General features: G+C 34.1%; 2 protein-coding genes and 2 pseudogenes across 2 annotated transcripts; 2 read left to right on the plus strand and 2 right to left on the minus strand.

The window, feature by feature from the left end:
* Positions 1 to 4,752: 4,752 nt before the first annotated feature.
* LOC120155925 lies at positions 4,753 to 10,353 on the minus strand (annotated as a pseudogene).
* Positions 10,354 to 30,292: 19,939 nt separating this feature from the next.
* On the plus strand, positions 30,293 to 31,522 carry LOC120155895. Its single transcript, XM_039167359.1, has 3 exons — positions 30,293 to 30,503; positions 30,752 to 31,029; positions 31,160 to 31,522. Exons 1-3 carry the CDS (start codon positions 30,293 to 30,295, stop codon positions 31,520 to 31,522), a joined length of 852 nt encoding a protein of 283 aa, XP_039023290.1.
* Positions 31,523 to 31,616: 94 nt separating this feature from the next.
* On the plus strand, positions 31,617 to 37,247 carry LOC120155897 (annotated as a pseudogene).
* A 242-nt stretch (positions 37,248 to 37,489) lies between these two features.
* LOC120155804 (ras-related protein Rab7-like) lies at positions 37,490 to 39,772 on the minus strand. Its single transcript, XM_039167267.1, has 7 exons — positions 39,642 to 39,772; positions 39,486 to 39,512; positions 39,260 to 39,359; positions 39,014 to 39,160; positions 38,226 to 38,306; positions 37,988 to 38,133; positions 37,490 to 37,840 (listed from the first exon to the last, which is right to left on the minus strand). The coding sequence occupies exons 1-7, from the start codon at positions 39,692 to 39,694 to the stop codon at positions 37,777 to 37,779; spliced, it is 618 nt and encodes a 205-aa protein (XP_039023198.1). The 5' UTR covers positions 39,695 to 39,772; the 3' UTR covers positions 37,490 to 37,776.
* Between the last annotated feature and the right edge of the window lie 24,219 nt (positions 39,773 to 63,991).

The raw sequence follows: 63,991 nt of genomic DNA on the forward strand, positions 1-63,991 counted from the left end.
GTTAGGGGGACCTATTTTCGCTTGAGTTGCAATTTTATGGCCTTATATGCTTATGATGATGATTTTGGCCTTAAATGTGCAATACTTGATTTTTGTGGTGAAATCATGTTCTATATGCTTTGTATTGATCATATATGTTGATTTTGAGAATATGATGTTTAAATGTAGTAAAAATTGAAAATATGCATGTTTAGGATCTTTTGAGCCATTGTATGTTTGAGTGACTTGACTTGGACTTTATTTGTGCAAAAATTGAACTAAATTGATCAATAATAAAAATTTGTATAAATTGATGTTTTAAGTTGACATTCATGCACATTTAGCATTTCCTAAGTCACTAATATTAATGTCCTATCAATAATATGACTTAGGTTGCATCCATTTAGTGTCTCATGTCATCATTTTTTTTGCCCTTGGAATAAAAAAAAGGATCGATCCTTTTTTTCGAAAGATCGATCCCTTGCATATTCCAGAAAAAGTAAAAGGATCGATCCTTTTTTTTAAGATCGATCCCTTCAGGCCAAATTCGCGAAGAAAAGCTTTTTTAAACTTGTTTTAGGCGCATATCACCCCATTCGACCTTATTTCGAAGAAAAATACTCAAAACTCTCCAAAATCCATTTTTCACTCAAAATTCTTCAATTCGAATTGTATCCAAAGGGGTTTTGTGAGAAAATCTTTGTTCAAACTTCCTTTCAACGAATCATATCATCTATTTGAAGGATGAGTAAGAATTTTTCAAAACTCTAACTTTTTAATTTTTCAAATTCAGATTAATTGGGTTGAATTCGGTGGTTAGAGAACTTTTATTTATTATCAAAATTATTGTTTTATTGCAAGGAGCATTATCCATTGATTAACATTTTAAAAATCCCAAATTTTTATCTAACACCTACAAGGTATTCGATAAATTTCCTCAACCAAAACCACCCTCCCAATACCATTCGACCATACCTCATTTTTATGCTCAAAATTGGTTTTCAATTCCTTCTAAATTACTTTTGAGCATCCTTTAAACATTCTTTTTGGATCAAAATCATTTTTTTGTCAAATGTTTTTTTTTAAAATGCCAAAAAGAAAGTCAATGGCTTCAAAGGGGGCATCTTCAAGCAATCAAACGGTATACTTGTGGATTGACCGATGTTGTCGAAATACGAAAGCTCGTGAGCGTTTTGATTCATTTTTCGCATCTTGACATATCAAGGAAACCTGAAAAATAGATTTTGAATTTTTAGACAATTTAGGTTTTCCTTATGAGCACAATTTGAAAGACATGAAACTTTTTAAGTTTCTTACCTTCCTTGGCCCTACTTATCCTACAATGGTTCGAGACTTTTACTCGAATGCTCGTGTTTCATTCATCTGTCGTGATGGCACCATCTATCAGGTAATTGTTTCGTATCTTGTGGGTCAGCCTGTTACCATTACCGTTGATTTTATCACCCAAACTTTTGACTTCTCTCTTACCAGTGATGATAATGAAAAAGGCCCTTTTCCTTTCGACATGCGCTTTAGAAACAATAGAGCCACCCTTTTCTCTCTAAATGATCGATTGCTTCATCTCATTGTATCTCATTGAATCTGTGCTCGCGGCACTAAGTTCTCCACCGTTCGTGAGAGTGACTATTGGTGGATGTTCTGCATCCAACATAGTCACAAGCTCCACCTTGCGAGTATGATCTTCAATGACATCGTGAGCGTCATAAAATCAAAGGCTCGACCAAACCTTGTCTACGAGATGTACCTTAGCTACTTGTTCGAGCTTCTTGACATCGACACCTCTCACAAGCCCGGCACATACCCTTCTGATGAGAGGACCATTGGTCGAGGAACCATGGCAAAGATCGGCTACTTGAAGGAGCCAAAGGGATCCATGCATTGGGTATGTAGTCGCCTTTGAGAGCACATAGAAGATGAGCATATGGATGATGCACATCATGACGTTGGTGAAGAGCCCAAGGGAGCGACTCATGTTGACCCGACACCTCATGTGGATTTATTTGGAGGCTTTGAGGAAAGGATATTTCAGTCTCTCGATTCTCTCCAAGCTCATGTCGACTCTCACTTTGACGCTATAGAGCGTCGTCAGGATGTTATGACCGAGGAGATTCGAGCGATTCAACACCAGCTTGACAGATTTTCCTTCCCTCCATCATCTTCTTAGGTCATGCATATCATATCATTATTATCTCATCTTTAGACTTTGTTACATTTTTTATGTTTGACTTTGGATGTTTGGTATTATGAACCTATGTTGATTTGACATTTGGTTGATTTTATGGATATTTGAACTTATATGGATTTGATATTTTGGGATATTCATGCTTTTAGTACCTTAATATTCTTATTGTTAATTCTAGCTTATTTTCATTACTTTATCTCCATTGTCATATGATACTAACATTGTTGAATTATTTTTTATATAACAAAAAGGGGGAGAAGTAAGTATAAAATGAAAAATGATTTTTCAAAATTAAAATGGGAGCTTAAATTTTTTCATAAATTCTCAAAGTGTTTTATTATTTTTTTTCAAAGGGGAGCATTTTTCAAAAATAATTTTTCAAATGTTTTGTTATATCAAAAATGGGAGATTGTTGAATTAAGATTTTGATATAACAATAAATTGAAAATTTGATTTTGGACTTAATCGAATTTATCAAAAAATTATCAAAAATAATTCAAAGCCAAATTAGCTTGAAAAATATCTTTTAAATGTTTTCGACTTAGTCGAACCTTTTGAAAACCATACTCGATCATTTTCGCGCTTTAAAGTTAAGTTTCCAAGTATTTTTTGCTCAAATGATCGATCCCCTAGCAAAATGATCGATCCCTTAGATTACAGTGAGTTTGAGATCGATCCCTTTACAAAATGGATTGATCCCTTCACAAAAAGGATCGATCCCTCGATGAAAAAGACCGATCTCTTTCCTTAAAGGATCGATCCCTTTCTTGCAATCGTCTAATTATTTGGAAAATGATCGATCACTTGTGCATTAAATGATGTTTTTTGTTGTAGGTAACGACTAGAATTAATGGATAAGGTATAAATTAATGGTCAAAGTAAAAAAGAATCATATTGAACCGACCTACCAACATCAAAGTTTTATTTTGTGGTTTTTTTTTGCAAAATTTTTGTTGTAAACACACTTGTGATTCATTGTTTATTTTGCTCAAGTGTGATTGGGTGCTGCTAAAATTGTGCAAACACATTTGTCTTTGTGAAGTTTTCTTTTGTTTGCTAAATTTGTAATTTTTCTTTGGAAAAGAGTGTAAGCAAGATTTTGGGGTATAAACTTTATGTGTCATTGTAAGGTTACACATTGTCCTTAAAAGTTTGCAAATCTAGTGGATTTGAGAAATCCTTAGTGTGGATAGCTAAGGTAGTGGATGTAGATTTGGTTTAGAAGTTGAATCACTCTAAATTGTTGTGCAAAGTTTTTATTTTTCGATTGCTTCCACCAAAATTTTTAAAATGTCAATTCACCCCTCTTGACATATTATGATTATTCGTTGGAGCTAACAAAATATATTTTTAAATTAAGATAAGCATAAAATTTATATTTAAAATTAAAATAAGAATAGTATATATATTTAAATTAACATATGAACAAAATATATTTAATAAGTTGAAATAAAATAAAATATATTTTTAAAGTTAAGAAATATAAAATGTTATGGATTTAAGTTAAGTTTTAAACATTAATATACAAGTTATATATAATATGTTAATTATGAATAATGCAGTGTGGTTGAATCAGTGATTTGGCGTTGTTAGGGGAATCAATCAACCCGTGTTCGAATCATCCTGGCTTGCTTGAAGAATCTAATTTTATTAATAAATAAAAAAATATAAAACGAACAATAACAAAGGGTTTAAATCACTAAAAGACCACCAATAAAAAAATACAAATTAAGCCAAACATCATGAGATAATTATCTACGATCGCATATTACTTATCCAAATTCAATTCGATGGTAAAAAACAAAGAAAATTAACGGGATAACAAATGAGCACCATCTTGATTTATAGTCGAGGCAAAGAAAAACATGCTATGAAAGCAGAGAAATTTATACTATAAAGACAGAGTTATTAAAAACAAAGAAAAATACAAAGGTACAAGATGAAAAGAAAATATTGAAGTCGGCAACCAACACTAAGAATGGTGTCGTCGCTTGCTAATGAAAGAAAGCAAAGCGCTAGGGTTTTTTCTCCTCTTGTTTAGTTTATTTTTCTTCAATCATTTGGTGACACAATTTGCGGATTTAGAAATTTGAGAATAGAATTTAAAATTTTAATTTTTTTCTTAAAAAAAAGAGTATGAAAAAATATTTTTTTTCCTTTAACACATTAAGTTAAATTTAATCATTTTTTCAAAATAATGAGGATGCACTTGGCCTCTATCGGGCTTAGTGCATCCGCCCCTGGGTGACATGTGTATAATAAGTATATAAGTGTTATAATAAATAAAATAAAATAAATATAACTCATAATTACAAGCTGATATGTGTCATAATCTGACTGGAAGATTAAATTTAATTAAATTAAAATTAAGATCAAATCGATAAACATATAAGTATTGAGTACTAGATGTATAATTATACCAATTTTATTGACCGTAGCTAAATTACTTCATCATCTCTTTTTGATTCTCTTGAAGAACTAACTCAAAATCATGTCGTAAGATACACGGATCGATTTTCAAGTTCGAGTTTATTTATGGCATCAAAGAATTGTTCATCAACAGGGAGCTGATACCAAAAAGAGCAGGGATTTATGATTATTATGAAATGGTAAAATATTCTGTACATATAGAACTAAAGAGAGAACTATTGGCTTGAAAACAGTTCTAAATTCTTCCTTAAACAAATATATTCATCAGCCCCTAACACTTTTCACTTGTAAGAAAAAGAACAGCTTGTATTACTCGGCATCTGCTTCGTAAACTTGCCAAAAATATCGCCAACTGCAACTCGATTTCGCACCTGAACCGTAAAAATGCAGCAGATGGACTCCTACACAGGCAAAAAGTAAAGGCCTCTTTGCCTATGAATCACAAATTCAACATATAGTTACAGACTTCGAAGTGTGTCCACTCGATCGATGACGTCCAATGCCTTGATTCGATTGATATCAAAGTCGATGAAAGGAACCGATGAGAGTCTCCGAATAGGGAAAGAGTCTTTCTTTGCCTCACTTGTCGGAAAGTGGCTACTGCTTTTACTCAACCTATGGTGCTTGATTAACCTAGTGTTTGCAGTGTCAAATTCCTGGCTCTTACTTATTCCGGGTGTTTTTTCCTCTTGCTCACGTCTTGAAGCATCTCTTGATCTTCGACTGTCAGCATAGATGACGGGGACTGCTTTTGAGTCGATAGTTGAATCGTCTTCTGGTTCGGAGACCTAATTGGAGACTTTACAGGGGATCTGATTCCACCATTGCTAGCCCTTACTTGGGTAACAAGATGTGGAGCCACACTACCAGATCAAGGATATAAGCTTCGGTTTTGTCCTTGTCCGCGTGATGTAGCGTCTCGATTCTCAGCAAGTCAGTCTGGCCAGCTGGTTTACGGTTCATCTCAGACCTGAAAATTTTAAAACAAAAACTGCGTAACAAAAACCAATAACATCACGGAAACAAAAAGCATCTAAATTCGAAGTTACCCGGTGTTCGCCCATTCTCCGACCCAGCCAAACCCATGATGCGCTCTAGTTAGAACAATTTACGACAACAGAAACAAGGATGAGTAGATGGAAATAAACTTGAAAGAACAGCAGCGGCAATGACAAAATAAGCATTGTGAGAGATAGCTATTTACTGGTTGTATTTGTGGCAATCGGAACAAGCCACTGCAATGTTTTCTCCATTTCGGCTTTGATCTGTGGGACAGTTAACTGCAAGGAAATTTCGAAAAATGTATCAGTCAGCACATACTACAAGTAATCATTTTCAACAGGCTTGAGGCTAGCAGCATCTTCAAAATCCGAAAAAAAGTATAATAGTTAAGGAAATAGCAACTAATATTCCAAGTATCGAGATTAAAAGGACATCACACCTCTTCCTTTAACTGAAAGGACTGCAGTCTGAACCGTAGAGCGGACTTTACAGTAGGTGGCAGCCCTTGGTATAATGAATCCCTTGTGTTAGGGGGCACAGAATTCGATCGAGACACCTGAGGAATACATTGGAGTTAAAAACTCAACAAAATCCACATGTTCAACGTGGTGTATAAATGAGATAGTAATACAAAATAGCCACCATCCTTATACTCGCTAAATTGTCAAGGAAGCGATTCCGTCATCCTTTCTAAGCGTTCCAAAAGTATATCATGACAAATTAAAGGAGATAAAGCAAAGACATAAATATAAATATAGTTCAGCAGAACATGATTAACTTACAAGAGTATCGATTTGGGTGATGATATTAGCATAATGCAACGCAAGACCGGCCGTCCCCAACCTTTTATGACTGTTAACCGAACCTTTAACCGATTTATCACTATCTACAACGTCGTGGGCAAAAACCAACGCCACTTGATAAATATGACAGATTTAAGCAAGCGCACAAGTCATAAAGTTAAATACTTCACAAATTCCTTGATAAAAGAATTCCGTTTCCAAATGTTCCGGGTTCGATTATTTTAAATTCTTACCAGCAGTACCAAATGCCTCGTGAATCTCCAAGTGCAAGAAATGAACAATATCTACAAGCTTCTCCATGACCTGTGAATACAATGTATAAAACTTCCACTAATATACATTAACCTCAAAATAAAGCAGCAAATGACACTGGTAAATCGGGTGCAAAAGCTCCCATAAGTTTAGACTCCATGAAACGACAAAAAAGGACGAAGAACAATGCAATTTACGATTTATATCATAAATATATGAAAAACAATAAAACTAAGAAAGAATATGCATAGAGCTTTGTTAGTACCTCTTCCAAAATCTTAGACCAAAGGGATTTTTTCTTCAAATTTTTCACATGCTTCTTTTGACTCTTTAACTCTGCTCTCAATATTGCAAGGCTGTCTCCTACATGCCAAAACCAAAATAATCTCAATACGGAACGGAAGGGCTTAGATGACATTAACTACATTATGTAAAATTACCATCGAATGGAGGAAAACTTAATGTACAACACCTTCGTCTTTACAAGAAACAAGACAGTAAAAGTTACAGCTGAGCAATGTTTTAGGCCTAGAATATTGATTTTGACTCAACCTAGGCCTCTTAAAGCAAATGCAAAAATGCATTGCTGAGTTCAACAACAAAATGAAAACCGTCCGATAAAAATATGAAAGGTGGAATAAATGCAAAGGAAACAACATAGCTGAGCACGTAGTACTTGACAGCGTATTTGCAAACAAAATGTCAATAGAACGATCAAACAATTACTTTTTCTGTATATCTATTCCAAATCCTATGTGCAGTTTAGTCTAGAAACACAATATTAACGCCTTGTTATTCCAGAAGTATATGTCACAAGAAACTAAAAATCATAATAGAGAGAGAAAGAACAGTTTACCCCTTTGAGCAGCATTTGAATTATCCTCTTCCTGAAGCTTACGTCGGTAATCTTGTTCAAATCTGTCCAAGGCATGCAACTCATGATATAATTCCTGCAAAGAAAACGAAATTGCAACAACACATCTTTAACAAATTCAAAATAGATAATTTCAGAAAAGGAATTCTGAACTGTACTGTGTTAATCGTAACGAACCTTACAATTATGACATCTACCCACCAGCTCATATTCAGACGAAAGAATAGTAAAAAAAACACCAACAAAAGCCAATCTATTTGCCATGTGGTACATATATCATTCAATGTCTCAAAACAGAAGGGTGGGGGGGCAAAGAAATAATTTCACAACTTCGAACGGAAGATATACAAATCATCTTGGTTTGAACAATATAATCTTAGACAGCAGCTTTCTTGTTATAGCAGTATGACCTAGAACTTACAGCTGTGTAATGAACAAAATTCATCAACTGTTGCATTATCGGCTCTGCTTCTTCCTTCAATTGCTTTTCAAGTGTAAGTTCCGAACCCAACCTAAAAGTATGAAAGATAGAGCAGGCATGAATATTTTTATCTTATTCTAATTCATAGATAACACTTAAAGAGCGTAAGCAGTTACATTACTTTTCAAAATAACGATCCAAATTGTGCCATTGAGGGTCTTTACAACGGTTCCCAAAACGTACCACCTCTCCAGAAAAAACTTTTAACTCATCCCTGTTGAAGTTGGGGAAAAAAAGAGCCTCTTATATTCTTCGAGAACATAAACACCATTTTAGAATATTAACAAATTATATAACAACATAATCGTTTTCAAAGCAATGCATTCTCTGCATTATCTACCTCTTATCAGCGGCTGCAATTCTCAGGAGTTCATCCATATCTCTTGATATTAAATTTTGTACTCCTGACCGAAGGACCACCTCTTTTAAATGTCTAATATTCTCCTTAGAAAGTGACTGCATCAGATTGGCACCTTTCACGATAGTATTTGCAACTTCAAAAGATAGAATTGATATTTTATTCCCTTTTGTCGTTACCCCCGAGGTAAATCCGCTGCCAAGATTCAAATTCGTCATGCTACTACCAAGGGTGTCCAGAACATCCACCGCCTTTCCAAACCCGACAGTACCAGCTCTACCTAAAAGAGAGCTAACCTCGGAAACCTGCAAAAATAGGCACCATTGATCTTCCGAAAAATCGTGAAGCGTGTTTGGTAGATTATACTCATCAAAGAAAGTTTGTAATTCATAACAGTAGAGAAGCATTCCTCTTTGCTCTAACCTCAGCTGCGAGCTAACAACCAGCACTTATATAATGCTAGAATCTAATGCATTAAAATATTAGAACAATCAACAACCTGACTTGTTCTATACATATTTACAGGAGAAATAATGGATGTTATCATGAGTATGACCAAGCTCAGACCGAGCACTCAATGGCATGGGAAAAGATTGCCGGGAACAAATTAGAATCATTTTAGTGAATAGTTCAGAACTATAATTCCATTTCAATTCGTTCTCCAAATACATTAACAACAATCATAGTGAAAATGATTGGAAAAATGCTCATTCTAATTATGGTGAGTTGCTTTTTAAAGAAGAATATACGGTAAGAGGCATATATACAAGAAAGATATCTCAATAGCCCCATAAGGCATTTGTTATAAAGCTTCCTTCTATCATGAAACACAATTTTTCATGGAGTTACACCATATGAACCATCGGCATCAATGATTTAAGGTTAGATATAATTCAAGATAAAAGTCTACTCCAACGCTACATAATTCAAGAATTTGAACTTACCTTTGCAACAGCAGCCTGCTTAGACTTGGTTGATCTAGATTTATTAGATGGCACCCTCGACAAACGAGGAATCCCATCATTGATAATATCATCCAGGTTCATATCGTATGGAACTGTACTGATCTCCGGAAATGAAAAGGGCTCTCTTAACTCCATCCCTGCATTATCAACACTGTCCTCAGCAGGAGGAGCCGGACTGGTGTTTATCTTCGCGGGCAGTTCCCGGGTCTGAATAACCCCTCCAGACCCTTGACCAAAATGGCCATTCACATGGGGAAAGCCTCCACTGGGAGCATTATCTACAGTGGATCTCCTCGAGCAAAGCCCACCCATTTGCCCAATCACCGCGAATTTTACACTTCAGCGTTGATCGAAATTTTCCATAAAACAAAACCAACAAACTCCCAAATATGTAGACGAACAAAGACTGTTTCGTTTTACTATCAAAACATTCTAATAAAAAGCTCCTAACTTCAAACAAAACCGAATCAATTCAACAGATAGAACCCTTTAGCTACTTATCGAATTCAAAGCAGTCTAAACCTAGAGATATAACAAGCCAAGTCCCAGCAAAGCATTCAAGGTACCAATTATTATTCATGCTAAAGCTCCAGTCCATTAACACCAAGTCTCACCAAACTGCAAAAACAGGAACAAGAAAAGCAAGCAAGCAAGCAAACCCATCAATACAAATTTCAAACAAAGCAGCAAAGAATAAGCTAAACCCAGCTCACAGCATCTCTAGAAATATGCAAAAGCACAAATCAGAAACAAAAACAAAGGTTTTACTGTGCTTGACTACAACCCAGAAAACAGGAAAATAGCCAATTAACAAAACAGAAGAAAAATCAAAACTTGGAGATCAAAATACTAAAAAATGGTAATCAAAGCTTACCGGGTGGGGAGACAGAAAAAGGATTGGATCTGAGAAGAGGGAAGATTATAAGAGATGCTGGGTTCTGTCGTTTACTAACACAAAGAACCGAATTTTACATAGAATATAAATAAATATATATATATATATATATATATATATATATATATATATATAATTTAATGATGGTGAAGTAAAGTAGAAGAGATCAGTAACCACAGCAAAAACAAGATGAAATGATATAATAATTTTGAGAAAATTACAGTGAGAAAGAGAAGAGTAACAAATACTTAAATGAAAAATAAATACTTTATGATAAAGGCAGATCACATTCTCCACTACTTGGTGAGTTAATAATTTCAAAAAATTTCATTTAAATTGTTAAAACTTGTTTTTATTTAAATTTTGCAGGCATTTAATTTGGATTTTACAAATTTAAACATAATATTTATTTTTTAAATATTTCAAATAAAATTAATAGTATCAAACATTTTTAAATCAGAATTTTAATTTCAACCGGTCAACACATTTTAAAACATTCTAATTAAATCTTCAAAGTATATAATGTTTAAAATTTGATTTTTATATTTTATATATGTTCTACATTGGACCCAAGACAATAATTATTGTTCAAACTGACTTTTAGACTGATAGAAAGAATTTAATTGATATGATATTGATATTTTGAGGGTCTTTGTTAGAATATTTTAAAATTAAAAAATGCATTTAAAATGAAAAACAGAATTTATAAACCATATAATTAATATTACCTACAATTCGTTGGTCTAGTGAGATGATGCACTAGATCTTTTAATCAAGGTTAAGGGTTTGAATTCTGGCCATTGCGAATGGAGTAAATTGGGTTGGGAGGATCGTCCTTTCTTCTACAGTACTCGATCCGAATTAGTTGATTAATAGATCTGGTACCGGTGATTATACCCAAAAAAATATATAATTAATGTTTAAAATTTTCCTTTTAATGATAATTCAACGCTAAAAACAAATTAAAATGAATTCCAAGGTGTGAAATGCGGAATTCACATGGCAAAAACATCAAGTCATACTCAATTATAGCCAAAGTTGGTAGTGTTTGACACAAACGGTCGAGTTCATGGTGATCCAAGTAAAATAAATACTTGCAAATTCTTATGAATAATTTTGCTTTGCCTTGGAGTGTTGGGTTTTCCAATTCATAAAGTAAGAAAGAATATATATAAAAAGACAAAAGAGAATATTAGGGGAAAGGAACCCTAAGTATGAATGTTTTTTTATTGAGATGATTCTTTCATTTTTGTATTCAACAAGACCAAGTCAATGGTAAGCATTGGAGATCAAATCAAAGACTTTTTTCGTCTCCACACCAAAAAATTGAGTCATATGAACAAATCTTAATATTTAATAATTGTTTTAAATTTTAGGACAAATTACACGTTTGGTACATGAACTATCAGTTCTGATCCGTTTTATTACCTAAACTTTCAATTTTTCAAAAACATACCTAAAGTTTAGTTTTTGTATCATTTTAGTATCCCACCATTAAAAACTTTAGTTTTTGTTTCATTTTAGTACCCTATTCAAAATTAAACGTTAAGTTTTTAAAAAAAATGAAAGTTTAGGTACTAAAACAGATAAAAATGATAGTTTAGATACTAAACGTGTTAAATTTTTAACGATGGGGTTTAAAATGAAAAGAAAACTAAATATTATGTATGATTTTGAAAAATTTAAATTTTAGGTGTTAAAACAAACTAAAATTGATAGTTTAGGTATTAAATGCCCTTTTATTTAATTTCATTATTTTTTTGGTAAGTTGCACTACTAAGTCATTGATTTTTTCGGATAATCATACTTTGATCAATGAAATTGATTTTTTATTGGATATACTATCGTTAAGGAATATTTCATATCAGTCATTGCATCGGTAAAAGTCGAGTTAATAGCCCAATTTATAGGCTGAATTTTTCTTAAATTTATTCCGGGGATTAAATTGAAGTTTTAGTTAAATTCATGGACCAAAGTGAATTTTTAACCAAATTCGAAATAAATTTGTAGAGAAGCAAAAGCTCAGTGACCTAAGGCATAATTTTGTCATTTCTTAAGTAGAGTAAGTTTAAAAGCTTTCCAAACCTGAAAATTTCCATTTCGTGAAAGTGTAAATTCCTCTCTCATATTTCCTTTTCTATAAACTTTTACTCAAGAAACTTTAAACTCTGTTTCAACGTCGATCGTAGTTCCGTTCACGACATCTCTTGTACCGTTGGAATCCTTGCGTTATCCCCAGTTCAGCGGTGTTCATTTTGACACTGTTGCCATCGGTGTGTGAAAGGGTGAGAAAGAACAAATTTCTGACGTTTCGAAATCAAGCTCTCCGTCGTTCACCGACATGAAGCGAGCTTGGTAAGTGTCACAAAACCCCTTAAAACCATTTTAGAATTTTTTTCATAAATTTTTCGACCACAAAAGTCATTGTACGTGCCCCTACGCGTCGTCGTTACGTATGGGGCTTGTCCACCTCTAGTGGATCTTCAAAAAGCATGTTAACCCGCTTGTTGACCTGACGCAAACCCATCCAGCCCAAATCCTTTTGGGCCAATCTGGCCCAACTAGACCTGCTCAACTGAGTCGTGCTAAGCCGTTGACCGCCGCCGTTGATTATTGATCTGCATTAACTTTAATCGTTGATCGGTGTTGACTTTTATCGAAAATCTCCCCTTGATGTTTTTCGATGTCTTGAGTTAGATTTTGCAGTCAATTTCGTCAAATTCTGACCCAAAAGCCTATAAATAAGCTCGTTAACCTGAAAATAATTAATATTTTTTAGCATTTTTACATGTTTATTTGAGTACTGAATATAGTATTGATTTGTGAATATATTTTTATGAAGGTATTCTTGTTTCCTCCGATCGAGGGTCGACTAGCTCCAGTTTTTCCCATCTAGTAGATCTGTACGGTCTATATTCTTCTAGAACTAATCGTAGGTTTTTGTAAATTGTTTAAGTAAAGTTTATTATTTATTATATTATGATTGTTGATATAATTCTTTCGATTAGTATGATCTAGCACTGTCGTTGATCGTTATAGGCATGCTCAACAGTAGACTACCTTACCAGACTTCTCAGACTGATATATGTGTGTTTCTTATGGTGTTACATTACTATTTTGAAGTACATATCTGAACTACTTTGGAATTTTGATGGTATTAAATATTTTGATTTCATGATATATGATTTATCGTATGTATTGTGTTGATATATGATTTACCATATACTTCTAACATGATCTCTAGTTACCGTATTTATATATCTGATTTTGGAATATGAAATGTTTCTATGCTTTAATGAATAAAATTGTTTTTAACTCAAATACATGCATATTTACTATCATTGGGGGTATTAATGAAGGAAATATCTCATGCTTAGTCTATGACTTGTAAAACCTTATCGTAATCGGCTCTGTTTTGTGTATGTGGTAAGCCCTTATCGTAGGTCCTTATCAGGTGTACAAGTGGGTGTATGGTTCAAGAAAACCTACACATTCTGGTGTTCGGATGGATGTAGTGTTCATTGTAACTTTCGAAACCTGTGTCAATAGTTTAGGTCAACCCGAGATTCGTTTTGGAGCACAATGGATTTATTAAAATAGCTTGAACTAAGTTTATTTGAAAATAGGCTGAGTTGGGTCCAAAAGATTTATGAACGTTGATGGTATTTTTATGAGCTTGAACAAACCCCCATAATATCTCACCAATTTTATTTTGAAAATGTGAAAACCCCTTATTTTATAGCATGTTACGTGAACAAACCCCCATAATATCTCACCAATTCTTCTTTTTCTTATCATCCTTTTCCCTTCCAATTCAAGAAGTTCAAGCACTCTAATTTTAGTTTGGTTAAACCAAAGTAAGATTTTGAAACATCATCCTTCTAGTTTTATTTCAAGCTCCATTTTGTAATATTTTCACCAAGGTTTCGAAAATGGGTTTTTGGGAGGTTTATTAGAAACCAAGGGTTCTATGTAGATTCTAGTCATGAGAAGTATTTTAATCCTTATTTTCATTTCATAGTGGATTTAGAAACTCCTTTTTCTTATCCTTTACTAGTGAAAGAAGTGGGTGAAAGCTCAAAGGCTAAAAGGAAAGAAAAACTCCTATTGAGTGAGTTAGGCTTTTCATTTAGCCAACAATACAAGGTAACCACATTTAGAATTTGGCATACTCTTTCGTGGGTCATATGTAGTCCTTGGTAGCATAAAGATTTAGATTAAAGCTTGGTGAGGATATCAATGGTAGATTATATGTTTTAAAGTTACAAGCATGTTTAAATCCCTATTTATGATCCTACTTGAACACATAAGACACTAAAACATTAGAACCTAGGTATCAATGTGAGTGAATTTAAGTTGCTCAAATAAGGTATTTTTAGAGAGGGTATCGGTACTAGAAGGATCAATACCGATATTTTTCTTGTTCAGGTTTAAAATTACGAATGTTGTGAGTACAATATCGAGACCCCTTTTTGGACCGAACCCATAATGCTTGGTATCGAGATCCATATTCTAAAATGTCATTTTAGTGTCGGTACTCAAGGGAGTATCGATACCTAGGGTCTAAGTATCAATACTCCTCAGATGAATGGTGATACTTCCTCTTTAAAACAAGAGGTTTTTTCTCCGAGGTATTGATACCTTGAGTAGGGCATCGATACCCGATAGGCAGTATCAATAATGTATGGCCAGTATCGATACCAAGTTATTGTTTTGGGCTATAAATTAAGAGGTTTTGTAGAGGCTAATGAGGCTTCCCAAAAAGCTCTAATTACTTTCAAATAAGACTACAAGTGAGAACAATAATAAAGCATAATTAAACGTAGAAATAAAAGTAATTAGGGCGACATGAGAATAGTTGACTTGATTCTCAAGAAATATTTCGGACACTCGAGTTCCTTTAGATAATCTAGCTATTTTGAAATTATAGAATCAGTTGGGATATACTTAGGGAGTGAGCAAGGCACTTTAAATTGACTAGTTAGGGCACAAGGTCCAACACTCGCAAGGGGTGGGCTAGTCAAGGGTATGGAGTCTGATACAGAGATTCTGGGGGCCATATCCTCTCTAGACTAGAGGGGTGTATGAGCTTCAAGATGTAGAGATCCCTAAGTCGCACCATGATGTTTACCATAGCGTAGAGAGTGGGTATCACAAGGATACTCATTAATGATACATATTAAATAGACTCATTATACTTTTTTATCAATTATTTGAGTATGTTATAATTAAACCTCTGTTAATATTTTAGTTGTTAGTGTGGCAATGGGCTAGTTAGGTTGGCGTTTGGAATTTGTTTCGTTAAGAAAGATTCTTAGGTAGAGCACTTGACGAACTTTTGTGTTGAGTAGATGCAGACTTATATTTTTTGAGCAGAGTACATCTTGGTTTCTTCTTAGAAGACATGTATATTTGTAACCCTTATTTTGTATATAGAGTTGTAACTTATTTTAAAATTAAGGCATGTACATTTTGAACTGTATTTTTGGAAGCTCATGACTGTAAATCGTTTTATATGAATGTATTTTCTATTCTAACACAAATAGTTATTAATGAATGTTTTTCCTTTTAGTATGATAAAAAATTTGGGCAACCACTTTGGTTGTTTTATCTAGCGCTTTTATCGGTTGATTGTGTGTCATATTGGTGTAGGGTGTTATATTTAGTGGTATCGGAGCATCAGGTTTAGACATTCCTAGGACCCTCAGGTCAGAGTCAGTAAAAGTTTATGAATATACATACCTCTAGGGATGTTAAGAGTATTTATTCTTTTAAAAATGTTTGTAGTAATCTCCATTATTGTTTAAATTTCAGAGATTAGAAATGAACGATAGCCTATGCCACAGTCTAGATGGTAGGCGTGATAGTGGGATGTCCCTAGCGGACGATTTAGTTGATGAGTTTGTCCCTGATACAGACGTTGAGGAGCTTATCGATGCGGGGGTTGAAGAAGAGATATTCTTTAGAGATTTGACAAAGACCCTGAGGTGTATAGTCAGGGCATTACGTTAGACACCCTCTACCTTACCTACCTAGTCATCCAGTCGATCTCACTTGCAATAGCATCTCAAGAGACCCCAGTTGAGAGAGGCTTCAGATATACTGGACCTCAGATTATTCGACACAGAGATGATGATCTTGTAGCGGCCAATTAGTGGCTTAGAGAGGCCCTGATGACTCTTCTCCAGCTACACCTCACCCCTGAGAATATGCTAGAATGTGTTATCTCCTTGTTAGAAAGTAACACTATATATTGGTTGGAGACGATCGAGATGTCCTTGCAGTCGGAATAACCTACCTGAGATCACCTCTTAGAAGAATTCTGTAATAAGTATATTGGAGAAGTCCATATGGATACCCTAAGAGATTATTTTATCCAGTTGACTCAAGGGGATCATACAGTCTTTGAGTATAAGGTAGAGTTCATTCGTCTGAGTTGGTATGCACCACAGTTGGTGTCAACAGAGTATCACCGCTGTCAAAAGTTTAGAAAGGGCCTCCGTTTGGACATTCTGACCCACTTAGCTATCGATCCAATGAGAGTATTTGATGAGTTAGTTCAATAGACAAAAGTTGTTGATAGGGTTTTGGAGAGGAAAACAACATAGGCAAAGGTTGCCTCGGTCATAACAAATGAGTGACAGAGCCATCAGGACCTTCCCAGTAGTCGAAGAAGGCGAGTAATTATCAGGGGTCTTAGAGAGCCCCAACAAGCCAGCCTAATATGTTTGTTCAGAGTACGAGCAAAGGTAGAGGTCGATCTAGTCATCGTAGGAGACGGTTGGCTACTATATTAGTTGCGAGATTTGGAGTTTTTTCTAGGTCATAGTCTTATCCCAATTGTCCTACTTGTGGCAAGAGACATCTAGGGGTTTTTCGTTAGAGGTCTAGGGGTTGTTACCATTGTGGATCCCTGGACCATTTCATTAGAGATTTCCCGAAGGTACAGGATATGACCACTACTCATAGATAAACATCATTGGTTCAGAAGGGTAGAGGATCATATAGAGGTGCGGGTTTAGCCATCGGTCAGACTAGTAGGGGTGTAACCCGATCTAGGTCTAGTGTCGAGACTAGAGTTGTTGTTCACCGGTATACAGTTCGAGCTCAAGAAGATTACAATACCGTATACATGATTTTAGATACCTTTACTGTATTTTCCCTTCAGTTTACTGCTTTAATTGACCCCGAATCAACCCACTCCTATATTTTCTATGACTTAGTCTAAGAAAGAAATAACTCAGTTGTGAACCTTAAGATAGGATTTCGAGTATCCAGCCCTCTAGGATTATATGTCCTAGTAGATAAAGTCCATCGTAGATACCAGTTGAAATTCAAGATGAAACTTTTCCTACTGATCATTTTGAGCTACCTTTTAGAGAGTTCGACTTGATTTTGGGCATGGATTAATTATCGAAGCATAAAACGAGTTTGAGGTACAAACTTCGATGGCTTAAACTCCGGAAGGAGTATGGGACTAAGATCATTATATTTGGCGAAAAGAATAAATGTGCAAAGGTTGTGTCAGTCTTTAAGGCATAACGAATGTTAGATCAAGGTTGTGAAGCCTTCTTGGCTCACATAGTCGATACCATAGCATCATTTCCTAGGATTGAGGATATTCGAGTTGTCAGAGACTTTCCAGACGTATTTCTAAAGGAGTTACCGAGTATACCGCCAGATCGAGAGATAGATTTCAACATATAAGTAATGTATGGGTCCGCTCCAGTGTCCATTGCTCCTTGCCACATAACACCGAAAAAGTTAAAGGGGTTAAAGTTATAATTTCAAGAGTTACTTAAGAAAGGGTTTATCCAGACAAGTATTTCTCCTTGGGGAGCACCGGTTCTTTTCGTTAAAAAGAAGGACGAGTCGATGAGGTTGTCCATCGACTACTATCAGTTGAATAAGTTAACAATCAAGAACCTTTATCTTCTTCCCATAATTGACGACCTCTTCGATCAGCTTAAAAGAGCCTGCATTTTCTCCAAGATAGACACAGTCACTATGAGTTTAGAACAAATACTATTTGGACTCACCAACGGCCCAATGACATTCATGGATCTCATGAACTGAGTTTTCCACCCTTACTCAGACCATTTCATGGTAGTCTTCATAGAAGATATTTTGGTATACTCATGATCAGAGGACGAGCATGACCAGCACCTTCCTTCGTATAGTTCTTCAAACTCTTCGAGATCGTCAGCTTTTTGCTAAGTTTGGGAAGTACGAGTTTTAGTTGTCTAAAGTTTCATTTTTGGGGTATGTTGTAGTTGCAGATGGTATTAGAATCAGTCCTCAAAAGATTCATGCAATACTTGAGTGAGATCAACCTAAGAGCATAATAGAGGTACATAGTTTTTTAGGTCTTGCGGGCTATTATCATTGATTTGTTAAAGGGTTTTCGATGATAGCAGCCCTATTGACCAAGTTACTTCAGAAGGGAGTACCTTTTGTATGGGGTAAAAAACTGCAGAGTAGTTTTGAGCAGTTGAAAACCCTTTTAACTCAAGCCCCAGTTTTAACCCATTCTGAATCAGGAAAAGAGTTCACTGTGTTTAGCGATGAGTCGATAAATGAATTTGGTTGGTTGTTGATATAAGAGGGAAAGGTGGTCCCCTATGATTCTCGTGAGCTTAAGGCTCACGAGCAAATTATCCTACCCATGATCTAGAGCTTGTTGCAGTAGTCTTCATGCTCAAGATTTGGAGACATTATTTATATAGAAAGAAATGCCATACTTTTACCGACCATAAGAGTTTAAAGTATTTGCTTACTCAGAAAGAGTTAAACTTGAGGCAACGTAGATGGGTTGAGTTGTTAAAGGATTAAGACTGCATTATCAATTACCACCCATGAAAAGAGAACGTTGTAACAGATGCGCTGAGTCGAGAGTCGAAAGTCGATGTCAGAGTTGAGATTGTTGTTGGAAGAGCTTCGAGTAGAACCCAAAATAGTAGGCAAAATCAAGAGATTGTAAAGTTCAAATAGTCATATAAGAGCTTGTGTGGAGCAAGTTAATCGAGGAAAAGAACCAGGGTTCGAGTTGTGAGAATGTGATGTGTTGTATTTCAGAAGACATTTATGTGTGCCTGAGGATGAGCAGCTGCGCAACCAGATTCTTCATGAAACTCATTGCATTCCATTTTCGGTTCACCCAATAAGCAATAAGATTTATCAAGAGCTTCAACCGTTGTATTATTGGCCTAGAATTAAGAGAGATGTTTTCAAGTTTGTAGCGAAGTTTCTGGTATGTCAACAAGTTAAGGTGGAACTTCAGGTTCTTTCGGGGTTACTTCAACCGATCCAGATACCGTAGTGTAAGTGGGACAGAGTGACTATCGATTTCGTGACCACATTACCGATGACGAGACGTAAGCATGACGCGATATAGGTGATTATGGATCAGTTGACCAAGTCCGCTCACTTCTTTCCGGTTAGGATGGATTGTACCTTGAAAAGATTAGCGCAACTCTACATCCATGAGATAGTAAGATTACAAGGAGTTCCGACCTCAATCATTTTGGACAGAGACCTTAGATTCACTTATTATTTTAGGAAGTTCCTCATAATTCTCTAGGCACCAAACTCCACTTCATTACCGCATTTCACCCTCGTTTCACTCTCAGACAGTCGATCAATCAAAGCGAATTATTCAAGTTCTTGAGGACATGCTTAGATAAATGGTTATCATTTTTTAAGGTAGTTGGGAATACCATTTATCTTTGGTGGAGTTCTCTTATAATAATAGCTATCAGTCAAGCATCCAAATGGCCCTGAATGAAGCTTTGTATGGAGACAAGTGTAGGATTCCTATTTGTTAGATCGATCTTAGTGATAGGAAATAGTAGGCCCAAATTTGATCCGAGAAACGAAAAAAGGTTCAAGTAATTCATAGTAGGTTAAAAGAGGCATCGGATCGGCAAAAGTTCTATGTGAATTTGAAACGAAAGAAAATCAAGTTTGTTGTAGGCGACAAAGTATTTCTTAAAGTGTCTTCGTGGAATAAAGTACTTCAGTTTGGACGAAAAAGAAAGTTGGCCCCACGTTTTATTGGTCCTTATGAAGTGTTTCAAAGAGTTAGACTAGTAGCCTACCATTTAGCTTTACCCCCAGAGCTGGAGCACATTCATAATGTATTCCATGTATCCATGCTTTGAAGGTATTGTTAAGACCCATCGCATATCCCACCCTTAGAGCAAGTTGGGTTGAGCCCCTACATGACCTATGAAGAGGAGCTGATTAGAATCTTGGCTAGCAAAGTGAAATAATTAAGGAATAAGAAGATTCATTTAGTAAAAGTGCTTTGGAGAAATCATGGACTCGAGGAAGCCGCTTGGGAAACAGAAGAAGACATGCAACTCCAGTATCTGCATCTTTTCTACCCACGTAAAATTTCAAAGATGAAATTTCTTATTAGCAGGGGAGATTTGTAACGCCTAAAAAATCATGTTAGTAGTTTGGGTCAACTCGAGATTCATTTTGGAGCCCAAAAGATTTATTAAAATAACTTGAATTAAGTTTATTTGGAATTGGGTTGAGTTGGGCCCAAAAGATTTATAAAAGGTAATGATATTTATATAAGCTTGAAAGTATAGGGACCTAAAGTATAGTTTACCTAATTTTATTTTTTTGAAAGCTGAAAACACACTTATTTTATAGTATGTTACATGAACAAACCCACTCTTCTTATTCTTCCTTCCATTTTCTTCTCTTCCTCTTCCCTTCCAAATGAAGAAGTTCAAGCACTCCAATTTTAGTTTGGTTAAACCAAGGTAAGATTTTTAAACCTCATCCTTCTAGTTTCAATTCAAGCTCCATTTTGGAAAATTTTCACCATGGTTTCAAAAAATGGGTTTTTAGGAGGTTTATTAGAAACCAAATATTCTAGGTTGTTTTTGTTAGATTTCGGTCATGAGAAGTGTTCTAATCCTTATTTTCATTTCATAATTAATTTAGAAACTCTTTTTTCTTATCTTGGTTGGTGAAAGAAGTGGGTGAACGCTCAAAAGCTAAGGGGAAAGAGAAAGCTCCTATTGAGTAAGTTGGGCTTTGCATTTAGCCAAGAATACAAGGTAACCACACTTACAACTTTGTCATACTCTTTAGTGGGTCATATGTAGTCCTTGGTAGAATAAAGATTTAGATTAAAGCTTGGTGAGCATATCAATGGTAGATTCTATATTTTGAAGTTACAAGCATGTTTAAAGCCCTATTTATATCCTACTTGAACACATAAAACTAAGAACATTGGGGAACCTTTAGGTATCGATGTGAGTGAGTTTAAGTGCCTAAATAAGGCATTTTTAGGAGAAGGTATCAGTACTGGAAGGATTAGTATTGATATTGTTCTTATACAGGTTTAAAATTATGAATGTTGTGAGTACAATATTGATACCCCTTTTTGAAGTACCGATATTGAGGGTTCGATATCGAGACCAGAATGCTTGGTATCTAGACCCATATTCCAGAATGTCATTTTCGTATTGGTACTCAAGGGAGTATCGATACCTAGGGTCCAAGTATCGATACTTCCTCTTTAAAATAAGAGGGTTTTCTTATGAGGTATTGATACCCTGAATAGGGTATCAATACCCGATAGGTAGTATCGATACTATATGGCCAATATCGATACCAAGTTGTTGTTTTGGGCCATAAATTAAGAGGTTTTTAGAGGCTAATGAGGTTTCCCAAAAAGCTTTAATTACTTTCAAATAAGACTACAAGTGGGAACAATAATAAAGCATAATTAAACGTATAAACGAAAGTAATTGGGGCTACATAAGACTAGCCTGACTTGATTCTCAGGAAACATTTCGGACACCTGAGTTACTTAAGAAAAGCTAGCAGTGTCGAAAGTATAGAATCAGTCTGGATATCCTTAAGGAGTGCGTAAGTCACTTTAAACTGACTAGCTAGGGCACAAAGTCCAGCACTCGCAAGGGGTGGGTTATTCAAGGGTGTGGTATGATGCAAAGATTCGAGGTCCACATCCTCGGTAGACTAGAGGGTTGTGTGAGCTCTGAGATGCAGAGATCCCTCAGCCGTACCATGATGTCTATCATAGAGTAGAGAATGAGTATCATAAGGATACTCACTAATGATACAAATTAAATAGATTCATTATACCCTTTTTATCAGTTATTTGAGCATGTTATAATTGAACCCATGTTAGTATGTTTTAGTTGTTAGTGCATTGGGCTAGTTCGCTCAGCGTTTGAAATTTGTTTCCTTACGAAGATTCTTAGGTAGAGCACTTGAAGAACTTTTGTGCTGAGTAGATCTAGACTCAAATTTTTGGAACATAGTACTTCTCGGTTTCTTCTTAGAGGGCATGTATATTTCTAACCCTTATTTTGTATGTTGAGTCGTAACTTATTTTAAAATTAAGATCTGTACATTTTGAACTGTATTTTTGGGAGCTCCCGACTGTAAACTATTTTTTATGAATGTATTGTTTATTTTATCACAAAAAGTTATTAATGAATGTTTTTCCTTCAAGTATGATAAAAAAATGGTCAGCCTTTGGTGGTTCTGTGTAGTGCTCTTATCAGTTGATTGTGTGTCGTACTGGTAGATGTTACATTCATATTTTAAAAGCATGTTTTATAAATGAACTTTAACTGAAGTATTTATCTTAATGTTTTTATACACTGCAAGGAGCATATTGGGCTTTTTAGCTCACTCTTTAATTTTTAACTTTTCAGATATTACCCGACAGTAGACTAGCAAACTTAGTATCAGGAGGATCAACCGTTCTTATTTTTGCACCCACTGTATATTTATATTGTCTTTATATATCTATTAACGGTATTTTGTTCTAAACATGTTTTGTACGAATTTTTGATGTTGGATATTTATGTATTTTTATTGTTATATGTATTTTATTATTGAAATGGATTTCAACTATATTTTGAATATAGAAAGGATTTTTGAATATGACATGTGACCGCCTGGATTCGGTCGTAACGTCTAGACCGGATCTAGAAACAATGTCCACATGTTATTTTATCTAATAAATTAATATTCTCAACTAATATGATAATATATGTCATCATTTTATTAGTAAGAAAATATGAGATACAATGGATCAAATTAAAACTTAGAAAAAGTTTAACGCTTAATCACTACACCAAATTAGTAAGTTGTTAATTTTGATAAAAATAATATCTAAGTTAAATTATAATTAAAATTGATGTTATAAAAATATATTAATCATGGCATATATTATAAGATGTACTTAAGAACAAATTTCTAACATCATTTATAATTTAGGAAAAAAATAAAAACCAAAAAAGATATATGTCTTGTTTTAATGTTTTTGGACTCTATAAATTTTTAAAAAAATCAACACAATATTTCAATAAAAATTTTTTATTAATTCAACCTATTCCCATTTATTTTATTGTTTTTGAAGAAACTAATATATATAGCACATCAATCATAATTATTGTCATAAATGTGAATGCTGAGTGTGTATATATGACTTTTGCATTACTTAATTTACTTTAAGTTCTGTTATTTAAACTACGCGCTTTGAATTGGTAAAAAATGTTCATTTGGTCCTTGAAATGATAAAGTTTTCAATTAATTAAAAGACAAATTTTCTCTTTTGTCCCTTAGTTTGATAAAAAAAAATACTCCATTTTTAATCTTTACAATTATAAAATTTTCAATTAATAAAATGATAAAATTGATCTTTAACTCTAAAAAATTTATAGGCATGGTGGAGCCTTTATGCTATATTTGCTAATAATATGGGACATAAGTTAAAATGAGTTCTTCTACCTTTTTCTCATGTAATATTTTTTTTTACTTAATATAATAAATTAGAGTTTTTTATTTGTACTGTTAACATATAAATTAAATTTTATATTAATTAAAGTTAAATATTTTTATATGTTAAAATATTTAAATATTTGTTTATTTTTTATAATCGATTGATGTAAACATCAACATCTCTAAATTATATTAGTTTCTTCCCAATAAGATGTAGACCACTCGGCCAAACCATAAGCAAATGGAAGAGTTATTTAAAGAATAATTCGTATTTTGTATTTGAACTTTTAATAAAGGCAAAGCCGAGACTAATGGACATGCTAGACAACAACAACATGTCATTCTGGTATAGTTATTCATTTGTATGTTTATCCATGTGTGTTTTCATTTGTATGTCAATGTCATTCGGACCCCATTCTTTATTTTTATTCTCGTTATTCCTTAACTACAAAAAACAATAGAAATTTGCCAAAATAAAAAATATGGTATTGAATTTTATATTTTTACATGTTCGTATTAAAGAACAGATAAATGTTTATTTATAGTATTTACTAAAACTCCATGAACCAAACTATTTAAGTAATTAGGGAATTGATGTTATCTTTTAAGCTTACGAGTTTGATATGTAAGTTAACCTATGTATTTTAGATTTTTTATGTATTTAGAATTCAGTTTGTTGGGGATAAATTATAATTCAGAGTTGTGATGTTTACATCATCGATTATAGAAGAAAAATAAATATAAATATATAAATATTTTACATATAAAATATTTAATTTTAGTTAATATAAACTCTAATTTATATTTAGTAGTAAAAATAAAAACTCTAACTTAATGTATTAAGTAAAAATAAAAAAAAATAAAGATTACATGAGAAAATGGAAGAAGAACTCATTTTAACTTTTATCCGATTAGTAAATATAGCATAAAGACTCCACCATGCCTATATAAATTAATCCCTAGGCTCTTTATTTCATGAAACTAATATGAATTAAATTATATTGTTAGTACTTATAGTTTTTTAAAAAAATTTAAAGTATATTTTATTAAATATGTTTTATGAAAATTTGGAGAAAAGCTTGTCCTTTGGGACGTGCTTCCTAGCTATCTTGCCACGTCAAGTAAGGCGTTTCTCTAGGACGCTCCTTTTGTCATGTGTGCAAGGCTTGTTTCCCCAAATGTTCTTTTTTACCTTGATTTCATAAAGGGTGCTAGTTTGATACATAATAAAGAAGGGGTGTTAAAATGGTGTCTTTTATTTTTTGGGGTGATATTTGGATAAATTTGTCATTTTATTATTATTGTTGTTATTATTATTATTAGGCTCAATACCAAAATAAGTGTCCAAACTATATTTAAATTCTCGAATAGGTGCCTAAACCATTTTTTGACCCATCCAGGTGTCTAACGTTACAAACGTTACACATTTAGGTGCTCGGACCGTCAATGACGTTAATTTCCCCCATTAAGTGACACGTGTCAGAATATGATGATTTTGATTTTTTTAAAATTATTATTATATTTATAAAAAAACCTAATTTCTCTTAAATTATAAAAAACCCAAAATAGGTAAAATCCCCAAATCATATCCTTAACTCCTTGTCGTCGCCCTTTCCAGCCACGACCACTGTCGCGGTGTAATCCATGTCATCCCCTAGTCATACGTCGTCGTAGTTGTCTTCGATTGGATGTCGAGATCGCGTGAGATCTCGATTTACATCATAGGGTGGTTCGTGGAGTATAAAACGTCGATTCGCCGTCGGTCGATCATGATTTCATGGGGGTTTTGGTCGTCAGGGGGAGATGAGGTCGGGTAGAGCTTCGTTGATGGCCTAGGGCGACGACTGATGTGGGTTTAGGGGTTGAAATGAAAGTTTTCAAAGTTTTTGGGTTATTTCAAAATGTTTATTTTTCTTTAAAAATATATAATTTTTTTTTTTAATTTTAAATAAATTTTTTAAAATACCAAATTGTAACACGTATCACTTAACATAGAAATTAACATCGCACATAAATGGGTAACATTTATAACGTTAGGCACTAGGATAGGTCAAAAAATAATTTAGGCACCTATTCGAGAATTTAAATATAATTTAGACACTTATTTTTTAAATCTTATTATTATTATTAAGCACATGGTCTTTTTAATATATGGATAAAGTAACTTCTTACCTTTAAATTTGACAAGTTTTAAAATTTAACCCCTAATTTTGTGAAGTTGATATTTTGGCTCATTATTATCCATTTTGATGATGTGGCAATATGATAGTGTTCTATGTGTTATTATTTCTTGCTCGTACTGTGTAATTTGTGTTTGTGGTCACCACTGAAATGACAACGATGAGTCCACCGCTCACGGCAATTCCGGTCATCGGAACACTGTACCATCAAGCTCAATGACTAACGCAGAATCTACTGGCTATCGATTCATTCGCCGGTTTCATCGATTTTTTTTAGTTCTCGCAGAAGCTCTGCTATTGTTAGTCTATAATCTTCAACTTTGGTAGTAGATATAGGAATGATAATGGATCGGGTTAGATTTTAAGTTGACCTAATTTTGATTCGAGAGAGAGTATTATAATAATTATTCTTATAAGTAACAATATACTCCTCATTTCAGTCTTAAGTTGACCTAATTCAGATTTAGGGAAGTTTTATCCGACTCGAAATCTAAGGTAAAAATTTAAATTCGACCAAACTCAAATAAAATATTCTCATTTTTATTTAAAATAAATACCTAATTGAAAAAACATGGAGAAAGTATTGAAACAATTATCTTGATATATAAAGAGAAAAATTATATTATTATCTTGAGTCAGGTTAGGTCGGATATTTTTCACCCATGAACTCAGACCTAATCCCACTCAACCTCATATTTCATGAAACTGCATCTGATCTAATACTTCATGAAACTTGATTTAGTCGAATTAGAAAAATGACCTTATAAGATCTGGTCGAAATAAAATCCATCAGATTCGAATCAAATTAGCATCCTATTGCACTTCTGACCAGCATTGCATTCAAGTGGTGTTATGATAACGTTTAAGACGCCATGGATGATGTGAAAGAAGACTGAGGGAGCAACAAAAGACAAGAACAGTATAACAGTATATTGGAAAGCATGGTCTTCCTCACATGTTGAAGCCATTAACGAACAACAAACTCGGATCGGAGGAGAAGACAAGGGTTTCGAGTAAGGTATTCAAACGGTTAATTCGGTTAACTGGCCGAACCGAATTATTCAAATTTCATTAACCGAATTTTTTTTCCAACCGTTAACTGAAACAATTTTTTTTAAATATTTAACCAAACCGAACTAAGTTAGATTAATTGATCGGTTAACCGAATTAACTGAAATTTATAAATAATATTATTATATATTAAATATTAAATATTTTTTATTTAATCGGTTAAAACCATAGTTTAAACACACTTAAAGTTAAATAATATATATAATATATTAAATATTTAATAATTTTGATTAATTCAGTAAATTCTGTTAATTAATTGAAATCGAAGTTTAAAAAATCATTAATTTTTAACCGATCTAACAAAAAATTAACCGACTAATTACTACCAAAATTCCCCCGTTTGGTTGACAAGGAATGTCATTCCCGATAATCTTACATTATCAATAGTAGATTTTTTGGGGTATATTATCGGGAATGTCATTACCTCATTTTCCTTAGGTATTGTTGGATTACCGGTGTTTTTGACTAAAATGCCCTTAAAAACAAATTTCTTTCAAAAATATCATTATTCTGTCATTGAATAATAAAAATTCTACGAAGGTTAAATTATAAATTTATCCTTAAACTATTTTAGATTTACAAAAAAAATATATAATTAAAATTTTTTATATGAAGTTAAGGGGTTAAAATAAAATTTTGCCCTTTCATTAAATCTTTTTATATTTTTAATTTTGTAAAAAAATATATAAATTTTATGAATTTAAATTTTTTAAAGAAAATATATAAATATTTTCTAACTTGTTAAAAAATAAATATATAATAAGGATAATTTGGTTAAATATACATTCCAATAATCTTTTATTCATTTAACCAAACACGATAATCTTATATTCCTGCTAAACCAACCAAACGCAAAATACAACATTCTCAGTAATCCTATTCCCTGGTAATCTTTTATTCCCAATGGTAATCTTACATTCCGTGAACCAAACGCATCCTAGATCAGATTCAGGTTTAAATATTGTTTACTTGCTGGCGGCGGCGTATTTGTAAGGCTGTGAATGGCGGTGTTAGATGGCGAATTTAATGTACGTTAGCATTTAATGTTCTTTTCATTTAGAGATAATTGACCAGGGTGTCCCTAAAGTATTTTTTATTTTAGAGTTAACTACACTTTTAGTGTCTCAACTATCAATTTGTTCCGTTTTGGTCACCTAACTATTTTTTATTTCAAAATCATACCAAACATTATGTTCCGGTCAGGGTATCAAATAGCGTTCCGAAAACGCTATAGCGGCCGCGATATTACGGTCGCGCCACCGTCCGAAACCGCTATTTGTGGTTTTTACGGTGGGTCACGGATTCACATCGATTGCGATGGATTGCGTCCGAAATTTAACGGGAAACGGACGATTGCGTCGATAACGGAACGCAATCACCGTTATTCACCGTGATTCCAAGACAAATACAAAAAATCAAAATTCACTACAATCATCGTATAGAAAACAAAAAAAGAAAATGAAGGGAATATATTCCCTGCAACTTGTGAGCCCACAAGTACACTGAAAAGTGAACTTAAAACTGAAAAGAAAGAAAAATTACTTACAAGTTACAACCAGGGTAGGAAGTGGGACAAAACAAAATACGCTATTTAATCAACCGTGAACTCAAATACCCACACCACACAATACACATCTTACCAAAAACCAATCGAGAAGGAGAAGAGCCGGAAAAACAAAGCCTCGTCGAGCTTCGTCGCCGGTGAAGGAGTAGATCAAGTCATCAGCCATCAAGCTTCCCGCTTCCATTTAAGAAGGTAATTTTTTTTGCTGCTTAGCTTAGGAAGATTGAATATGAAATATTCATTAGGGATTTGAGGTTTTGATTTCGAACATGCAAGAGTGAAATAGGTGGGGTGAAAACTGAAAAAATTTTATCTGGGGAATGAGAATGGAAAGAAACGAAGAAGATGGCTTTGAGAGAAGTGGGAGCTGGGAGTGGGAATAGCTGAGAAACTTCTCGGGACCTCTCTTGTAAGTTGAGATATTTTATTTGTTTTTCTTGATAATAACGATATGTAATTTTTTTACACATTAATATCTAATAAAAATGGTTCGTGGACCCTTACAAAATTTTACACAGAGCCAACCAGCCCGTCCCCAACCTAAAAATTAAAATACCCAACGCCCCAATCACTCTAGCCAGTCAGCTTGTACATTGAAATTGTCAATGCCTAACCACTACCCAACTCTTGCAGATTGAATAATTGATTGAATAATTGATTGAATCCAGTGAGTTCTTTTTCTTCCTTTTTAACTTTTTAAATTATTTATTTTTTTAAGCTTTGAAATGACATATTAAGATTTTTTTATTTTGTTCAAGCATATTTTGATAAATATATATAATATAGATATATAATAAATTTTATAAAATCACAAAATATTAAATTTAAAATTATTTTTTGTTAAATTAAAGTTTATATTTAGATTTAGATATCTGATCCGAAAATTTGAATATTCAGTTTTTTTAGATTGAATACGAAGCACGGTTTTAATAATCCAAATTTGAGAACTATATTATAAAAATCTACATATATTAAAAAAATCATCATAATTTTTACATGTTCACTTGATCATGCTTTCACTCTACCACCGTGTTACTACTGCCTGTAAACCGGAGTCACAGTAAATAATTTATTATTTTTCTCTTTCTCATTGATTATCTGACAAATTGGATGCCACAATAATTACTACTTTACTTTTGTAAGCAAAAATTCTCTGCCTCACTTTAAATAATATATTTCTATTTTTATTATATAGTTTTGAAATTAAATGAAACAACTAACTACATTCAATGAGTGTGAGTTATATTAAAAAAAAGGAAAATAGGTAAAATTATTTTATGCACCACTGATGAAAAATTATTTTACAAGCTAGGTTCTAAACCTTCTAAATCTCTAATATTGTCTTATATTTTATTTAATTTCAGTTTAACTTATATTTTTGTTTACAAGCTAGGAAAATTATATTTTTGTTTAACTTTACATATATATTAATTTCAGTTTTTATTGAAATTAAAGCATGCCATCACGTGTTGAAAAGTTCCCGACTGAAGGATTAGAAGGTGCACCGAGTAGAGATATAGGTTGGCACTTTGGAGATCCAGTTCCAAATACGAAAGGAAATGTTGTATGTAAACTTTGTGGCAAGGTTGTGAAAGGAGGAATAACACGGTTTAAAGAGCACATTGCTCATAAAACCGGTGAAGTCGCACCATGTCCTAATGTCACTGGTATGTGAATATGTGATAGTGATACTTTATAATTTCTTTAGAAAAAAGATACTTTATAATTATTTTTAAATATTAATAATAAATATTATACATTATTAATAGTGTGAATTATATTTATTTTGATTACATGTATCATTAGAGAAAACATGATGAAATTACTTAAAGAAGCCAAGGAAAAGAAAATGGACAAAAAAAGGAGAACAGATGAATTCTATCACAATTAAGGGAAGAAGAGGATGAATTCGTAGATGATGTTTCTGCTATGAGACAAGCTACTCAAGAAAGTATCCGATCACAACACGAATGGCATAGAAGAGAAGAATTCAGACGAAGTACGGGTGGTTGGGATAACATTTATGAAGAAGGGCGATCTTCTTCTCTTGGATCACGCGGAAGATATCCTGAAGAAAGATCTGAATTTAGTTTAAGGGGAACTATACCTGAATTGGTTAAGAGCAAAAGCTCAAGACAACCAAAGGTTAGCGAGTCTATTTTAAAGACATTGCGTAAAACGATGGGTGAAGCGGTATCAAAATTTCTAATATACGATCGCCTTCCTTTTCGATTAGCAAGCTCGCCTTGGTTGTATAACTTAATTCAAGTATCAATGGAAGTAGGAAAAGGTGTAAAGCTCCCAACACCTTATGAGATTTCAGATGTGTATTTTTTCATCGGAGTATGAACAAGTTCGTGAATGGGTAAATGAACTGAAGACACATTGGAAACAATTGGGTGCAACTCTGATGTGTGATGGTTGGACCAATAGTTTAAATCAAATGCACATCATCAACTTCCTTGTTTATTGTAGTAAAGGAACTGTATTTTGGAAATCTGTGGATGTCTCGAGCGTTCGTAGTAGATTAGACAAAGTTATTGAAGAAATTGGGGAAGAATACATTATCCAAATAGTGACCGACAATGAGGCAGCAATGAAAGCCACTGGAAAAAAGATTAATGTTGAAAAGAAACCATCTTTATTGGACCTCATGTGCAGCTCACTGCTTAGATTTATGTCTTGAGGATATTGGAAAAAAGTCCAGTGTAGCAAAAGTGTTAGAGGAAGCGAAGAAAGTGACATGCTTCATATATAATCATATTTGGACCATTGATTTGATGAAGAAGTATACTCACGGTAAGCAAATTCTTCGTCCAGCTCTTACTCGATTTGCTACTCATTTCATACAGCTTGAGGAGATAACAAGGCAAAAACAAGGTTTGAGAGAGATGTTTAAGTCAAAGGTCAGTATTTTATAATTAGTTAATACAGTTACTGATTACTCAAATATAACAATAGTTAATGATTTTATTAGTTCCAATTTTTAAATAAGTTAAATTATGTTATTGATTTTTTTCTTATTAAAATATAGGAATTCAGAGAATCAAAATGGGGACAACAGAAATCAGGGCCTGCTTATGAAGCCAAGAAAATTGTTTTGGGAAAATATTTTTGGAAAAAAGCCGTTGATATCATAAAAGTTTACGAACCCCTAGTCAAAGTGCTAAGGCTTGTTGACGGTGATGAAAAACCAACAATTGGTTTTATTTATGAGGCCATTGATAGAGCTAAACGAGCAATTAAGGAAAATTGTCGATATTCCATCGAGTATGAAAGAATTATTGACAATAGATGGAATTTTATGCATTCCGACTTGCATTCAACTGGTTAACAAAAGAATCTATGTTTCTATGACATTTAATTAGTTAGCATTTTTTTGGATTTTAATTTACATTGTTTGATTGGTTATAGATTAAAAGAGAGACATCCATAATGAAGATTGTTGAACATCTTGATATAGTTAGGTTGCTTGCACGAGGTATGTGTTGTTTTAAGTATTGTACATCTTAACATAGTTATATTACATGAGGTATATGTTGTTTTAATTATTGTACATCGCACTTTTATGCTCTTGCTTTAATGAAGATTTTTTTCTTACTTTAATTATCGCATGAGATATGTTGTTCTTTTTGCTTGCATTTGATATATATATATATATATATATATATATATATATATATATATATATATTTTTTGAGTTTTTCAGTAAAGGATAACTCTTTGATAAAATGATAAATAATTTCTTATCTCATAGTTATAGAAAAACTTATTTTTATTCATTTTAATATATTAGATTTTTCCTATGTTGATAGTATTATTTCTTTTAAATAATAATGTATTCACAATGTCATCGTTAATTAATTATCTTATCCTATCATCGGATTTTTAAAGTCTTCTATTTGGTTAAACTATATTATATATATATATATATATGTTAATTTCGCTTAGAAAACATTTTAAAAATCTTTAAAAATGATTCTTTATAATTATAATTATTTTTATTATGTTTTAAGATAAGTTGTGCAAAATTTAAAAAAATTCACGACCGCGACACCCGCAGTGAACGCGATGGCATCCGTTATTTCCGCAACCGCAATAAACGCGACGCGACCGAAAACGTGACCGCGAACGTTATTTAAAACCCTGGTTCCGGTTTTAGTTTGGTCACGTACCGTTAAAAAAATAACGGTCTAACACTCGATGATGACGATGGACGAAGTCGACTGGCGGTGACGATGGTGAGTGGTGGCAGCGACGAGAGACTTTGGTCAAATTCAAGAGTCAGATTGATATTTTATCTGAAGTTTAAGGGTTAAATGATACTTCATCTAAAGTTCAAGGTCTAACTGATGTTTTATCTAAAGTTCAGCGGTAAAATTAAAAATTAACCTCTTTGACTAACATGTCTTCTATCAAATTAACTTCAACTTCAGCTACCCAAGGGGAAATCCTAAGTACGACCACGACCACGACCACGAGACGAGACGGCGGCGGCGGCGGCGCGCGAGAGTCCCCCTTGTTCTCTATCACTCAATAAGGAAGTAGGAAAGCCAAGCCTTAAATATCATTCCCAATAGTGTTTCCAATACTATGTGGGATTGAAAATTCACTAGCAATTTAAATTATGAAGAAACGGAAGAAATTTTTTGTTTACATTTACAATAAGCCTCTCGTAATCCAAGAACATGCTTTACCAACTTAACAAAACAATTCATCACGATATTGTCTACTCTGCTCGGTATTTCGAGCAAGTAGTAAATGTTGATTATAATTGAACTTAAAGTGTATCCGGAAACACTATTGGGAACAAGTGTTGGTAATGCTCAATCCCACATAGTATTGAAAACACTATTGGGAATGGTATTTAAGGCTTGGCTTTTCACTTCCTTGTTGAGTGATAGAGAACAAGGGGAACTCTCGCGCGCCGCCGCCGCCGTTCGTCTCGTGGTCGCCGTCGCCGTCGCCGTGGTCGTACTTAGGATTTCCCCTTGGGTAGCTGAAGCTGAAGTTCACTATAATGACTTTGTTGTAAGTACTTTTAAACCAAATTATATAATATATATGAATGTATATGTATGTATATCATACAGTGATGATGATCATCTTGTATGCAGGTGGCAGAGAAGAACTTTACGAGGCTGTGCAAGACCAGGAGCATGCTGGTTGTCCATGGCCAATTCCCAGGACCCACCATCTATGTTCATAAAGGTAATACGGCGTTTGTCAATGTTCATAATCATGGTGATTATGGTCTCACCCTTCAGTGGTAACCTAATTTTCTCCCTTTCTTCTGATCTCTTCATTTCACACCTGTTATAAAGCTAAAGATTTCCCCCATTTTCCAGCCATGGGGTGAAGCAACCCAGAAACCCATGGTCAGATGGCTCTGCATACATCACACATAGGGATGGCAAACGGGCAGGGAGGGTGCAGATACCCTTTTCCCCATCCCCGTACCCACCTAATATTTTTGAATCTATCACCTACCCACTATTCACGATGAGTAAAATTTTTAAATTCACATCCGTCCACGCGAGTACATTCTCAAATCCACTCCTATATCTACTATCTAACTAGATACCCACCACCCATCCCGTACCCACCTAGCAGCAACCTCACATATTATATAAGTAATAAAATATAAAACAAACACGTCCATTAAAAAACCTAATAAAATAAAAGCTTATATCATAAATAAATAGCTAAAGTAAACTATATTTTTTATTTAAGTACCTAAAGTATTTTTTTGTCAAAAAAAATATATATAAAGTTATCTTTTTAGTCAAAATAGATACCTAAAGTATTTTATGTCAAAATAGGTACCTAAACTATTTAAGCTTTTTCATCTAAGTTCTAAAATAGTTAATATGTGACATTAATTAAAGAATACTTTAGGTACTTGGATGAAAAAAAATTTAATGCTTTAGGTACCTATTTTGACCAAAAAGATAATTTTAAGTACTTATTTTGACCAAACAATACTTTAGGTACTTAAATGAAAAAGATGGTATACTTTATATATTTATTTGTTATATAAGCCTAAATAAACCAATGATTAATTGAGTTTATACCCTAATATTTGGTTAAATTTTAAGTCATGTCCTATAAAATCTTAAGATTTTTAGAATAATCTCTAAAAGTATACTTAAATTCAAAATGTTTCAAAATTTATATAGTGGGTAATTAGTAGGCAGACGGATGCGGGGCGGGCGGATAAGGTTTTAAACCCATCAACTATCTACCATCTACGGCGGTATGACTTTTTACATCCACAACCTTCTATTACTAACTAAACTTATATACATTCCGGCCCCAACTAGAGAGAGTACGATGCGAAATCCACATAACTGCATTTGTCTGCCATCCCTAATCACACAGTGCCCTATTGAACCAGGCAACAATTTCACTTAACAAGTTGTGTTTTCCGAGGAGGAAGGGACTCTCTGGTGGCATGCTAGTAGTAACACCGATTGGACTCGAAACACCGTCCACGGTGCCATTGTCGTTTACCCTCCTCGTCGATCTTCCTACCCTTTTCCCACTCCTCAAGGGGAACAGATTCTCATATTTGGTACTAACCCTTTATTTCTTTGCTATGTATGTATCTGTGTCATGTACTAATAGAATACTATATTATATATTTTGATTCATGTATCTGACCTGGGTTTTGGCCATTGTATGTATGCATACATGCAGGAACTTGGTTTACCTATGATGTAAACAAGGTAATCATAGAGATCCTAAGAACTGGGAAAGATGTACCTATATCTGATGCTTATATCATTAATGGCCAACCAGGAGATTTCTGTGCTTGCTCTAAAGGTACCCTAATCTGTCATATATCTAGCTAACTAAATGTCGGACCATTTCCGATCGGCTAAAGAATTTTCATCCGATTTGGCTCGATTTAAAGCTTTCAAGCTCGAATCCGAACAACCCTTTTCTCCTTTAGTACTTCTCATTTCACCTGGGGAGTGTCCTTATCCTTCTCTAGCTAGTATCTTTATTCCACACTTAGATTCACATGCAAGGCTAATATTGTAGTTGAACACTTTTGAGATGATTGATCACCCCACCTAAGCAGATTAAGTTCACTAACAGACATAATCTTCATGATTATATGTGTTGATCTTGTGTTGCAGAGAAGACATACCGATGGCAAGTCGATTACGGGAAGACGTACTTGATTCGACTAGTCAATGCATTGATGGATGAAGAGTTCTTCGCAATAGCAGGGCATAATCTCTCAGTTGTTGGAATCGATCGAAGCTACCTGAAACCTTTTACTACTAGTTATGTCATGTTAGCAACTGGGCAGACAATAGATGTTCTAATCGAAGCAAATCAATCTCCCAGTCGTTATTACATGGCCAGTTGACAATATTACACCGACAATACGGTTTTTACCGGATATGATAAAACGAATACTACTGCAATTCTCGAGTATAGAGGGAGATACAACAAACAGTCACCGCCTTTCTTTCCCGAAACTCTGCCTTCTTATACCAACTATGATTCTGCAACAGGATTCAGGAAGCGTTTGAAAAGCCTCGCGAGCAAAGAACATCCTATAGATGTTCCGAGAAACGTAACTGCTCGAATGCACATAACAGCTTCCTTGGATTGAATTGATCTTGCAGATATGAACTATACTCTCCTTTCAAGCTTAAACAATATAAGCTCAACAGATGCACTTGAAGCTTATTACAGGTAAAAACTCCTTTAAAACTTTTGATGTACAACAACTGGAAGTAATTACCATATTAAAGACTTTCGTTGTAGGAATTTGAGTGGATCCTATACCTCGGATTTTCCGGATGAGCCGCCGTATTACTTTGACTTTGTAGGTGATTTGAGAGATACCAGTACGCATCCGTTGAAGGGGGCGAAGGTGAAGATTTTGGAATACGGTGAAGAAGTTGAGATCGTGTTTCAGTCGACGAATCTTTTGAATGCATCGGACGAGCATTCTATGTATATACACCAGCATAAGTTCTACGTACTGGGAGAGGGTTATGGGAATTTCAACAGTACAACAGATCCGGAAACATATAATCTAGTTGATCCACCTTACCTCAGTACTGCTTCACTCCCTGTAAAAGGATGGCTGACTATCAGATTTAAAGCTAACCATCCTGGTATCTTACTATAATTTTTGTGATTATGAACATGCTATTATCGACATGCCGGTTCTATAAAACCCGAATTTTGTTCGAATGTTGTGAGCAGGAGTATGGGCAATGCACTGCCAGGAAGGCAGACATATGATCTGGAGAATGAACACTGTCCTGATAGTGAAGAATGGCAGCAACCCTGATACAAGCATTCGTAGTCCCCCTCCGAACATGCCTTCTTGTCGAAGTTCTCCGTCCGTTCTCTGAGATTTGGAAGTTTCGGCTAAACAAATATATCAAGTTACTCACTTTATATCGTTGATTTCTCGATCAGTGTTTATTTGTTGGGGAGAAACCATATCTGCAGATGTAGCATTGGTTCTGAATATGTACGGGTCATTTGCCGATTCCGAGATTCGAACTTTAAACCTATATCTCATAATTTGGTTATATGAACTGAATTTGCAGTTGTAAAGTTGTGAAAAATGTTTCTGATGTACTGACAAAAGAAATCAGCTACATAAATTAAGTCCATTGAAAACATGAACAATCATCATCACTTGAATGAAAGCTCATCCAAATATTACATTTTGAACATATAGCCCTAGTTTTAACTAACAGCAAAATCACCTGGGATTCTACAAAATTTTACTTCTTTTACTTCATCTCTACCAAAAGCAAAATTAATGTCCAATAATGCTTCAATCAATAGATTTTAGAATACAAATGTATATATAAAATTTTAAAAAATGGATAAGAATCAGAGGAACCGGAAAATATGGCGGCATCGAACAACCGATAATAAAACGAGCTTGGCTTGTAATCAGCATGCACAACCACCTTTTTGCTCAGTCTGAGTGACAACATCTGGGATGCCCTGGAAATATCTGCTAAATCATACACAAATAGGACATTAGCTATATAATGTCCCAAAAGCATATTGTAAGAAACACAGCTATGCAGTAAACAAAATGCATGACAAGATAATGATCATATCTGAATTTGCGGTGCTTGATGGAAAGAGATAAACTAACATGTCCTGCTCTCGCTCATTCGCGAGGGCAGTTTTGGCAATGCAATGAAATGCTTCACCGACGTTGATATCTTCTTTTGCTGATGTTTCGAAGTAAGGTATGTTTTCTTTCAAAGCACACCAGTCTTTTGCTTTCGTCTCGGAGACCTACATATGGCTCAAGACACCACCAATGAAACTCTGGGGTACTGTCAAGACAAGAAAATTAAAAAGTTTATATAGAAACTATACATCCTTACCACTCGACTATTGCCACCGTCTAAATCTATCTTGTTTCCAAGCAATATAAACGGAAACGTCTTGGGGTCGGTAGGATTTGCCTGGCACGAAAAGAGAATCAAAACCGTATCAGCATAACCACATCAAATAACGATTTAGAGTGTGCTCATGTAACCAGTTGGCGAGGTCAATCAACAAAAAAGACACCATCTTGCAAGAAAGTTTTGCTCATGCAAGGTGTGTGGTTCAAATAAGTAATCAATATGCATTTTTCTCAGAAAGAATTTATCAAAATTTGTTCCTACAACTGTCATTGGGAAAGTTGTCTAGGATTCTGCATTTTTTCCTCTGGAAAATATATAATGCATTGCAAGCCAAAAAAACTGATGCACAGCACATTGTTCTTGCTATTCTTTATAACCATGTCAATGGATGTTATAGAGGCATAATAGAACATAAAGTGACGTGCAATTTGATGAAGAACTAAAACCAGCAAGGAAAGACCAACAAGTGTTGGGTGCAGTCAAGGAAAGAGTCCATGTTTGAATTTTGGAAGTGACCATGTTGGAGGCAGGGATGGACCGATTGGGGGGGGGGGGCGTCGCCCTTTTGAATATTTCAAATTTTTATATAATTTAGGTATTTTCTACCGACAACTATTTTTATCCTTAAAATTTTATAAATTCGTCCCCTAACATGAAATCATACGTCTATCCCCAGTTGGAAGGGATAATTCGAGCCCCGAACACGAACAATAAATCAGACCTCGAAATGAAATGAAAGAACATAGAAAAGGGAAACGAGAAACCTGTTTAAGAAACTCCTCATGCCAATTATCAAGGTTATCAAATGATTTCATCACATTAACATCATAGACTAGCACACAACAATCTGCACCCCTATAGAAGGCAACTCCAAGGCTCTGAAACCTTTCCTGCCCTGCAGTATCCCATATCTATCCAATCAAAAAAAAAAAAACCTTCAAATTTAAGCTATAAAGAACATGGAAACAATCAAAATGAATTATAATAATATTAAAAGGAAAAGGAACAACTTGAAGAGTGACATTGCGTTCGTCAATCTGGAGTTCTTTAGTGACAAAATCAGCACCAATGGTTGCTTTATATTGCTGACTAAACTTCATATGAACATATCTGAATTCAACCGGTTAATTCCCGAAACAATGTACCTTATATTGAAAAAAAATCAAGATCTAAAAATTTAACCCAAAAATAAGAACAAATTTAAAATCCAATGCCGGATGAAACTTGAAAGGATACTGATTCATCAACGACGTCTTGCCCACCCTGACGACGACATTGACGTGAAAACAATTAAACATATAATCATCTTTACGAAATTGAAAAACCAAACCCATAAATCTTATTTCGAAAGAAGCCATGGGAACTGAAAATTAAGATCGGAAATGATCGTACCCGCTATCGCCGAGAACAATAACCTTGAGCAAGGTTCGCTTTTGCAATGACATGGCGGCAAAATTTTTGCTTGGATTTATTAGATTTGGTTTACGTTTTCAAAAGAAATGAACAACAAACATCTTAATCATTACCCCCAGGAATACATTTCGGGTTCTTTTATATTACTGCAGATTTGAATTTACTAAATATATCTGAGCAATTCTTCATGGAAGGATATCATGTATTGTTTTACTGTAGAAATGGATTTACTAAAATTATATTATTTTTATTTATCAACCGGCACAAACATTTATATACACAAATAATGATTAAACTATATTATAATAAGTTTTGGGTAAAGTACGCATTTAGTATGTAGACGATCAGTTTTTGTTCGTTTTAGTACCTAAACTTTTATTTTTATTCAAAATCATACCTAATGTTTATTTTTCATTTCATTTTAATACACCGCCATTAAAAACTTAACGTGTTTAGTACTTAAAATATCAGTTTTGATATGTTTTAGTATCTAAACTTTCATTTTTTTTTCAAGACTTAACTTTAAATTTTGAACAAAGATACTAAAATGAAACAAAAAAACTAAAGTTTTTAATGGCATGATATTAAAATGAAACAAAAGCTAAACTTTAGGTATAATTTTTTTAAAAAAATAAAAATTTAGGTATTAAAACGACCATAATTGATAGTTTAGTACCTAAACGCATAATTTACCCTTTTTTAACGTTTAAATATTATAAATTAATCATACATTTTTATGAAATTATTAAAAATAGTCATTATATTTATCAAAATATTAAAAAAATCCTTAAACATATCAAATTTTATCACTATTTATAACGTGCTATGACCATTTAATAATAGTTTGATAACTTTCATGATCATTTTATTATTTTTAAAATTGTAGTAACAAAAAATATTTTAACATTGTTTAAGGACCAATTTGATGCACCAAAGTTTGAATTTTACATAATTAGCTACGTATTGATACTTAAACTTCTCGTAATACCCCAAAATTTCAGCAAGTGGCCAAAAAGTAAATTTTGAAAGATTAGTAGCCAAAATATAAACTTGAAAAGTTTAGGGAACTAAAGTGTAATTTTTAAAAGTTATATATTTTGTAACCGTAAATGAATATTTCTCCTCAAAAATGGAATTTTTGTGTGTTTCAGGTTTTTGATCTGGGATTTGTAGAAAAAGTTATTAATCAATAAAGTTTGATAAAATATTCGGATAACTGGATCGAATCGAAAGTTTAAAAAAATTGAAGGATGGTTGTATGGGGTTAAAAATATTATTCTGATATTTTTAATTAAAATAATTTGATAGGGATCAGTCAAGTTAAGTAGATTTTCCATGTTAAAGTGTAATAGTTGAATTTAAGTGACTAAATCGATTTTTTTGAAAAAATGAAAGGGAAAAGATGAAAATTAGTAAATAATATTTTTATATTTATTTAATTTTATTAAAATTGAGATAAAAGGATGGCATGGGGGTAATTATCAAGATCCATTAAAGGTAGAAAAGTCTTTTGGGACCAAAAATGAATTTTGAATTCATTTTTATTAGAATTTAAAAAAGTGTCCAAGGATATCTTCATAGAAAAGTCATGAATTTGTGTTCTTCCTCCTCCTCCTAGCTGTGATTTTCCATAGCCAAAGTAAGTAATTTTTTTTTACATTTTTAAAGCCATTTTATTTAGAATTTGGACTAAAGTGTGAAATAGAAAAATTACCTACACTAAATTCTCTACAAGTTGGTATAATTATTTCATGTTTTCATGATTGAATTGTGAAATTGGTAATTATGGTGGATGAATGAGAGATGAGAATTTAATGAAACAAGGTTGAATTAAGATGCATGGTGTGTTGTGGAGTTGTAATCAAGCATGAAAGTTGAATAAAAAATAACAGAAGGACTTGTTTAGTGATTTATCCATAAAAGAATTCATGAAGGAAATGTTAAGTTCGATTGGTTTTGATATGGAAATGAGTTTGATTGAAAGGAAATAAATTGTAGGTGATGAATTGAACTTGAAACAAATTTAGGGACAATTATGCAAGACTTTAAAGTATTCGGCCTTAAGGGAAAATTGGAGAAATTTTTTTTAAAAAAATCCTAAGGGCTTAGATTGATTGTAAAAGTGAACTTGCGTGCTTGGAATTTCGTTTTGGACAAAACTGAAGCTTTGTTAAAGTTAGTGGACCATTTCGTAAATTTGAAATTTTAAGGGATCCATGCACAAATGATAGAAAGTTATGGTCCTATGATGAAATTTATTATTGTATGATGAAATGTTGAAATGGGATTGATTTGGAAAGTTATAAAAGGTTGAGGATCAATTTGTAAGCATTGGGAAAGTTTGTGACTAAATGTGAAATATAGAAAAGCTCAGAGAATTGTTGCAGTGAGTGATTAATTGGAGTACTTGAAAGGATAATTAAATTAAATTAAGGTCGATTTTGGTTTAATGAAGGAAATTAGTATTGAACATGCATTGATCTTATTTTTTTAGAATTTTGATTTGAATTCGAGTTTGTTATATTTGTTCAAGTACCGAGTTATGTTTGAAATTGTTTATATGTCGGTAATTGACAATTGTAAAGTTCGTAATCGTAATCGAGATCTAAATAAACCAGATACGTAGGATACAGTTCAAAAGTGAAAGTGTTCGTAGTAGTAAGCGTAGTGAGGCAACAGGTGAGTGCAACTTATTTATTTAATATATTTACACTCGAATATTTTATATTAATTTATTAAATAGTTTTTAAATGATTTTTGTGTATGAATTTATTCAATATATTTTATATAAATTTTATTACGTTATATTTGAATGTTTTAGGTATGAATTGTCCAATACCGATTTTACTTATGAAATTTTGATATTTTCTATGTTAATGATTTTATACGAGCAAATGATTTATTTTATTACATGGTTTTGAATAAGTGTGAAACCATATATGATTTGAAATAAAGCCCAATGTATGTGTGTTAAGAATTTTTTTATACAAATGGCATATCATGTGCGAGAGTGACTATATGATACATGTTTATACGGAACCTGTAATAACCCGAATATTTACAAAATAATATTTAATTGAAATTGGAGGTTAATTGTGAAAATTGGTAAATTGTTGGTGACTAAATCAAAATTTATGAGAGTTTATAGGCCATTTTAGAAGTAAAGGAAATCCAGGGACCAAGCCTTGAATTTACCCTAAAACTGTCGACAGCTTTGGGTGATTATAAGCGTGTATTTGGTTCTGATTTTCAGAACCAAAATGCTCCCAATTTTCCTTTCCCATACGTCGTTTCCAACTCCGATTCCGACGCCGTCCAAATTCCGATCGTCATTTTAAAACCACCGTTGTGTTCATCATCGAGCGTGGAACAAATCCTTCAATTTAATTGAAGCGAAACACTGCCAAACGTCGGGAATTTACAGTCAAAGTCTCGACGTTTTTGTTAGCTCTATCGCTGGGAAAATCTTAAATTCACCGCCGATCGTTGCTCCGTTTACGACACCTCCTGCACCATCGTGTTCCTTGTGTCGTTTCGAGTCCGCCGGTGTCAACCTTGTTTGCCGTCGACGGCAGCGCGTGAGGAGGTGGAGCAGTCAAAGATTCGGCCGAGTTAAAATCGAGCTCTCCGCCGTTCAAAAATTTGAACCGATCTTTGTAAGTATCTCGAAATCGCTTAAAATAATTTTTAGAAATTTTTCCGGGATTTTTAGACCCCTGGAAGAGGCCTCACGCGCCGCCGCAGGGAGAGTGGAGGGCTAGAAACCGGTTTGACTGGTTTTCAACCGGTTCTGACCTCTTTGACCAGTTTCGACCGATTCGAACCGGTTTGACCGGTCTGACCCGACCCGACCCGACCCGACTGACCTGACCCGACCGTTGACCGTTGGCCGTTGACTTACTTTGACCAAAACTTAAATTGGCTTTGACCGAGTATACCTATTTTGATAGTTTTCGACGTCCCGAATCCGTTTCCGAAGTCCGTTTCATCAAATTCGAACCCGAAGGCCTTCAAATTGATGGTCAAAGTGGTTGACTTTGACTTTGACCAAGAATCTGAATTTTCGAAAAGTCATACTTTATATTTTTCGATGTCCTGATTCCAATTCCGCAATTCGTTTGGCCAAATTCAAACTCGAAATATCCCAAAATGATAGTCAAACCTGAAAAATGCTTATATACTTAAGAATTTTAGTTTTGAATAATTAAGTAAGATTTGGGGTTGATTAATTATTATTGTTTGAAGGTACAAGAGACTCTCCGGATCGTTTGACAGCTCGACCCAGCTCTTCTAGATCAGTTAAACCACGTATACCAGTATTCACTCGTTCGAAAACTGTAGCAGAGCGTGATGAAACCAGTAATCAGTAGATCTACTATCTGAACCCATTATCGATGTGTGTTCCTGTTTACTACATAATGGTTTTATATGTTTTGAAATATGATACATTGAAATCTATGGATTATTATTGTTGGTACACCGATTTATTGTTGATGATTTATGCACTTTGATAACTGGTATATGGATATTGATTTTGGGATGGATTGAACTACAATTATATAGCTCTGATCAAGCTAATAAACGGGCCTAATGTGACTCTTGAGGGCCCCAAGATGTTTCATTAGGTCGGCTTTCCTTTGCTGTGTGCTTAGGGTAAGCTATATGGACTTATTGACTTGGGCATAAGGATACAAGCTTCATAGCCTATCCTTAAGTCGGCTTTCATTTTGCTATGTGCATAAAGTAAGCTATATGGAAAATAATTTTGGGAACTACTGATGGTGTACCAGAAAAGGGTTTAAACTATGATTTTCAAAAGTTAAACTCTTTTACGAAATTGTGAGATTTACTGGACTATGATTTGTTTAATGTACCTATTGTGATTTTATGGTAATGTTGGGACACACTGAGCCTAGCTCACCTTTCGAAAATATTTTTTTTCCTTTAAGATACTGTTGGTTAGATACCTCGGTTTGAGCACTTGGAGGATCAACATATCTCTTGAAGTATATCTCATTGTAATATTTTAATCTTGCAAGTTGACTTTATTCTGGTGACATGGACCTATTTTAAAGTATTGGATTTTATAATGATGATACTTTTGCTATTACTATTCAGTTTATCGTGGTTTTGAATTTTAAGATATGTTTTAAATTAATTTATTACTGATTGGTTTTATATTTAAGAGTTGAGTTTTAATAGTATAATTTATTATAATTTCATGTCATGAATAATGTGATTTTACATTGATTGGATAACGGTTTTGGAAAATGTCTTTGTGATCCACTAGACTTAGTCGAAACGCATAGGTCGGGTCTAGGGGGTTACATTTATTAGTATCAGAGCTTTTGGTTTTTAACCCTCGGACCGTGTATGAGTCCATATTGAAAATACGGTTTTGAAATATTTTACTAAACAAGTTACAAAGGTCATGTCACAAAATTATTAAGATTTTTAAATTGTGTTCGAGACTCCAAGTGCTTATCTAACCCTAAGTTTTATCTTCTGTAGTAAACTTGAGATTCATCAAAATGAGTACTAGACGTAGTCGTCGAACTAGCCGTGGACGAGGTCGAGTGGCTATATTGGCAGATCCGATTGATGAGATACGGGTAGATCCCCCACCTCCGATAGGTGATCCTGCTCCTACGACCCCAACGAATCTGCCTCATGCCGCTGATATTGGCATGACTACACCGATCATAGGAACAAGCAATATTGAGTCAGAGTCTACCGGAGTTGCTTTGGATGAGAATTTTGGTAGACAATTTCTGCAGTTGATACAGGGAGCAGTCAGAGCTACTGGTGTTGTATCAGAGGTTCCTATTTCGCAGACTTTGATTGTCAATGGAGTTAGAACTTTTGGGGGACAGATTGGTGGAGCTCCTACTGAAGCTGAGGATTGGCTCCAGGATACAGAGAGACGCATGGATCAGTTGGGTTTAGACTCAACTAAGAGATATCAGGGTGCTGTGGCGATGTTAGATGGCAATGCCTACACTTGGTGGGAGTCAGTGACCAGTAGTGTTCCTACCGATCGTTTGACCTGGAATTTCTTTAAGGATCGCTTTCGGAGTCGTTTTCTGGGAGAGCGCTACTTAGCTCAGAGACGTCAGCAGTTTCAAGACCTGGTTCAGGGAGACATGACTGTTTCTGAGTATGAGATCGAGTTCTTGAAGTTGCTGAAGTATGGATTCAGTATGTTACCTACTGAGAGAGATCGATGTCGTAAATTTGCCCTTGGACTCAGATACGAGCTGCGTAGGCAAGTTGTAACCCATCAGGATGAGATATTTGATGTGCTGGTTGGCAGAGCCAAAGATGCTGAAGAGGTGGAGGTTTTAGCTTCTGGTAGAGAGCGTGTTGAACATGAACGATCTAAGAAATTTTCAGGCCCGATGGAGTCATCAGCACAGTCCTGAAAAAGGACTCGTACTTCAGTCCCTCAGAGAAGCAATACACGTTTCAGGCCTGCAGCATCCTCACTGTTAGTTGGCAGTCGAGGCGGTTCCTCGTCGTATTATCATGGGTTCCTCTGTGAGTTTTTTGGTAAACAACACACATGAGAGTGTCGTAAGAAGATGGGTCTTTGCTATCAGTGTGGATCTAGTGGTTATTTTCGGAGGGATTGTCCTCAGCTATCTTTATTTGAGTAGACCGCTACTCAGACTCCTGTGCATTCTCAGACTACAGTACAGACTCCAATTAGAGATCGTAGCCAAGTAAAGGCTCGTGGTTCAGCGTCCAAGACTGACAGTAGAGCCCGATCTCAGCAAAATAGAGGGCCAACAGTTTTTGAGGCTAGACAACCAGCTTTGGTTTATTCCACTAGACGTCGGGATGACAGAGATGAGCCTGAGGTTATTGCAGGTACATTTACTATTTATTCTATCCCATACTTTGCATTACTGGACAATGGCTCCACTCACTCCTATGTATCGAGCTCGGTATCTCGAAACCTTCAGATTCTGATTGAGAACACTGAAAAAATTGTTACAGTTACGAGTCCAGTAGGACAAGCGGCATTAGTAAATACAGTATTTCGGCGTTGTCCTCTCGAGGCTCAGGGAGAAATATTTCTCGCTAATCTTATGGAACTTCCTTTAGAGGAGTTCGATCTAATTCTTGGGATGGATTGGTTGAATAAACACAAGGTAAATCTAGATTGTGAATACAAGCGGGCTACTCTAAAGACTTCAGATGGTCAGACCGTTGTGTTAATTGGTGAACGGCGTGGCTATCTCTCCAATATAGTTTCAGCGATGGAAATTGATCGTATGATCCGGAAGGGGTATGAGACTTTCATTGCTTGTATTTTGAACACTAAAGGTTCATTATCCACGATCGAAGAGATCCGTACAGTTAGCGAGTTTCCTGATGTCTTTCCAGAGGAGTTGTCTGGTTTACCTCCTGATAGAGAGGTAGAGTTCGAGATAGAGACTTATCTGGGATCTGCACCTATTTCTATGGCACCTTATCGCATGGCTCCAAAAGAACTTAAGGAGTTGAAGGTCCAATTGCAAGAATTATTCGATCGAGGATTTATTCGGCATAGTACTTCACCATGGGGAGCTCCAGTTCTGTTCGTGAAAAAGAAGGATGGGTCGCTAAGATTATGTATTGACTATCGGAAGTTGAATCAGATGACGGTCAAGAATAAATATCCACTACCCAGGATTGATGACTTATTTGATCAGTTGCGAGGAGCTACTGTATTCTCTAAGATTGATCTTCGTTCGGGTTATTATCAATTGAAAGTTAAAGGATCTGATATTGCCAAGACGACCATTCGCACTAGATATGGTCATTATGAATTCTTAGTGATGCCTTTTGGTTTGATGAATGCTCCTGCAGCTTTCATGGATTTGATGAATCGGGTGTTCCGACCATATTTGGATCAATTTGTGGTGGTCTTTATTGATGATATTCTGATCTATTCTCGTACTGAGGCAGAGCATGACGAGCATTTGCAAATATTTCTGTGGACTTTGAGAGAGCATCGTCTATATGCCAAACTAAGCAAGTGTGAATTTTGGCTTCAAGAAGTGTCGTTTCTGGGGCATATTATTTGTGCGCGAGGTATTCAGGTCGATCCAAGCAAGATCGAGGCTATTGTGAATTGGAAACGACCCAAGAATATCTCTGAAATCCGCAGTTACTTGGGCTTGGCTGGTTATTATCGAAGTTTTGTTGAGGGCTTCTCGATCATTGCTTCTCCTTTGACAATGTTGTTAAGGAAGAATGTGCCGTTTGACTGGGGTGAGGCACAATAGGAGAGCTTTGAGAAATTAAAGGCAGTATTGACTCAAGCACCAGTGTTGATTCAACTAGAGTCCGGAAAGGATTTTACAGTATATAGTGATGCGTCACACTCAGGACTCGGCTGTGTTCTAATGCAGGAAGGTAAGGTAGTGGCTTATGCATCCCGTCAGCTGCGACCGCATGAGTGTAATTATCCTACTCACGATTTGGAGTTAGCAACAGTGATTTTTTCCTTGAAGATTTGGAGACACTATATTTATGGAGAGAAGTGTTACATTTTCACGGATCATAAGAGTTTAAAGTATCTTCTGACCCAGAAGGAGCTTAATTTGAGACAGCGACGCTGGCTAGAGCTTCTAAAGGATTATGATTGCGTGATTGATTATCACCCTGGTAAAGCTAATATTGTAGCGGATGCTTTGAGTCGAAAGACGGTAACAGAGTTGAGATCTTTAATGGCCAGGATGAATTTATATGACGATGGCACTCTGTTAGCAGAATTACAAGTTAAGCCGACCTTGGTTGATGAGATCAAAGCTAAGCAGCCCCTTGATAGCTCCTTGCTTTCCATCTTTGAGCAAGTAGAGCAAGGGACAAGCTCAGATTACGCCCTTGATCAAGATGAAGTTTTATGCTTCAAAGGTCGGTATTGTGTGCCGGATGATGCTGAGTTGAGGCAGACTATCCTCACGGAGGCTCAAAGGTCGGAATTTGAGAGAGAGGTATCATTGGGTCGGCATGAAGAAGGACATCTCGAATTTTGTGACGTGGTGTTTGACTTGTCAGCAAGTTAAGGCGGAACATCAACATCCATCAGGTTTGTTACAACCTATCAAGATTCATGAATGGAAATGGGAGCGTATTACTATGGATTTTGTTACTGGTTTACCTATGACTCCTTCAAAAAAGAACTCAATTTGGGTGATTACTGACAGACTTACAAAGTCAGCTCACTTCATTCCTGTACGGGTAAATTATACGTTGGACAAGTTGGTGAGGTTGTATATTTTAGATATTGTTAGATTGCATGGTGTTCCGTTATCTATCATTTCAGATCGAGATCCGAGATTTACTTCGAGATTTTGGAAGGCGCTACATACGGCTTTGGGTATGAGATTGGATTATAGTACCTCCTTCCACCCACAAACTGATGGTCAATCTGAGAGAGTCAGATTCTAGAGGATATGTTACTGGGTTGTGTAATTGATTTTCATGGTAGCTGGGAGAACTTTTTGCCTTTGGCTGAATTCGCTTATAATAACAGTTACCAGACCAGCATTCGTATGGCACCCTATGAAGCACTCTATGGGCGTAGGTATCGCACCCTGATTTGTTGGACTGAGTTGCGTGATAGGAAGACTTTGGGACCTGAGTTAGTGCGGGAGACAGAGGACACAGTCAGATTGATCCGTGATCGTCTGAAAGAGGCATTTGATAGGCAGAAATCTTTTGCAGATCAGAGAAGGAAAGATATACAGTTTGAGGTTGGAGATCATGTCTTTTTAAAAGTTTCACCCTGGAAGAAAGTATTGAGATTTGGACATAAGGGTAAACTGAGTCCGCGATTTATTGGGCCGTATCGTATTCTGAAGAAAGTTGGACCTGTTGTTTATCAGCTCGAGTTGCCTTCCCATCTTAGTCGTATTCATGATGTTTTTCATGTGTCTATGTTAAGGCGATACCGTCCAGATCCAAGTCACATCATTCAGGTTGAGGAAGTAGAGCTGAGACCTGATTTATCATATGAGGAGGAGCCCGTTCAAATCTTAGAAAGAGATGAGCGAGTTCTTCGGAATAGGCGTATTCCAATGGTCAAAGTTCAATGGAGTAACCGAGGCCTCTCAGAAGCTACTTGGGAGACATTGGAGTCAATGGAGGCTCAGTTTCCTCAACTGTTCTCATAAGGTAAATTTCGAGGACGAAATTTCTTATAGAGGGGGAGAATTGTAACAACCCGAATATTTACAAAATAATATTTAATTAAAATTGGAGGTTAATTGTGAAAATTGGTAAATTATTGGTGACTAAATCAAAATTTATGAGAGTTTATAGGCCATTTTAGAAGTAAAGGAAATCCATGGACCAAGCCTTGAATTTACCCTAAAACTGTCGGCAGCTTTGGGTGATTATAAGCGTGTATTTGGTTCTGATTTTTAGAACCAAAATGCTCCCAATTTTCCTTTCCCATACGCCGTTTCCAACTCCGATTCTGACGCCGTCCAAATTCAGATCGCCGTTTTAAAACAACCGTTGAGTTCATCATCGAGCGTGGAACAAATCCTTCAATTTAATTGAAGCGAAACGCTGCCAAACGTCAGGAATTTACAGTCAAAGTCTCGACATTTTTGTTAGCTCTATCGCCGGGAAAATCTTAAATTCACCGCCGATCGTTGCTCCGTTTACGACACCTCCTGCACCATCGTGTTCCTTGTGTCGTTTCGAGTCCGCCGGTGTCAACCTTGTTCGCCGTCGACGGCGGCGCGTGAGGAGGTGGAGCAGTCAAAGATTCGGCCGAGTTGAAATCGAGCTCTCCGCCATTCAAAAATTTGAACCGATCTTTGTAAGTATCTCGAAATCGCTTAAAATAATTTTTAGAAATTTTTCCGGGATTTTTAGACCCCCGGAGGAGGCCTCACGCGCCGCCGCAGGGAGAGTGGAGGGCTGGAAACCGGTTTGACCGGTTTCGACCGGTTCGAACCGGTTTGACCGGTCTGAACCGGTTTGACCGGTCTGACCCGACCCGACCCGACTGACCGACCCGACCGTTGACCATTGACCGTTGACTTCCTTTGACCAATACTTAAATTTTTCTTTGACCGACCCTTAAACGACCGTAAATCTTTTCCGAGTATACCTATTCTGATAGTTTTCGACGTCCCGAATCCGTTTTCGAAGTCCGTTTTGTCAAATTCGAACCAGAAGGCCTTCAAATTGACGGTCAAAGTGGTTGACTTTGACTTTGACCAAGAATCTGAATTTTCGAAAAGTCATACTTTATATTTTTCGACATCCTGATTCCGATTCCGCAATCCGTTTGGCCAAATTCAGACTCAAAATATCCCAAAATGATAGTCAAACCCGAAAAATGCTTATATACTTAAGAATTTTAGCTTTGAACAATTAAGTAAGATTTGGGGCTGATTAATTATTATTGTTTGAAGGTACAAGAGACTCTCTAGATCGTTAGACAGCTCGACCCAGCTCTTCTAGATCAGTTAAACCACGTATACCAGTATTCACCCGTTCGAAAACTGTAACAGAGCGTGGTGAAACCAGTAATCAGTAGATCTACTATCTGAACCCATTATTGAGGTGTGTTCATGTTTACTACATAATGGTTTTATATGTTTTGAAATATGGTACATTGAAATCTATGGATTATTATTGTTGGTACACCGATTTATTGTTGATGATTTATGGACTTTGATGACTGGTATATGGTTATTGATTTTGGGATGGATTGAACTACAATTGTATAGCTCTGATCAAGCTAATAAACGGGCCTAATGTGACTCTTGAGGGCCCCAAGATGTTTCATTAGGTCGGCTTTCCTTTGCTGTGTGCTTAGGGTAAGCTATATGGACTTATTGACTTGGGCTTAAGGATACAAGCTTCATAGCCTATCCTTAAGTCGGCTTTAATTTTGTTATGTGCATAAAGTAAGCTATATGGAAAATAATTTTGGGAACTACTGATGGTGTACCAGAAAAGGGTTTAAACTATGATTTTCAAAAGTTAAACTCTTTTACGAAATTGTGAGATTTACTGGACTATGATTTGTTTAATGTACCTATTGTGATTTTATGGTAATGTTGGGACACACTGAGCCTAGCTCACATTTCGAAAATGTTTTTTTCCATTCAGATACTGTTGGTTAGATACCTCGGTTTGAGCACTTGGAGGATCAACATATCTCTTGAAGTATATCTGATTGTAATATTTTAATCTTGCAAGTTGACTTTATTCTGGTGACATGGACCTATTTTAAAGTATTGGATTTTATAATGATGATATTTTTGCTATTACTATTCAGTTTATCGTGGTTTTGAATTTTAAGATATGTTTTAAATTAATTTATTACTGATTGATTTTATATTTAAGAGTTGAGTTTTAATAGTATAATTTATTATAATTTCATGTCATGAATAATGTGATTTTACATTGATTGGATAACGGTTTTGGAAAATGTCTTTGTGATCCACTAGACTTAGTCGAAACGCATAGGCCGGGTCTAGGGGGTTACAGAACCTATGGTGAAATACTACGAGGCACTATCGAGTGCAAATCTACGAAGCACTTTCGAGTGTAAATATATCTACGAGGCACTTTTAAGTGCATATAGCGCGCACACTCGCGAGACTCACGTACCTGACATTCTCGATTGAAGTACATTGGGCTATGATTTAAATAATAAAAGGTACGAGTTAATAGAGTTATATGACATGAAAAGCACAAGTTATACGAATTAGAAGCTAACAAAGGTATTATGAGATACTTGATTCACTTTTATATGTTTTATATGCGAAATATTTTTGAATAGTTTAATTTTATGTGTTTTAACATTTTTTATACAATATGTTTTATACATTAAACATTTTATTTATGATACTTGGTTGCCTCACTAAGTGAAAAATTTAGTATGTGAGTGTTTCACACGTAAGTACAAGTGAGCAAGTAAAATAGGGAGTGCATCAGAATCATTTCCGAGAAATAAAATTCACCACCAGAATCGTTAAGGAGATCTTGTTTGTTATTTTTAATTAGTTAGTGGCATGTATATTAAAGAAGTTTTAGCTACTCTGATTCGAATTTGTTTAAACTATATTTTGTCTAAGTTATGTTTATTTAGATTTAAAAATGAGATTATTAATTATGAATAATAGTTTATTAAATCGTATTTATTTATGATCGAAACAATTTTTTATTTAGGCAGTTTTCTACCAGTTCTATTTATGACATATTACAGTATTAAATTGCCTACTTGTTGCCTAAAATTGAGTCCAATTTTAATATTAAAATATCAAATTACAAATTTTCGCGATTTTAAACAAGTTTTGATTAACTTAAAAATTCACTTTTTCAGCCATGAATTTTAATTTGTATGTCACTAGTGCAATGGAATTATTTTCGATAAATTGCCTTTACGATAAAGAATAAATTTTGAGGTTTTGATCGAAACAAAATTTCACCGGTTTTTTAATAGAAAAAGTTTCATACAACTAATGTGACATCTTTAACTCGTATACGAATATGTATATGAGTTAAAGGTGTTACACTTCTAACTCCGGAATCAGAGTGTGACACGCTGACCAAATAAAACCAATTACATCATGATAGATTTTAAGATGAAGTGCGAGGTAATATTGGTTATTTTGTTCTAATGGTATATATCAACCTTTTCTTTTTCGTCAAGGAGTACTCCACGTCCATCACATCAATTATTGATGGTAATATTTGAGTTGTGACGATTATAGATGGTTCATCTTTCTAATGTTTTAGAAATAAAGATAAAAGAAAAAAAAGGCGGAGAAGTCTCTTAATTCTAGCATGGGGAGTTTTAGTTATTGTTGACGGCAGTGTCAGGTCTAAAGTCATTATTGTTATTATATTTTGGTAGATTGAATAAATAAGATCATTTGACAATAGATTCGATTTTGACATATCATGTAGTTTGTTAGTAGTCATATCAAAAATCCTGTCGAAAGAAAATAATTGATCGAAAAACATAATAATTCGAAGTTTATGATTGGCAAAACTCTCGATGTTGATGTCAAGAGACGGGAAAGAAGGGAACTTGCATGCATTGCTCTCAACTTTGCAATATGTATGTTATAGCATCTAAAGACATATATAGAATTTTATGTTGGGGTAGACTGAACTTATAAAATTTTAAAGGGATAAATTTGAACTTATAAAATTTTACGGGAATGAAAATAGATTTTCGAATTTAAAATATATAATAATTTTAAATTTTTAGGAACGATTGTCCTCACCCACGAGTCCATCTCTGATAACATCCACAACTTTGCATTGCTTGTGTCGTAACTTTTGATTAGAGGCGGCAATCAGGTCATTCGGATCGGGTTGGAGTCGGGTTGCTTCGGGTTAGAATTGCATTCGGTTTGGCTCGAGTCAGACCGGGTGGGTCAATGGAAATTTAGTTCTGGTCGGGTATCAGGTCGAGTCAAATTGAGTCGGTTGGTTTTCGAATCGGGACAAAATCGGATGGGTTGGTGTGCGGGTCGGGTTAATTTCGGATCGATTGGTTTTGAGTCGGGTCAATATCGGATTGGTTGGTTTCGGTTCGGGTCAAGCTTTAGATTTTCAGGTCAATTCAGGTTGGTTTCGGTTTGGATCAACCTTTAGATTTTCGGGTCAATTCGAGTTGGTTTTGGTTCAGATCAACTTTTAGATTTTCGAGTTAATTTTGGTTGTTTCTGTTTAGGTCAACCGTCTTCGCTTTTTATTGTCTTAATCATCGGTGCTACTCTTTATAACTTGTAATTCAGAAAATTTATGTAATTATATATTGTCACATCCTAAATTCATGAATAAAAATTTTAGTTTAAATGAATTAAATCAAATTATAATATTTCGAAGTATAAAAATAACTTTATAAATCATAATAAATTTTAGGAATGATTTAGAAGTTATTGGATATAGAGATGATCTTTTAAAATAGTTGTAGACATCCGTTTTTGTCCGGGTCTACAAAAATAATATATTATATTATTGTTATTATTATTATTATTATTATTTTATATATTATAATTATTTTTGTGGGCCTCCCATTTCCATTATGTTTTCTCACGAACAAACTGTCGGCCACTACCCCACAACTAGGGGTGTGCAAATCCGGGTCGGTAATTTCTCTGTCCGTGTCCAGACCCGGTTGTTATGGGTACCCGGTTTTTATTTTTTTTTATTTTTAAATTATTAATTTAAAAAATATATACACAAATTTAAATGTTCGAAACTTCGAATTGCATACTCCAATATCCGAACATAAAATTTAAAAGTTTGAAATACAAAATCTAATAATCCATAATATAAATAGTCCATTATATTTTATAAAAAAAAATAAAAAATAGAAATAAAAACTAATCGGGTACTTGGGTAACTGGGTACCCGAAAAAACTTAATTTTGTGACTCGGGCCCAACCCGAGAATTGTCAAACCGGGTACCCGACCTGGCTGGATAATTTTTTTTAAGAAAATTACCCTGTTTTTTTTAGGTCCGGGTCGACGTGTCGGGTCAACTGGGTCGGATAGTTTTATACACCCTTACCCACAACGTCCATAACCACGTTAGCTTCAACTCCACACTCAACTAATCAACGTGATACACTGGCTTCATCATCCGGAGCCATTGGGAGGGAGGGGGATGTTGGGTCTCATCCTAGCCTTGGCACGGGCGGTCGAATGTGTCAAATGCCACACGGTCAGCCGGGATTCATGCGATCGGGGCGGTAGCGGAAACATCGAATGCGAGACCAATGATTTAATGGATACCGAGATGTATGTTCGACAACTTGCTGGGGGGTTAAAACAGAGGGAAAGAAATGAAGATAGAGGGAACAAAAACAAGCAGATTTAACTGGTAATAATAATGGTTTTCTATTTGGAGAGGCTTTATTATTTTACCTCTCCTTGTTGTCTATGGAAACGGAGAAGGTTTGTTGTTTCCTAATCTATTCCATCACTTCGGCAACCCCATGACGGGATTCGAGGCCCCAAAGTTCGACGAATCTGCGACCTTGGAGGCCGATGAGACCGGATCTTCTGCCGCCGGCGACGACGTTGAAAGTGCAAAGCATAACGGCGGGAGTTCGCAGACGTTGTTGGTTGAGGGTCTTGAACGTGTTGTGGAGGCTCAAACTACGTTCAAGGGAAGTTGGGAATTTAGTATACTCTAGGAATTAGTTTGAATTTTCTGGGTTTTTGTTGATCTGATAGAATTTGGGATTTGAAAGGGATTCAATTGTAGTCATGTTCTATGGTGCGGTGGTATGGAACCCATGTTTTAATAGCCTGATTCATTTTGTTTTGGGTAGCCCACGTGACATAGGACCTTGGGGTAAACTTTCCATATGGTCCTTCAACTATTATGGATAAAATCCTCTCAAGGTCCCTCTGGTTTTGGCACGTCCTTTACTTTATTTCCTTGTAATTTTATTCTAGTTTTGATACTTAGTTCTGATTTTCATTATTTTAGTCTCTAATCTGTTTTCATTCATGATTTACAGGTTACGTTTGTTTCGTTTCGTTCCTCTTTGGATTTTATTTTTTTATTTTTTCCTGCTTTTATTTTGTTTTTACTAACTTTTATTTGTTTTGTTTTAGTTCCTGTAATCAATACTACACTCTTAATTTCTAATTTTGTATATTTTGTATTTTTTTTATTTTCTTTATTAACTCTAATTTTATTTTTTAGGGAATCCAATTAAATTTCAAACGATTATCAAAGGTAATTAATTCATATTGTATTTAAATTATTATTTAAACTTCTACTTTTCGCGATTAAGACAACTAATAAATTAAAATGGTATCGAAAGGGTAGTTCAAGGGTGCTAACCTTTCTTTGACTGTAATCGACTCTCGAGCCCGACATATTTCTGGTAAAACGTAGATCAGGTAAGATGGTGTCCGATCAGCCTAAATATTTCTTTAAAATAATCGGTGGCTACTCTAACACATTATTTCAAGTCGAAGCCCAATTCCAAGCCCACCTGAAAGACGGCTGCGACAATAATAAAGATTATATTGAACTATTAAACTATTACTAAATGTGGTGATGAACTAATTGTACAATATAAAATGATAATAAAAAATATATCATTATACTATTTATCTAATTACTAAAAATAGATAATAAATAAATAAATAAATTATTTGTTCACTTAGACTCAATTATTGGGTTAAAATTGGGTCAAAGTTCGGTTCGGATCGGGTATGGGTAAATTAAATTTGAGTTACTTTCGATTCGAGTTATTTTCGGTTCGGGTTGCTATCGGGTCGGGTTCCTTTCGGTTCAGATTGATTTTGGTTAAATCATAATTCGGGTCGGTTTCGGTTCGATTCGGGTTTTATATTCGGATTAATATCGTGTCTCGACTTGGGCAAAATCGATTCGAGTAATCGGATACGGATCAAATTTACCGGGTGTACTTTTGATTTTGATATTCGAACTGAAAACTGATCCTTGGTCCAGAGATCGGTTGGCAGCTAATTCCATTGGTGTAAATTATAACTTCAGCTGTTGTAAAGAGAGCTTACAGGAAAGCCACTCTTTGTGTTCACCGGGATAAGCGTTGCAAGTACGGGCGTATGATTAATGAATTGAGTATTACGTGAGTTGTTTTAATTCGATTTGGTTAAAATTCGGAAAACGTTTGATTTAAACTCGAGATCTTAATAAGTTGAGTCGAACTCCTTTCAACTCGATAAACTCACAAACAATTCATTAATTTTTTTATATTTATTAGTAGTTGCCTTAAAAATTATTTCATTAAAAAAAGGAAGTCTAATTAATAATTACTAATTTACTAATATATAATAATAAAGATACAAAATTACTAATCAATAATTACTATTATTTTATTAATTGTCTAACAACCAACAAGAAAGATATTAAATTATTAATTTACTAGATTTTGCATATAGTTAAAAAGAAGGGTAAAAATTATGGTACGCTTAACAAGTAATGAGTCGAGTAATGAATTTTTTTAACAAGCAAAATTTTATCGGACTTAATGAGCAACGAGTCGGACCGGACAATAAATAGTTTTAACGGGCACGAATCAAACACTATTCGACTCGTACTCGCTTGACAAGCAACTCTAGGTGCAAGCATTCAACACAAGTACATTTGTGAAAAGGTTTTCCATCTTCTAAAGGTTAGTTTCTGGTGTGCCACTTTATTTTTTTAGCGACTGCAGATGATAAGCAATGTATGTTTTAGGCTAATTTGGAGTCGAGGCTTAATCCCATTAAATTTAAATCTGATAGTATCCCAGAACAATTATACCAAATAATTTTGGGAGAGGCAAGGACTAGACTGCAATAGTTCAAAATTTTCAATGACCTAAAATGTGATTAGACCATAAAAGTTAGGGGGCTAAATACAATTGCCCCCTCCCTGCATCTGAGCAGTCCATCGAGCCTCCATTATCAATTATTCATGAATGCATATAAATATAGTTTAATCGCTTAAGCTGATACACAATTATCCTTGTCTTATTAACAATTTAATAATTATTTCAAATAACAATAAGGATCAAATTGATAAAATTTTCAAATATTAAAGATTTATTGAATTATTTTGAATTAAGACTACTCTGATAAAATGTGTAAGTTTTGAGAATTAAAATTGTTATTATACGATGCTATATTACTATTTTCGTTAAAATAATTGAAAATATAAAACAGAATGTGGTCAGACGCCACCACCGGCCACCGTCGACCGTCGTAGATGATTGTCGTTCGGTTCCAAATTTCATGGGTCGATTCGTCTCGATCCCTGAGTCCAAATCTGATGATTGTTTCAACGAAAAAATGTCATCAAACCCGTGAATTTCGACTAAAACGTTTCGGCTTCCTCACTGTCAATCTTTAATTCATGGGCTTCGGAGCAAGTTCCAAAAAAATAAAAGTCAGATTCGGACGGTGTCGAGGCGAAGCGACCTATGAAATTGGGGATCGAACGACCACCATATCGACGTTTGATAGCGAACAACAATAGTGTCCGACTGCCTTCTGTTTTTATTTTAAATTATTTTATATTAAATAATAATGAAAAATGTCATGTCATACAAAAATAATAACAGGATAAATTACACGCTTACTCACTGAACTTTAATCTCTTTCCTATTTCATTCACCGTACTTTCAATTTTTCAATTTGCTCACTGAACTTTTAGGCATTGAATTTTTTTGCTAAGATGATGTGGATTATTTAATTATTTTTCTCATATGATGTATCATATTTTATTAATATTTTAATACCAAATATGATTAAAATATAAATAAATTTAAAAATTACAATTATACCCTTAAATTATACTTAAATTCTCAAATTATATCCCAAACCCCAATCCCAAATTACAACCCCAACCGCTATTACCCTTGACAAGTTCACCCTTCCACCGATGATCACCCTCCCACCGGTGAACAGTCAAGTCCACCCTTGTCCCTCACTCTCTTGTCCATCTCTCACAACCCTCAACCAAACCAATCAACACAACCCTTTGTTGATTTTAGTTCAAAACCAATCAACACAAGTATACACAATTTGATCCGGTGGAAAATGCTTAACACATCCATATAGCTCCGGCGAGAATGTGATGATTTACGATTGCGATACGACTGTTCCCGGCACCACCAAATGGGAAATAAGCAAAGGAACCATAAGAAATCCTATATTCGGGTTGGTCTTGACGGCTAGTAAAGATCAGACTTACAAGACCACATGCTTGATGAATCTAGTTGTAGACAACAATGCTCATGGTTATAGACAAGCTTTCTTTGTCACCAACAACACGAAGCCATCATTCACCGTCGTTGATTTTAGTTCAAAAATTCCAACAAAGAAATTAATGAATCAACATCAAAGGGGAAAAAGAAATTACCTAGACTTAATCAATGATTCAACACCAAAAAAGGCCATCGAATACTACTATGGCAACCATCACGATCGTAGCCACCAACGGCGCTAACCAATGTTGTCGTGGAAACTTGAATCTGTAACACTCATAACCAATATACATCTGGAAATATGAGTTAAAGATGTTACGTAACCTTATAAATATTTGTTGAATCATAAATGCTTAAAATTTTGTTTCAATTTAAAACAACCCTATTTCAATTTTATAACTATTTCAGTTACCATATGTAATCGTAAAATAATATTTAAACACTAAAAACAAATTCAATTTCCATGCAGCAATTAGGCAGTTTAGTGATGTTTCGTAAAATATTTAAAACTGCCTAAATTTTGCTAAATTTTAAACCGTTTTAAACGTAAAAGATATATATATATTGATAAAACTATATTAGACAAAATAAAATGGTCATAATTTACTATTACAGACCATTTAAAAATAAATCCGATAAATAAAACTATTGACATAATTATACATGTCACTAAAAGTCAAAAAGTAACATCATAGATATCTTACTGATACTGATGATAGATATGATTCTCCAAAAGATGTTCGGGAGGTTCCTCACTGCACGTTCTACTTTTTTATTCGAACCTATGCATGAAAATCATCACACGTTAAGTACAACTTATTGAGAAAGTAATAAACTAAGGTGAGATAAAACAAGAAAACATCATAAATATGATAAAACATTGAAAATAAATCAAATAAAACGTTAAACTTTCAAACTGACTTAAATAAGTCAATTCTTCTAGGGTTGTTCATTCGGTTAAAACTGAACTGAACTGAACCGAACCGAATTAACCATAACCGAATTAATCAAACTTTTTTTTCTTTAACCGTTAACAGAACCGAACTTTTTTCGAAAATATTAACCGAACCGAATAAATTTCGGTTAATTTTCGAATTAACCAAAAAATTTTAAAATTTTCTAATTTATATAAAAATTAAATGTTTTTAATTCAAAAAAAAGTTTATAATTAATTTAAATAATATATAACTATAAAATAAAAATTTCAGATAATTTTTTTAATTAATTAATATTGATTTATGTTTAAAAGTTATTGGATCTTAAATTATTAATTGATTTTTAAATGGTTTGGGGTGAGCTCATATGTTATATATAATATATTTAATATTTTTTAATTAAAAAAATAGTTTACAATTAATTTAAATAATATATAATTATAAAATAAAAAATTTTATATAAACTTTTTTAATTAATTAATATTGATTTAGGTTTAAAAATTATTGGATCTTAAATTATTAATTGAGTTTTAAATGGTTTGGGTTGAGCCCAAATGTTATATATAATATATTTAAAATTTAAAATTTAATTTCGGTTAATTCGTTTAATTAATCGATTTCGAACCGAATTAACCGTTAACCGAATTCTAAAAAAAAAATTTAACTGTTAACCGACCGAATTAATTCGATAACCGAACCGAATTAATCGAACTAATTCGATTAGATCGGTTAACCGAATTAGTTTGATTATTTGAAAACCCCTAAATTCTTCATTGTAAACCTGAACATTTATATCATTTCATGATTTTATCTAAATCATAATAAATATTACCGGATAAAATATTTATATCATAATTCTTGCCAATTCAACATAACTTATAACTTTCATATTTCATTTTCTCTGCCCAATGCATATTTCAAAGAATACAAGATACGCGAGTAGAGCATAAAGTGCGCACTAGGCACTTCACGATGCCAATCAAAATCATCATAAGATGCACTTCAAGTGCAAATCATAACATATGTACCAACGGTGCAATTCATAATGTACACGAATGCACCATAACTTAACTTGAACCTACGACTCTCAATGCAACATAAAATGGACTTATAAATCATAATATAATCATTTATTAATCAACGTCTTAAAATCATAAACATTTAAATTTCATCATCATAAAAATTATACTTGGACAATTCATACCCTAAATCATTCATAAAACTTGATAAAAATATTATGGAAATAATCCATAATTAAAATAATAAATCATACTTTAAAAATAATATGAGGTTGACTTATCGCAAGTCTTCCTCAGTCAGAATAATTAAATAAATAAATTGCACTCACCTTTACCTCACTACTGAACCTTTTATGTAATACTCCTAATCACGTGTTTTATCCTTTTCTTTATGATCTTTTGGATCGCTAGATTTATCGTGGTCTGACAACATCACATAATAACACAATGTATTCAAACTATATATTAGTATTATACTAACATAAACTAACTTTGATAATATAAAAATCTATAAAAGTAAAATCAATACTTAATCAGCGTAAAATAAATCATATATCCATAATATTTGCAACTTCTCAAAATCCTCATTCGACCTCATAAATATTTTTTTTTATCATTAACACTTCAACTTTTGCCAATTGCACAATCAAGTCACTAATTATGAATTCTTCCTAGAATTCACCTTGACTTTTCAATTAAATTCATATGGTCCTTCACCATCATTGCACGTTAATTTCCAAAATTTCCAGCACTTTAATAAAAATACTCAAATCAATACTTTAACATTCAAAAACTTACAATTTCATCCTAAACTTTCTTAAACTTTTCGACTTCAACACCTACTTTAATAAACTTGAAATTTGATCCCAAACCAATATTTAAACTCCAAAAAATCAGCATGCTACTAAAATTTCCAGCAGTATAATTTATTACTCAAAATAAAACCAACACTTTTCAAACTTACCAACAAGTCCCTAAACTTTTAGGACTTTTCGAATTCCACCATTAAAATTTACCAAATTTGCAATTTGGTTTCAATCAATTTCCTAACTTAAAATTCCAGCATATATTCATTATAAATCAACATTGAGTACCTCAAATTGCACATTTACACATTAAAGTCCCACAATTCTCATAACTTGCAAACTAGCCCTTTTTCTATTTCAAGCTTCCAAATTGATCTCCAAATCACATAGAACACTTCTAATATCAATTCTAGACCATATGAATTTTTTTCAATATTTTTCCACTAATTTTTCTCCCCTTGGACGAATCTCACTATGAACATAGGGTAAACTTTTCATTCAATTTCAAGGATGAATTCAACTTCCTTGGATCAAATTCATGCTATTCTAATCATCACAACACCAAATTAAATCAAAATCCAATCATCTCTTAAAACCCTAGCCATGGCCAAATGATATATAAGTCCTACACATCATTTTGATCATCACACATACTTTAGAATTAATCCATAACACCACTAACATTAAAATCTTCCATAAATTCTTCAAAATCAAACATTTTCTTCATGAAACCAAATCCGCGATCTCATCATCCAAGCACGTTTAGCATGTATTTCTTATACCAAATAATAGGGAACTTGATGGAGAACATTTTTCCATCAACTTAATTCAAAATCCTACTAAATAGCTCAAAAATGAAAAAATAATTTTTTTTCTCACCTTGTAGGGGTTCACGGAAGCAAACTGATGGAGAAGAAGAGCTCTAGATTTTTCTAGTAATTTTCATAATACACATGGCATTTAAGCTAATTTAATTGAATTTAAAATTATATTAATGAGAAATCCCCATAATGTCATTAATGAAACTTGATATTTACCAATTGTCATCGCAATATCTTCCATTAAAATATTCCTTAGTCAAAGATGAATCAATTGGCCTTTGACTTCCCACTTTGACCATGCAATTTTTGAAAATTGCATTTTAGTCACTAAATTTCCATTATTTGGTCAAATATATCAAATTAACTTCAATTCCACGTATTCATGATAAATTTCACTAATATAAAATATAGAAATAATATTTCTAACCCTTATCTAGCATCCTTCCAATTTTCATAAAATTACAATTCGATTCAACTATCCAATTTCTATATCGGACTTTATCGTTTTATAGCTTTTAACACAAATCCCGTAACGAAAATAAGATTACCAAGAAAATTATTGTTTTAGGCCAAAATATTCATTTACGGGATAAAATATATATAACTTTTCAAAATTATATTTTTGGTCCCTAAACTTTTACAAATTTATATTTTATCCACCAAACTTTCAAAACTTATATTTTAGTCACTAGCCAAAATTTAGGGTTTACATGAGTGTGGGGGTGAGAATTTTAATTTTAGAGTTTGAATGTAAGTTTTAATATTTTTAATTTTTTATTATAATCCTAAATAATATTAAAATATTAATAAATACATGACATGTCATATGGGAAAATAAAAAAATAATCCATGTCATCAATGAGTGATAAAAAAAATCAATGTCTAAAGTTCAGTGACCAAATTGAAAAAATTGAAAGTATGGTGAGTGAAATAGGAGAGAGAGTAAAGTTCAGTGAGTAAGCGTGTAATTTACCCATAATAATAAAATAATTCAGAGTGATCACAACAAGAGTAA

This window comes from Hibiscus syriacus, unplaced genomic scaffold (assembly GCF_006381635.1).
Source record: "Hibiscus syriacus cultivar Baekdansim isolate YM2019G1 unplaced genomic scaffold, ASM638163v2 tig00111208_pilon, whole genome shotgun sequence".
Taxonomy (NCBI): domain Eukaryota; kingdom Viridiplantae; phylum Streptophyta; class Magnoliopsida; order Malvales; family Malvaceae; genus Hibiscus; species Hibiscus syriacus.

Bases quoted from the DNA above. Each gene is read 5' to 3' on its own strand.
- LOC120155804 (XM_039167267.1), bottom strand. From the start codon at position 39,694: ATGTCATTGCAAAAGCGAACCTTGCTCAAGGTTATTGTTCTCGGCGAT. The intron at 39,161-39,259 runs GTTGTTCCTTTT...TTGATTGGATAG, and splicing joins AACGCAATGTCACTCTTCAA to ATATGGGATACTGCAGGGCA. The intron at 38,134-38,225 runs GTAAGGATGTAT...AGCCATATGTAG, and splicing joins ACGGTGGCAATAGTCGAGTG to GTCTCCGAGACGAAAGCAAA.
- LOC120155895 (XM_039167359.1), top strand. From the start codon at position 30,293: ATGCCATCACGTGTTGAAAAGTTCCCGACTGAAGGATTAGAAGGTGCA. The intron at 30,504-30,751 runs GTATGTGAATAT...ATGAATTCGTAG, and splicing joins ACCATGTCCTAATGTCACTG to ATGATGTTTCTGCTATGAGA. The intron at 31,030-31,159 runs GTATCAAAATTT...ATGAGATTTCAG, and splicing joins GTAAAACGATGGGTGAAGCG to ATGTGTATTTTTTCATCGGA.